We start from the raw sequence: 69,887 nt of genomic DNA, 5'->3' as shown, positions 1-69,887 counted from the left end.
TCATCAACCAAGTCATGAAGAACTCCCACTGCCGCGACCCAAAGATGGAGGCCTACTGCGATGAGGTTCGGCGCCTGGAAGACAAGTTCTTCGGGCTCGAGCTCAACCACATCGCTCGGCGCTACAACGAGACTGCAGACGAGCTGGCTAAAATAGCCTCGGGGCGAACGACGGTCCCCCCGGACGTCTTCTCCCGGGATCTGCATCAACCCTCCGTCAAGATCGACGACGCGCCCGAGCCCGAGGCACCCTCGGCTCAGCCCGAGGCACCCTCGGCTCGGCCTGAGGCACCCTCGGCTCGGCCCGAGGCACCCTCGGCTCGGCCCGAGGCACCCTCGGCTCAGCCCGAGGTACCCTCGGCCCCCGAGGCCGAGGCACTGAACGTCGAGGAGGAGCAGAGCGGGGCCACGCCTGATCGAAATTGGCGGGCCCCGTACCTTCGATATCTCCGCCAGAGAGAGCTACCCCTCGACCGAGCCGAGGCTCGACGGGTAGCGCGACGCGCCAAGTCATTCTTCTTGCTGGGCGATGAGGAGGAGCTCTACCACCGGAGCCCCTCGGGCATCCTCCAGCGATGCATCTCCATCGCCGAAGGTCAGGAACTCCTGCAAGAAATACACTCGGGGGCTTGCGGCCATCACGCAGCGCCTCGAGCCCTTGTCGGGAATGCCTTCCGGCAAGGTTTCTACTGGCCAACGGCGGTGGCTGACGCCACTAGAATTGTCCGCACCTGCGAAGGGTGCCAATTCTATGCGAAGCAGACCCACCTGCCCGCTCAGGCTCTACAGACGATACCCATCACCTGGCCCTTCGCTGTATGGGGTCTGGACCTCGTCGGTCCCTTGCAGAAGGCGCCCGGGGGCTACACGCACCTGCTGGTCACCATCGACAAATTCTCCAAGTGGATCGAGGTCCGACCCCTGAACAACATTAGGTCTGAGCAGGCGGTGGCGTTCTTCACCAACATCATCCATCACTTCGGGGTCCCAAACTCCATCATCACCGACAACGGTACCCAGTTCACCGGCAAAAAATTCTTGGATTTTTGCGAGGATCACCATATCCGGGTGGACTGGGCCGCCGTGGCTCATCCCATGTCGAATGGGCAAGTAGAGCGTGCCAACGGCATGATTCTACATGGGCTCAAGCCTCGGATCTACAACGGCCTCAACAGGTTCGGCAAGCGATGGATGAAGGAACTCCCCTCGGTGGTCTGGAGCCTAAGGACGACGCCGAGTCGTGCCACGGGTTTCACGCCGTTCTTCCTGGTCTACGGGGCCGAGGCTATCTTGCCCACTGACCTGGAATACGGCTCCCCGAGGACGAGGGCCTACACCGATCAAAGCAACCAAGCTAGCCGAGAAGAATCGCTGGACCAGCTGGAGGAGGCTCGGGATAGGGCCTTATTACACTCGGCGCGGTACCAGCAGTCCCTGCGACGCTACCACGCCCGAGGGGTCCGGCCCCGAGACTTCCAGGTGGGCGACCTGGTGCTTCGACTGCGGCAAGACGCCCGGGGAAGGCACAAACTCACGCCCCCCTGGGAGGGGCCATTTGTCATCGCCAAAGTTCTGAAGCCCGGAACATACAAGCTGGCCAACAATCAAGGCGAGATCTACGGCAACGCTTGGAACATCAAACAGCTACGTCGCTTCTACCCTTAAGATGTTTTCAAGTTGTTCATATACCTCGCACCCACGCAAAGTTTAGTCATCAAGGAAGGGTCGGCCTCGCCTCGGCAAAGCCCGACCCTCCCTTGGGGGCTAAAAGGGGGGAGACCCCCTCTGCGTCGAAATTTTCCTCGAAAAAGGATCTCTTTTTAGCAGAATTTCTTTCGTGCTTTTTGACTACTTCGAAAAGCGGATCCTGGAAACGACGGAGTACACGTAAGCAGCCAAGGCTGACTGAGCCGAGGGACTCCTACGCCTCCGGGATACGGATACCTGACTCATCACCTTCTGCGATAAGTAACTAGCGTTCGGATAAAGTGATTCCGCGGACCGAATGTCTTCACGCTCGGAAGCTCTTCTGCCGAGACAGTCCTTCAAGCCTTCTCGACTGAATCGGTGACAGAGCCTCATGGACGGGCGAAAGTACGCGTAAGCGGCAAGGCCGACCGAGCCGAGGGACTCCCACGCCTCTGGGATACGGATACCTCACTCATCACCTTCCGCGAGAAGCAACTCTCGCCCACACAAACATCCCTGTTACCGACGGAAAGTCCAGATGCTCGACATGAGAGGAAAGGAGACGCGGCTTTGCAACGCAGCGAGGGTGTGTTTTCTGGCCTCGGCGGCCGCAAAAGGCACACGCTACAAGACGATCTGATCCTGCAGGCTCGGGTCTTCACGCTGAAGGGGGCTGTAGCACCCTCGGCATTGACGACGCCTTCAGCGAGGTCCGACCCAGCCTCGGACGGCGACGCGGTCCAGGGACTTCTCCGGGAATCCGGCCCGAGCAGGCGGCTCGGCCGGTTACCCCTGGGGCCTCGGCCAAGCCTCTTCCAAGGGCGCCAGCCCGACCCGAGGCCTCGGCTGATCGACTCCGACGTCGACCCCCGCTGACGGGCAACCCGGCTAGGCTCCGGCCAACCAGGTTCCCATTTTCGAGCCAACTCCGCCTCTGTTCGTACTGATATCGCTACCCCTGGCCTCGGCTCATCGAAGAGCGGCCAAGGGGTCCCTTTAACTAAGCTAGAGGAGCCTCGGACAACAAGGCCGATCGAGCCGAGGGATTCCTACGCCTCCGGGATACGGATACCTCACTCGTCACCTTGACACGGGGCGACTCATGCTTGGTGAAGCGGTTCAGATAATCAACAGGCGAGACTTAGTGCTCGAAAATGAGGAAAAAACACGGCTCCGTGCCGAAGTTACATACATGTTCAGGCCTCGACAGCCACAATGAACAAAAACACTGGCATTCGAAGTGCCATTACAAACGGAACTCCGGTTCCCCCTCCGCAGGTACGAACAACCCAACTCCGAGGGGGAAGGCCTGCGGAGCAACGGAAGGCCGACGAACGGTGCGCCGTCACCTGCTCCAGCAGCGGCGACGACGCCGGCTTGGAGGCCCAGGCCCACGCGTCGCGCAACCAGCGCGCCAGTTGCTGCATGCAAGCAACCGCACCGCCACTTGTGCCACCGTCGCACCTCTTCGGTCGCGGAGCCTGTGCCGCGACTCGAGGCGACCCAGCAGCGCCAGCCTGGCGCGACAGTCAAAGCGGCCGAAAGTGGGCCGGCAGTAATGGCGGTGGCAGGCGGGCGGGCGCAGAAGTCACGTCGTCGGCCAGGCTCACGTCCCATCCTGGGACAGCAAGAGAGCCTCTTCCCACGGCGTGAAGACGGTGCACCCGTGATCCGTTCCTCGAACGACTCGCGCACGCGCAACGGCTGCCCCGCCAACCACTCGCCCCGTCGCATTAACTCCGCGGCGGGACAGGCGGCGCCTCTGACAGGAGAAGCGGACGACGCTTCGCCTTCGCCGTAATAACCGCGTCAAAAAAGGTACGCCCCGTCGTTCGATTTCGTATCCTTTTCCTTTTTCCTCTTTCTCTATCTCTTGCAACAGGGACCGGGAAAGGGGGATACCCCGAAAAGGATCCTTTTCTGTGAAGGAACCGGGCTCCGAGCCCCCCTACTGATCAGAGGTTCGAAGGCTGGCCCTCCGAGGGGTTCAACAGTCGCCTCAGATCACGTGGGCCCGACACCCACTACTGGTCAGGGGTTCGAAGGCCAGCCCCCCGAAGGGCTCCATGGCCGCCTCAGGCTACTCGGGCTCCGCGCCCATTACTGATCAGGGGTTCGAAGGCTGGCCCCCGAAGGGTTCACAGTCGCCTCAGACGCCGAGCGAGGGATGACCAGGGGTACGTTCGATACATAACCAAGGCTCGGGCTGCGCTCCCGAGGTACCCTAGGACATTTCCGAGACCAGCGGGAACGATCTTGTAACGGAATCCCATCGGAGGGAGGCATCGAGCCCTCGGACCCCGTCGCCAGGGGACCGGGTCCGGCAAATCACCCGCAGGTACTTTTGGGCGTGCCTCCGGGCCCCTAGCCGACCCCCAACGAACGGGGCACGGACGTCCACTCGGATTACCCGCTTGCAGCTCACCGGAGACACCATGTTCGGTGCCCATCGAGGGTAACATGGCGCTCTCCCCCCCTCCTTGCGGAAAGGCGACGTAGGGGCGTATGTAAAAAAAGCCGAGTCTGTCCCTGATCGTCCTCTCGCCCTGTGCGGAGGCTCGGGGGCTGCTCTCGCAAACCCGGCTCCGGCCAAACCGTTGACAGCGTCAACATACCAGCCCGAGAGCTTGGGCCCCGACCGTGCACCCGGGCTACGGCCAGTTCGCATGAGGGAACAACCAGACCAGCCAAAGCATTACGCAAGGCATTAAGACCTCGAAGGAGTGTAACCACTCCTCCGAGGCCTCGGGGGCTACACCCGGCGGGTGCGCTCGCGCGCACCCACCGGAACAAAATGCAACCGAGAAAGGCTGGTCCCCTTGCAAAAAAGTGCGACGAAAGCCTCCAAGCGAGTGCTAACACTCCCTTCGAGGCTCGGGGGCTACTGTCGGGGACCATAATTAGGGGTACCCTCAAGACGCCTAATTCTCAGCTGGTAACCCCCATCAGCATAAAGCTGCAAAGGCCTGATGGGTCCGATTAAGTCAGGGATCAGTCCACACGAGTGACTCAATCACGCTTCGCCCGAGCCTAGCCTCGGCCAAGGGCAGCCGACCTCGAGAGACTTCCGTCTCGCCCGAGGCCCCCCTTTTTACGGCGGACACACCTCCGGCTCGCCCGAGGCCTTGGCTTCGCTTAGAAGCAACCCTGACTAAATCGCCGCGCCGACTGACCAGGTTGCAGGAGCATTTAACGCAAAGGTGGTCTGACACCTTTATCCTGACACGCGCCCCCCGGCAGAGCCGAAGTGACCGCCGTCACTCCACCGCTCCACTGACCAGACTGACAGAAGGACAGCGCCACCTGCGCCACTCCGACTGCAGTGCCACTCGACAGAGTGAGTCTAACAGGCAGTCAGGCCTGGCCAAAGGCGCCATAGGAAACTCCGCTCCGCCCGACCCCAGGGCTCGGACTCGGGCTAAGACCCGGAAGACGGCGAACTCCGCTCCGCCCGACCCCAGGGCTCGGACTCGGGCTAAGACCCGGAAGACGGCGAACTCCGCTCCGCCCGACCCCAGGGCTCGGACTCGGGCTAAGACCCAGAAGACGGCGAACTCCGCTCCGCCCGACCCCAGGGCTCGGACTCGGGCTCAGCCCCAGAAGACGACAAAACTCCGCCTCGCCCGACCCCAGGGCTCGGACTCCGCCCTGGCCTCGGCCGAACGATCTCCGCCTCGCCCGACCCGGGGGCTCGGCCTCGGCCACGGAAGACAGACTCGACCCCGGCTTCGGAGGAGCCCCCACGTCGCCCGACCTAGGGCACAGGCCCGCCACGTGAACAGGAAGCGCCATCATCATCCTACCCCGAGCCGACTCGGGTCACGGAGAACAAGACCGGCGTCCCATCTGGCTAGCTCCGCCAGATGGACAATGATGGCGCTCCGCAAGCTCTGTGACGACGGCGGCTCTCAGCTCTCTTACGGAAGCAAGGCGACGTCAGCAAGGACTCGACCGCTCCTACAGCTGTCCCTCCGCCAGGCTCCGTTGCTCCTCCGACAGCCACGACATCACGCCAGCAAGGTGCCAAGACCTCTCCGGCTGCCACATTGGCATGTACCTAGGGCGCTAGCTCTCTCTCCGCTAGACACGTAGCACTCTGCTACACCCCCCGTTGTACACCTGGATCCTCTCCTTACGACTATAAAAGGAAGGACCAGGGCCTTCTTAGAGAGGGTTGGCCGCGCGGGGACGAGGACGAGACAGGCGCTCTCTTGGGGCCGCTCGCTTCCCTCACCCGCGTGGACGCTTGTAACCCCCCTACTGCAAGCGCACCCGACCTGGGCGCGGGACGAACACGAAGGCCGTGGGATCTCCACCTCTCTCACGCCCGTCTCCGGCCACCTCGCCTCTCCCCCCTTCGCAATCGCCCACGCGCTCGACCCATCTGGGCTGGGGCACGCAGCACACTCACTCGTCGGCTTGGGGACCCCCCGGTCTCGAAACGCCGACACAAGAAACTTCCCCCCAGGCGCGGTGGATCATGGCCCGGAGCGGGTAAGTATCTCGGAATGTCTTCGCCTTGGCTTTCCATTCATATGTCTCGGCCGTGATTTTCTTTTTTCCCTCAGCAAGCGAAGCCATGGCCAGACCGACCTGGCACCCCGGAAGGCCCTTAAGACGGCGCCGGCCTGTGCGGCCAGCGCCGCTTCGGGCCTTGTCGTTCAGCCGACCCTTTCGTAGGGCGTTTCACCGCAGGGGGCTCGGGCGGCACCTGTCGCTGGGGAGCAGGTTCCCGAGGCTGGCTCTTCTGCCGAGGCGGCCATCGTGATAGGGGAGGCGGCTGACGCTGACGTGGTTCCGAGCCCACCTGTCGTGCCGGCCATGCTGGCGCCTGCCGCTACCGAAGTCGCCGCCGTCCCAGTCGGAGAGCGACCGGTTGCTGCCGGCGTCGAGACGGCTGATGCGTCGGCGCCCAGTGCCTCAGAAGAGGTGGGCGTGGAGGCGCGATCTGTCTAGCCGGGCGGCAGCCTCATCGCTGTGCGGCGGAGCCCCGGGGCCCGACGCCAGTTGCTCCGGTTTCGGACCCGCGAGGCCTCGGACCCTGTCTTCATTCTTGACGATGAACAGCAGGACCAGTCCTGGGATGAGCTCCGCGAGTGTGCTGAAGCAACGGTGGGGTCGCTCCGTTCGTCGCTGGAGGTTTTCTGCAGGGACGTCCCCAAAATCCTCCAGGTAACGGTTTCAGGCATACCTTTTCTTTTCTGTGAGCGAGGCGTTCTTCGTGACGCCCTGTTTCCTTCCCCCAGGATCTGACGGATCGGAGCGCCGCCAAGTCATCGTTCATCCGCCGCAAGGTCGATGTCTGGGGCTCGCTGCGATCCCTGAGGACCTCGCTCGCCGGGGCTACTGCGTGCCTTTATCAGCAGGGTGCCAGGGTAGCGGACCTCCAGTTGCTCTGCACTGACCTGAGAGCCGAGGCGACAGCAGCGCGCGCGGAGGCGGCAGCGGCGCGCGCAGAGGCGCAACGGCAGCGGTCGGAGTTCATCCAGGTCGTCGAGGAGCGGGACCAATCTCGGGGTCGGGCTGCCGAGGCCGAAAGCCGGGCTGAAACCCTCGCGGCCGACTTAGCCGCGGCCCAGGTCGCGGCCTCGGAGCAGCGTGCCCGAGCCGGAGGTACGCCTTGGTCGTCCCTGGTTCTTGTTCTTGTCTGTTTCCTCTGCTCGTGTTTGAGGTCTTTCTTCTGGTTGTTCGCAGAGCTCGAGTCCGCCCTTGACGAGTCCGCCAAGGCGCTTGCCGAGGCGCTTGCCGGAGCTGCCGAGCAGAGGGAGGCTGACCTCGCGGCCATGTCCGAGGCCGTCTCGGACGTTTATCGGATCCTTGGCTCCGGTGACGTCCCTTCAGGAAGCTCCCCTCAAAGCCGCCTTCAAGCCTTGGGTGATCACGCGCGCGACAGAGTCCGCGAGGCGCTACACCACGGCGTCAGGCGGGCCTTCGCCGTGCTCGCTTCCCACTACGTTGTGGACCTGGAGCGGGTTAGTGAGGGGTATTGTCTTCCTGACGAAGACGAAGCTGCCCTGGCAGAAGTTCAGCGGCTCGACGCGGTCGCCGCGGGTCCGAGCGCTGTGCTGGCGACCACCTTTGAGGCGGAGATCCTCCCCCCTACGCCGTCGCCGGAAGTCGAGAAGGACCTTACCGAAGGCGGGGACGGAGCTGAAGGTGCGGCTCCTTCCCAAGGCGGCGCCTAACTCTTGTTGGAACAGTTTCTGCTGGATGTGCGTGTGTCTTACTGCGGCCGCTGAGGCCTGAACACTTTGTTTTTCTTGCATGAAGTCGCACTCTTCTTCCTTTCATTTTGCGTGTCCGGCTTAGCCTGTCAATAATAGGGTGGCTTCCCGAGTTGGGTCATTTTTCGTGGCGGGTGATGAGTGAGGCGTCCTTAACCCGGAGGCATAGGAGTTCCTCGGCTCAGTCGGCCTCGCCACTTACATGTACCCACGTTCGCTCCTCGGGGCCCTGCTTCTGACATAGCCGGGAGAACGCAAAAACCTTTTTTGATCGAAAATTTTGGATGCGGAGAGGTACACCCAATCTTGACGCAAAGGGGTTCCCCCTTTTTAGCCCCCGAGGGAGGGTCGGGCTCTGCCGAGGCGAGGCCGACCCTTCCTTGACGACGGAGACTTGTGTGGGAGCGAGGTATACGAACAGCTTGAAAACATCTTAAGGGTAGAAGCAACGTAGCTGTCGGACGTTCCAAGCGTTGCCGTAGACCTCGCCTTGACCGCCGGCCGGCTTGTACGTTCCGGGTTCCAGAACGTCGGCGGTGACAAGCGGCCTTTCCCGGGGGTGCGTGCAGCCCCCGGGTACCCCTAGCAAGGGCTCGGGGTGCTGTGCGATGGTCGGGGTCTTCTCCTGGTTGGCTTCGATGCCCCGTTTGGAGATAATGAACTCCAAGACCATGCCCTGGGGCGCCCCGAGGACCCACCTTTCAGGGTTGAGCTTGATGCTTTTCGCTTCTTTTAGCTTGTGGATCTCCTCGCCTATCACTCTGCGCTTCTCCTCGTCGAATCGGCGCAGAGTCTGCCTGACGGGTCGGGCTCCGGCCCGAATATCCAGCGAGTGCTCGGCGACATCCCTCGGTATGCCGGGCATGTTCGAGGGACTCCACGCAAAGACGTCGGCGTTTGCGCGGAGAAAGTCAACGAGCACTGCTTCCTATTTGGGGTCGAGCCCGGAACCGATCCGGATCTGCTTGGAGGTGTCGCCACTGGGGTCGAGAGGGACGGCCTTGACCATCTCCACTGGCTCGAAGTTGCCGGCATGGCGCTTCACGTCTGGCACCTCTTTGGAGAGGCTTTCCAGGTCGGCGATGAGGGCCTCGGACTCGGCGAGGGCCTCGGCGTACTCCACGCACTCCACGTCGCATTCGAACGCGTGTTTGTACGTGGGGCCGACGGTGATGACCCCGTTGGGGCCCGGCATCTTGAGCTTTAGATAGGTGTAGTTGGGGTCGGCCATGAACTTCGCGTAGCATGGCCTCCCCAGTACCGCGTGGTAGGTTCCTCGGAACCCGACCACCTCGAACGTCAAAGTCTCCCTTCGGAAGTTGGAGGGCGTTCCGAAGCAGACGGGAAGGTCGAGTCGTCCGAGGGGCTGGACGCGCTTCCCGGGAATGATCCCGTGGAAGGGCGCAACGCCTGCTCGGACGGAGGACAGATCGACGCGCAGGAGGCTGAGGGTCTTGGCGTAGATGATGTTGAGGCAGCTGCCCCCGTCCATAAGGACCTTGGTGAGCCTGACGTCGCCGACGATGGGGTCGACGACGAGCGGGTATTTCCCCGGGCTTGGCACGTGGTCGGGGTGGTCAGCTTGGTCGAAGGTGATGGGCTTGTCGGACCAGTCTAGGTAGACTGGCGCCGCCACCTTCACCGAGCAGACCTCCCGGCGCTCTTGCTTGCGATGCCGAGCCGAGGCATTCGCCGCATGCCCACTGTAGATCATGAAGCAGTCGCGGACCTCGGGGAACTCTCCTGCTTGGTGATCTTCCTTCTTGTCATCGTCACGGGCCCTGTCACCCTCCGCGGGTGGCCCGGCCCTGTGGAAGTGGCGCCGAAGCATGACGCACTCCTCAAGGGTGTGCTTGACGGGCCCCTGATGATAGGGGCACGGCTCCTTGAGCATCTTGTCGAAGAGGTTGGCACCTCCGGGGGGCTTCCGAGGGTTCTTGTACTCGGCGACGGCGACAAGGTCCGCGTCAGCGGCGTCGCGTTTCGCTTGCGACTTCTTCTTGCCTTTCTTCTTGGCGCCGCGCGGAGTAGACGCCTCGGGAGCATCTTCCGATGGGCGGCCCTGGGGCTGCTTGTCCTTTCGGAAGATGGCCTCGACCGCCTCCTGGCCAGAGGCGAACTTGGTGGCGATGTCCATCAGCTCGCTCGCCCTGGTGGGGGTCTTGCGACCCAACTTACTCACCAGGTCGCGACAGGTGGTGCCGGCAAGGAACGCGCCGATGACATCCGAGTCGGTGATATTGGGCAGCTCGGTGCGCTGCTTCGAGAATCGCCGGATGTAGTCCCGGAGAGACTCTCCCGGCTGCTGCCGGCAGCTTCGGAGGTCCCAGGAATTCCCGGGGCGCACGTACGTGCCCTGGAAATTGCCGGCGAAAGCTTGGACCAGGTCATCCCAGTTGGAGATCTGCCCCGGAGGCATGTGCTCCAACCAGGCGCGAGCGGTGTCGGAGAGGAACAAGGGGAGGTTGCGGATGATGAGGTTGTCGTCGTCCGTTCCACCCAGTTGGCAGGCCAGGCGGTAGTCCGCGAGCCACAGTTCCGGTCTCGTTTCCCCCGAGTACTTTGTGATAGTAGTCGGGGGTCGGAACCGGGTCGGGAACGGCGCCCGTCGGATGGCCCGGCTGAAGGCCTGCGGACCGGGTGGTTCGGGCGAGGGACTCCGATCCTCCCCGCTGTCGTAGCGTCCCCCACGCCTGGGGTGGTAACCTCGGCGCACCCTCTCGTCGAGGTGGGCCCGACGGTCGCGATGATGGTGCTCGTTGCCGAGGTGGCCCGGGGCCGCAGGCGCGGTGTTGCGCGTGCGCCCGGTGTAGACCGAGGCTTCCCGCATGAATCGGGAAGTCACGGCATGAGGTTCCGAGGGGTATCCCTGCCTTCGGGAGGCAGAGCTCTCGGCCCGTCGGACCGCAGCGCCTTCCAGGAGATTCTTGAGCTCTCCCTGGATTCGCCGACCCTCGGTGGTTGATGGCTCCGGCATCGCGCGGAGAAGCATCGCTGCTGCAGCCAGGTTCTGACCAACCCCACTGGATGCGGGTGGCGGCCTAACCCTAACGTCGTTGGCGACGCGGTGCTGGAGACCCTGGGGCCGGTGACGTATTCCTCCGTCCGGGGGTTGGCTCGCCCATGCCTGCCCGACGTCCCGGCGGATCGGCTCAAGCGCTCCTGCTCCCTCGTCGAGCCTGGCCTGCGCCCCGCGGACTTGCTCGAGCTGTGGGTCGTGACCCCCCGCCAGAACGGGGACCACAGCTAGCTCCCGCGGGATGTCAGCGCGAGGCACCGGCCTAGGGAGATCACCGTCCTCCGGCATGCCGAGATGATTGCCTTCGGGGGGATCCCCTAGCTCGACGTGGAAACATTCGTGGCTTGGGCCGCAGTCCTCGTCGTCGAGGCTGCGGCTACCGTCGGAACAGTCGGAGAGGCAGTAGTCACATGCGGTCATGAAGTCCCGCATGGCACTGGGGTTGCCAAATCCAGAGAAATCCCAACAGATGTTGGGGTCGTCATCTTCCTCGGACCCAGAGGGCCCGTAGGTCGAGACGTCCGTCAACCGGTCCCAAGGCGACCGCGTGCGAAACCTCAGAGGGTTTGATCTCGCCTCTACGAGAGCGCCCGCCAAAGCCAGGTCGCTAGGCGGGTTGAGGCTGAGTCGAAATGACGTAGGATGGGAATCGGTGGGTACCTTTCGGTCGGCGAGCAGCGACATAGTCACGTCGGGGACTGACTGCACCGCCGTCTCAGGTACGAGGGCGACGTCCCGCAAGCTCTCCGCGAGCGCACTGGCGTCGTCCACGTGCTTGGGATTGGCGTGTCGCGGGGAGACGGCGCTCGCCTTCGCCTCAAACGCGAGGTCGACGCCCGACGCGCCCCCCGTTGGAGCGCTAGGGACGTCGACTCGCTCGACAGCCGACGAGGCGCAGCCTCCTGCTTGGCCTTGGTTGCCCCGCCTCCTCCTCCGTTGGCGGGGGAGGGGACGGGGCGAGCTCGAATGTTATTCTTCCACTACGCGGGGAAGACGTCGTCGATCCCGCCACCGGCGGGCGGGCTGTCGGCCGCCATTGTCGTTGTCGCGCGGCGGTGGAAGGAGTATCATGTCGTAGCTGCCGTCGAAGGACATGAACTCAAGACTCCCGAAACGGAGCACCGTCCCGGGTCGGAGAGGTTGCTGGAGACTGCCCATCTGGAGCTTGACAGGAAGCTGTTCGTCAACACGCAGCAGGCCCCTACCTGGCGCGCCAACTGTCGGCGTTTCGAGACCGGGGGGTCCCTAAGCCGACGAGTGAATGTCGCTGCGTGCCCCAGCCCAGATGGGTCGAGCGCGTGGGTGAGTGCGAAGGGTGGAAGCGAGGTGGCCGGAGATGGGCGTGAGAGAGGTGGAAATCCCGCGGCCTTCGTGTTCGTCCCGCGCCCAGGTCGGGTGCGCTTGCAGTAGGGGGTTACAAGCGTCCACGCGGGTGAGGGAAGCGAGCGGCCCCAAGAGAGCGCCTGTCCCGTCCTCGTCCCCGCGCGGCCAACCCTCTCTAAGAGGGCCCTGGTCCTTCCTTTTATAGTCGTAAGGAGTGGATCCAGGTGTACAACGGGGGTGTAGCAGAGTGCTACGTGTCTAGCGGGGGAGAGCTAGCGCCCTAAGTACATGTCGATGTGGCAGCCGGAGAGATCTTGGCACCCAGCTGGTGTGATGTCGTGGCCGTCGGAGGAGCAATGGAGCCTGGCGGAGGGACAGCTGTCGGAGCGGTTGAGTCCTTGCTGACGTCCTCCTGCTTCCGTAAGAGAGCTGAGAGCCGCCGTCGTCACAGAGCTTGCGGGACGCCATCATTGCCTATCTGGTGGAGCTAGCCAGATGGGACACCGGTCTTGTTCTCTGCGGCCCGAGTCGGCTCGGGGTAGGGTGATGATGGCGCTTCCTGTTGACGTGGCTGGCCTGCGCCCTAGGTTGGGCGACGTGGAGGCTCCTCCAAAGCCGAGGTCGAGTCTGTCTTCCATGGCCGAGGCCGAGTCCGAGCCCCTGGGTCGGGCGAGGCGGAGGTCGTTCGGCAGAGGCCAGGGCGGATTCCGAGCCCTGGGGTCGGGCGAGGCGGAGTTCGTCGTCTTCTGGGGCTGAGCCCGAGTACGAGCTCTGGGTCGGGCGGAGCGGAGTTCGCCGTCTTCCGGGACTTAGCCCGAGTCCGAGCCCTGGGTCGGGCGGAGCGGAGTTCGCCGTCTTCCGGGACCTAGCCCGAGTCCGAGCCCTGGGTCGGGCGGAGCGGAGTTCGCCGTCTTCCGGGAATTAGCACGAGTCCGAGCCCTGGGTCGGGCGGAGCGGAGTTCGCCGTCTTCCGGGACCTACCCCGAGTCCGAGCCCTGGGTCGGGCGGAGCGGAGTTCGCCGTCTTCCGGGACCTAGCCCGAGTCCGAGCCCTGGGTCGGGCGGAGCGGAGTTTCCTGTGGTGCCTTCGGCAGGACCTGACTGCCTGTCAGTCTCGCTCCGTCAAGTGGCACTGCAGTCGGAGTGGCGCAGGCGGCGCTGTCCTTCTGTCAGGCCGGTCAGTGGAGCGGCGAAGTGACGGCGGTCACTTCGGCTCTGCCGGGGGGCGCGCGTCAGGATAAAGGTGTCAGGCCACCTTTGCGTTAAATGCTCCTGCGATTCGGTCGGTCGGTGCGGCGATTTAGTCAGGGTTGCTTCTTAGCGAAGGCAGGACCTCGGGCGAACCGGAGATGTGTCCGCCGTTGGAGGGGGGCCTCGGGCGAGACGGAGTTCCTCCGGGGTCGGCTGCCCTTGTCCGAGGCTAGGCTCGGGCGAGGCATGATCGAGTCGCTCGAACGGACTGATCCCTGACTTAATCACACCCATCAGGCCTTTGCAGCTTTATGCTGATGGGGGTTACCAGCTGAGAATTAGGCGTCTTGAGGGTACCCCTAATTATGGTCCCCGACAGCGCCTGCGGCCCCGGGTCGCCTCGGCAACAAGCACCATCACCGCGACCGTCGGGCCCACCTCGACGAGAGGGTGCGCCGAGGCTACCACACCAGGCGTGGGGGACACTCCGACAGCGGGGAGGATCGGAGTCCCTCGCCCGAACCACCCGGTCCGCAGGCCTTCAGCCGGGCCATACGACGGGCGCCGTTCCTGACCCGGTTCTGACCCCCGACTACTATCACAAAGTACTCGGGGGAGACGAGACCGGAACTGTGGCTCGCGGACTCCCGTCTGGCCTGCCAACTGGGTGGAACGGACGATGACAACCTCATCATCCGCGACCTCCCCCTGTTCCTCTCCTACACTGCTCGCGCCTGGTTGGAGCACATGCCTCCGGGGCAGATCTCCAACTGGGACGACCTGGTCCAAGCTTTCGCCGGCAATTTCCAGGGCATGTACGTGCGCCCTGGGAATTCCTGAGACCTCCGAAGCTGCCGACAGCAGCCGGGAGAGTCTCTCCGGGACTACATCCGGCGATTCTCGAAGCAGCGCACCGAGCTGCCCAACATCACCGACTCGGATGTCATCGGCGCGTTCCTCGCTGGCACCACCTGCCGCGACCTAGTGAGCAAGCTGGGTCGCAAGTCCCCCACCAGGGCGAGCGAGCTGATGGACATCGCCACCAAGTTCGCCTCCGGCCAGGAGGCGGTCGAGGCTATCTTCCGAAAGGACAAGCAGCCCCAGGGCCGCCCATCGGAGGATGCCCCCGAGGCGTCAACTCAGCGCGGCGCCAAGAAGAAGGGCAAGAAGAAGTCGCAAGCGAAACGTGACGCCGCCGACGCGGACCTTGTCGCCGCCGCCGAGTACAAAAACCCTCGGAAGCCCCCCGGAGGTGCCAACCTCTTCGACAAAATGCTCAAGGAGCCGTGCCCCTATCACCAGGGGCCCGTCAAGCACACCCTTGAGGAGTGCGTCATGCTTCGGCGCCACATCCACAGGGTCGGGCCACCCGCGGAGGGTGGCAGGGCCTGCGACGACGACAAGAAGGAAGATCACCAGGCAGGAGAGTTCCCCGAGGTCCGCGACTGCTTCATGATCTACGGTGGGCGAGCGGCGAATGCCTCGGCTCGGCACCGCAAGCAAGAGCGCCGGGAGGTCTGCTCGGTGAAGGTGGCGGCGCCGGTCTATCTAGACTGGTCCAACAAGCCCATCACCTTCGACCGAGCCGATCACCCCGACCATGTGCCGAGCCCGGGGAAATACCCGCTCGTCGTCGACCCCGTCATCGGCGACGTCAGGCTCACCAAGGTCCTCATGGACGGAGGCAGCAGCCTCAACATCATCTACGCCGAGACCCTCGGGCTCCTGCGTGTCGATCTGTCCTCCGTCCGGGCAGGCGCTGCGCCCTTCCATGGGATCATTCCCGGGAAGCGCGTCCAGCCCCTCGGACAACTCGACCTTCCCATCTGCTTCGGAACACCCTCCAACTTCCGAAGGGAGACCCTGACGTTCGAGGTGGTCGGGTTCCGAGGAACCTACCACGCGGTACTGGGAAGGCCATGCTACGTGAAGTTCATGGTCGTCCCCAACTACACCTACTTGAAGCTCAAGATGCCGGGCCCCAACGGGGTCATCACCGTCGGCCCCACGTACAAACACGCGTTCGAATGCGACGTGGAGTGCGTGGAGTACGCCGAGGCCCTCATCGCCGACCTGGAGAGCCTCTCTAAGGAGGTGCCAGACGTGAAATGTCACGCCGGCAACTTCGAGCCAGCGGAGACGGTTAAGGCCGTCCCCCTCGACCCCAGCGGCGACGCCTCCAAGCAGACCTGGGTCGGCTCCGGGCTCGATCCCAAATAGGAAACAGTGCTCGTCGACTTTCTCCGCGCGAACGCCGACGTCTTCGCGTGGAATCCCTCGGACATGCCCGACATACCGAGGGATGTCGCCGAGCACTCGCTGGACATCCGAGCCGGAGCCCGACCCGTCAAGCAGCCTCTGTGCCGATTCGACGAGGAGAAGCGCAGAGCCATAGGCGAGGAGATCCACAAGCTAATGGCGGCAGGGTTCATCAAAGAGGTATTCCATCCCGAATGGCTTGCCAACCCTGTGCTTGTGAGAAAGAAAGGGGGGAAATGGCGGATGTGTGTAGACTACACTGGTCTAAACAAAGCATGTCCGAAGGTTCCCTACCCTCTGCCTCGCATCGATCAAATCGTGGATTCCACTGCTGGGTGCGAAACCCTGTCTTTCCTCGATGCCTACTCAGGGTATCATCAAATCAGGATGAAAGAGTCCGACCAGCTCGTGACTTCTTTCATCACACCCTTCGACATGTACTGCTATGTCACCATGCCGTTCGGCTTGAGGAATGCGGACGCGACGTACCAGCGGTGCATGAACCATGTGTTCGGCGAACACATCGGCCGCACGGTCGAGGCCTACGTCGATGACATCGTAGTCAAGACGAGGAAAGCCTCCGACCTCCTTTCTGACCTTGAAGTGACATTCCGATGTCTCAAAGCGAAAGGCGTCAAACTCAATCCCGAGAAGTGTGTCTTCGGGGTGCCCCGAGGCATGCTCTTGGGGTTCATCGTCTCCGATCGGGGCATCAAAGCCAACCCGGAGAAGATCGCAGCCATCACCAGCATGGGGCCCATCAAGGACTTGAAAGGCGTACAGAGGGTCATGGGATGTCTCGCGACTCTGAGCCGCTTCATCTCACGCCTCGGCGAAAGAGGTCTACCTCTGTACCGCCTCTTGAGGAAGGCCGAGTGCTTCACTTGGACCCCTGAGGCCGAGGAAGCCCTCGGGAACCTGAAGGCGCTCCTCACGAAGGCGCCTATCTTTGTGCCCCCAGCTGCCGGAGAAGCCCTCTTGGTCTACGTCGCCGCGACCACTCAGGTGGTTAGCGCCGCGATTGTGGTCGAGAGGCAAGAAGAGGGGCATGCATTGCCCGTACAGAGGCCAGTCTACTTCGTCAACGAGGTACTGTCCGAAACCAAGATCCGCTATCCACAAGTTCAGAAGTTGTTGTACGCGGTGATCCTAACGCGGCGGAAGCTGTGACACTACTTCGAGTCTCATCCGGTAACTGTGGTGTCATCCTTCCCCCTGGGGGAGATCATCCAGTGCCGGGAGGCCTCGGGTAGGATTGCAAAGTGGGCGGTGGAAATCATGGGCGAGGCGATCTCGTTCGCCCCTCGGAAGGCCATCAAGTCCCAGGTTTTGGCGGACTTCGTGGCCGAATGGGTCGACACCCAGCTACCAACAGCTCCGATCTAGCCGGAGCTCTGGACCATGTTCTTCGACGGGTCGCTGATGAAGACAGGAGCCGGCGCAGGCCTACTCTTCATCTCGCCCCTCGGGAAGCACCTACGCTACGTGCTACGCCTCCATTTCCCGGCATCCAACAATGTGGCCGAGTATGAGGCTCTGGTCAACGGGTTGCGGATCGCCATCGAGCTAGGGGTCCGACACCTCGACGCTCGCGGTGACTCGCAGCTCGTCATCGACCAAGTCATGAAGAACTCCCACTGCCGCGACCCGAAGATGGAGGCCTACTGCGATGAGGTTCGGCGCCTGGAAGACAAGTTCTACGGGCTCGAGCTCAACCACATCGCTCGGCGCTACAACGAGACTGCGGACGAGCTGGCTAAAATAGCCTCGGGGCGAACAACGGTTCCCCCGGACGTCTTCTCCCGGGATCTGCATCAACCCTCTGTCAAGATCGACGACACGCCCGAGCCTAAGGTACCCTCGGCCCAGCCCGAGGCACCCTTGGCATAGCCCGAGGCGCCCTCGGTTCAGCCCGAGGTACCCTCGGCCCCCGAGGGCGAGACGCTGCACGTCGAGGGGGAGCAAAGCGGGGTCACGCCTGATCAAAACTGGCAGACCCCGTACCTGCAATATCTCCACCGATGAGAGCTACCCCTCGGCCGAGCCGAAGCTCGGCGGTTGGCGCGGCGCGCCAAGTCGTTCGTCTTGCTGGGAGATGGGAAGGAGCTCTACCACCGCAGCCCCTCAGGCATCCTCCAGCGATGCATCTCCATCACCGAAGGTCAGGAACTCCTTCGAGAGATACACTCGGGGGCTTGCAGCCATCACGCAGCACCTCGAGCCCTCGTCGGGAATGCTTTTCGACAAGGCTTCTACTGGCCGATGGCGGTGGCCGACGCCACTAGAATTGTCCGCACTTGCGAAGGGTGTCAGTTCTACGCAAGGCAGACCCACCTGCCCGCTCAGGCTCTGCAGACGATACCCATCACCTGGCCTTTCGCTGTGTGGGGTCTGGACCTCGTCGGCCCTGTGCAGAAGGCGCCCGGGGGCTACACGCACCTGTTGGTCGCCATCGACAAATTCTCCAAGTGGATCGAGGTCCGACCCCTAAACAGCATCAGGTCCGAACAGGCAGTGGCGTTCTTCACCAACATCATCCATCGCTTCGGGGTCCCGAACTCCATCATCACCGACAACGGCACCCAGTTCACCGGCAGAAAGTTCCTGGACTTCTGCGAGGATCACCACATCCGGGTGGACTGGGCCGCCGTAGCTCACCCCATGTCAAATGGGCAAGTAGAGCGTGCCAACGACATGATTCTACAAGGGCTCAAGCCTCGGATCTACAACGACCTCAACAAGTTCGGCAAGCGATGGATGAAGGAACTCCCCTCGGTGGTCTGGAGTCTGAGGACAACGCCGAGCCGAGCCACGGGCTTCACGCCGTTCTTCCTAGTCTACGGGGCCGAGGTCGTCTTGCCCACAGACCTGGAATACGGCTCCCCGAGGACGAGGGCCTACACCGACCAAAGCAACCAAGCTAGTCGAGAAGACTCGCTGGACCAGCTGGAAGAGGCTCGGGACAGGGCCTTACTGCACTCGGCGCGGTACCAGCAGTCCATGCGACGCTACCACGCCCGAGGGGTCCGGTCCCGAGACCTCCAGGTGGGCGACCTGGTGCTTCGGCTGCGATAAGACGCCCGAGGGCGGCACAAGCTCACGCCCCCCTGGGAGGGGTCGTTCGTCATCGCCAAAGTTCTGAAGCCCGGAACATACAAGCTGGCCAACAGTCAAGGCGAGGTCTACAGCAACGCTTGGAACATCCAACAGCTACGTCGCTTCTACCCTTAAGATGTTTTCAAGTTGTTCATATACCTTGCTCCCACGCAAAGTTTAGTCATCAAGGAAGGGTCGGCCTCGCCTCGGCAAAGCCCGAGCCTCCCTCAGGGGCTAAAAGGGGGGGAACCCCCTCTGCGTCGAAATTTTCCTCGAAAAAAGATCTTTTCTGCCAGAATGTCTTTCGTGCTTTTTGACTACTTCGAAAGTGGATCCTGAAAACGACGGAGTACACGTAAGCAGCCAAGGCTGACCGAGCCGAGGGACTCCTACGCCTCCGGGATACGGATACCTCACTCATCACCTTCTGCGATAAGTAACTCACGTTCGGATAAGTGATTCCGCGGACCGAACAAGTCTTCACGCTCGGAAGCTCTTCTGCCAGAGCGATTCTTCGAGCCTTCTCGACTGCGTCGGTGACAGAGCCCCATGGACGGGTAAGAGTGCGCGTAAGCGGCAATGCCGACCGAGCCGAGGGACTCCTACGCCTCCGGGATACAGATACCTCACTCATCACCTTCCGCGAGAAGCAACTCTCGCTCACACAAACATTTCTGTTACCGACAAGAAAGTCCAGATACTCGAAACAAGAGGAAAAGAGACGCAGCTTTACAACACGGCGAGGGTGTGTGTTGGCCTCGGCGGCCGCAGAAAACACACGCTACAAGATGATCCGATCCTGCAGGCTCGGGTCTTGACGCTGGAAGGGAGCAGCGGCACCCTCGGCGTCGACAACACCTTCGGCGAGGTCCGACCTAGCCTCGGACGGCGACGCGGTCCGAGGATCTCCACCCTGAAGGACGACGTCATCACCAAGCTCGGGCCGTCGCCGCCAGGGTCTTCTCCGAGAATCCGGCCCGAGCAAGCGGCTCGGCCGGTCACCCCGGGGCCTCGACCAGCTGTCCTCCAAGGACGTCAGCCCGACCCGAGGCCTCGGCTGGTCAATTCCGGCGTCGGTCCCGCTAACGGACGACCCGGCCAGGCTCCGGCCAACCAGGTTTTCTTTTCGAGCCAACTCTGCCTCTGTTCATGCTGACACCGCTACCCCTGGCCTCGGCTCATCGGAGAGCGGCCGAGGGGTTCCTTTAACTGAGCAAGAGAAGCCTCGGGCAACAAGGCCGACCGAGCCGAGGGACTCCTACGCCTCCGGGATACGGATACCTCACTCGTTACATTTGCACGGGGCGACTCACGCTTGGTGAAGCGGTTCAGACAACCAACAGGCGAGTCTTAATGCTCGAAAATGAGGAAAAAACACGGCTCCGTGCCGAAATTACATACATGTTCAGGCCTCGACAGCCACAATGAACAAAAACACTGGCATTAGAAGTGCCATTACAGATGGAACTCTGGTTCCGTCCCCGCGGGTATGAACAACCCCCACACAGGGGAGCCTGCGGGGCGACGAACACCGGGGGACCCGCCAGCGACCTCTGCAGCAGCAGCCATGGTCCCAGGACGGACGTGGCCGCCGGAGGGCTCTCGTTCGCGTTCCCGCTCAAGGGACGCGAACCAGCTATTAAAGCCAAAGAGCGGGCCGCTCCAAAGCGCACCGGCAGGTCCTCGCTGCCGTCCTCGCCGCGAAAGCGAGGAAGAGGGCGGAATGTTGCATCCTAGCTGGGCAGCAACAGTTCGCCTTCCCCGGCATGGCTGAAGGACGTCTCCTCCGTAGAGCTGGAGGATGTTTGCCACCACCAGAAGCTGGAAGAAGAGGTGGCCCGCCAGCCCGCGCGGGAGGTAGAGCCCCGGCTCGCCTCGCTCCCCGCCCCAGCGAGGATGACGAACACCCTCGAGGCTGAGGGTGGGACCAAGATCACAGCCCGGCTTGCCTCTCCCCATCCAAGGGCTGGAGGTCACCGTTTTGGGTGACCACCAGCGGAGGGGTGCAACCGGGTTGTGTGATGAAAATCCTTGAAGCTGAACGATGGCTGAAAGGTACCAACTCCCACGGAGTTGCGTTCCTCCAACGACGAGGCAGGAAGACGGCGGGTATCCCCCATCCGGGGGCTTGGAAGGTGGAAAGACACGATGCATAAGGGAGCACGAAGACATGGTCGCCTTCTAAGGGGGTCACCCTCCTTTTAAAGGCGACTCCCCTTGCTTGCGTCCCCAGCCGTCGCAGGCTGAGTCTTCTCCAACACGCTCCAAGGTCCTCCTCCTACGGCGCGGGGGCTGGGTCCCACACGTCATGCAAGCCAGCTCAGAGTAGAAGAAGCCAAACCGCCGTGCGCGGTGCGTACAACCGCCCAGCGGTTACAAGCGACCCTCCACTTTTGCCCAGACCAGCGGGCGAAAGGGCGGGCAGCCATGCAGGCGGCATGCAACCGCGCCAAGTGGGCGCACTTCTCCGACTCCCAACACGCCCGGCATGGGGGCCCAGGCCCACGCGTCATGCAACCGGCGCGCCGAATGCTTCGTGCATGCAACTGCACCGCCACTTGCGCCACCACCACGCCTCCTCGACTGCGGAACCAATGCCGCGACTCGAGGCGACCCAGCGTACGACCCAGCAGCGCCAGCCTGGCGCGATGGTTAATGCGGCCAAAAATGGACCGGCAGTAATGACGATGGCAGGCGGGCGGGAGCAGCGGTCACGTCGTCAGCCAAGCTCACGTCCCCTCCGGGGGCAGCGAGAGAACCCTCTCTCACGGCGTGAAGACAACGCGCCTGTGTTCCGTTCCTCGAACGGCTCGCGCACGCGCAACGACCGCCCCGCCAACCACTCGCCCCGTCGCATTAACTTCGCGGCGGGACAGGCGACGCCTCTGGTAGGAGAAGCGGGCGACGCTTCGCCTTCGCCATAATGACCGCGTCAAAAAAGGTACGCCGCATCGATTTGATTTCGTATCCTTTTCCTTTTTCCCTCTTTCTCTCTCTTGCAACAGGGGCCGGGAAAGGGGATACCCCGAAAAGGATCCTTCCCCGTGAAGGAACCAGGCTCCGAGCCTCCCTACTGATCAGAGGTTCGAAGGCTGGCCCCTCGGAAGGGTTCGATAGCCGCCTCAGATCGCGTGGGCCCTACACCCACTACTGGTCAGAGGTTCGAAGGCCGGCCCCTCGGAAGGGTTCAACGGCCGCCTCAGGCTACTCGGGCTCCGTGCCCACTACTGATCAGGGGTTCGAAGGCTGGCCCCCGAAGGGTTCACAGTCGCCTCAGACACAGAGCGAGGGATGACCATGGGTACGTTCGATACATAACCAAGGCTCGGGCTGCGCTCCCGAGGTACCCTAGGACATTTCCGAGACCAGCGGGAACGATCTTGTAACGGAATCCCATCAGAGGGAGGCATCGAGCCCTCGGACCCCGTCGCCAGGGGACCGGGTCCAGCAGATCACCCGCAGGTACTTTTGGGCGTGCCTCTGGGCCCCTAGCCGACCCCTAACGAATGGGGCACGGACGTCCACTCGGATTACCCGCCTGCAGCTCACCGGAAACACCATGTTCGGCGCCCATCGAGGGCAACATGGCGCTTTCCCCCCCTCCTCTTGCGGAAAGGCGACGCAGGGGCGTATGTAAAAAAGCCGAGTCTGTCCCTGATCGCCCTCTCGCCCTGTGCAGAGGCTCGGGGGCTGCTCTCGCAAACCCGGCTCCGGCCGAACCGTTGACAGCGTCAACATACCAGCCCGAGAACTTGGGGCCCGACTGTACACCCGGGCTACGGCCAGCTCGCATGAGGGAACGACCAGACCAGCCGAAGCATTACGCGAAGCATTAAGACCTCGAGGCTCCTAATTCTCAGCTGGTAACCCCCATCAGCATAAAGCTGCAAAGGCCTGATGGGTGCGATTAAGTCAGGGATCAGTCCATTCGAGGGACTCGATCACGCCTCGCCCGAGCCTAGCCTCGGACGAGGGCAGCCGACCCCGGAGGATTTCCGTCTCGCCTGAGGCCCCCCTCCAGCGGCGAACATATTTCCGGCTCGCCCGAGGCCCTGTCTTCCCCAAGAAGCAACCCTGACCAAATCGCCGCACCGGCCGGCCAAATCGCAGGAGCATTTAATGCAAAGGTAGCCTGACACCTTTATCCTGACGCGCGCCCCCCAGCCGGCAGAGCCGAAGTGACCGCCGTCACTTCGCCGCTCCACTGACCGGCCTGACAGAAGGACAGCGCCGCCTGCGCCACTCCGACTGCGGTGCCACTTGACAGAGTGAGACTGACAGGCAGTCAGGCCCGGCCGAAGGCACCATAGGAAGCTCCGCTTCGCCCGACCCAGGGCTCGGACTCGGGCTAAGTCCCGGAAGACGGCGAACTCCGCTCCGCCCGACCCAGGGCTCGGACTCGGGCTAAGTCCCGGAAGACGGCGAACTCCGCTCCGCCCGACCCAGGGCTCGGACTCAGGCTAAGTCCCGGAATACGGCGAACTCCGCTCCGCCCGACCCAGGGCTCGGACTTGGGCTCAGCCCCAGAAGACAACGAACTCCGCTCCGCCCGACCCCAGGGCTCGGACTCCGCCCTGGCCTCAGCCGACAGCCTCCGCCTCGCCCGACCTAGGGGCTCGGACTCGACCTCGGCCACGGAAGACAGACTCGACCTCGGCTTCGGAGGAGCTTCCACATCGCCCAACCTAGGGCGCAGACCAGCCACGTCAACAGGAGGCGCCATCATCACCCTACCCCGAGCTGACTCGGGCCGCAGGGAACAAGACCGGCGTCCCATCTGGCTCGCTCCGCCAGATGGGCAATGATGGCGCCCCGCATACTCTGTGACGACGGTGGCTCTCAGCCCCCTTACGGAAGCAAGAGGACGTCAGCAAGGACTCGACAGCCCCGACAGCTGTCCCTCCGCCAGGCTCCAGCACTCCTCCGACGGCCACGACATCACACCAGCTGGGTGCCAAAATCTCTCCGGCTGCCACGACGGCATGTACTTAGGGCGCTAGCTCTCCTCCGCTAGACACGTAGCACTCTGCTACACCCCCCATTGTACACCTGGACCCTCTCCTTACGCCTTTAAAAGGAAGGACCAGGGCTCTCTTAGAGAGGGTTGGCCGCGTGGGGACGAGGATGAGACAGGCGCTCGCTTGAAGCCACTCGCTCCCTCTCCCGCGTGGACGCTTGTAACCCCCTACTGCAAGCGCACCCGACCTGGGCGCGGGACGAACACGAAGGCCGCGGGATTCCCACCTCTCTCACGCCGGTCTCCGGCCGCCTCGCTTTCCCCCCTTCGCGCTCGCCCTCGCGCTCGACCCATCTGGGCTGGGGCACGCGGCGACATTCACTCATCGGCTCAGGGACCCCCCGGTCTCGGAACGCCGACAACAGGGGACAACACTAGATAGTCCTGTCCCAACCCTTGACACAGAACCAAACAACCTAATTTGAGGGATCGTCTCATCCCATCCCGTCCTGTCATTGCAACCAAACACACCCTAAATGTTTGGAGTAAGATTCAGTATCAGAGGTGGAGCCAAGGCCTGGGCAGCCGGGTCCGTGTGGCCCAAGAAGCCTTGTAGGTTATTCACCCCAACTCTCATGGTCCACAGGCATGAGTGCCAGGGCCCAGCCCAAGCCGTACACACCTAAAAATCTCAGTACGTAGCCATCGTCAACCTTAGTCCCTAGTCCTGTGCTTTCAGGCTCCGCCCATCTGGACCTCGTCGCAGGCCAGAGGAGATTTATAGGGTGTTTGGCTTACGTAAGAGGTACTCGTTTTGTGATTTTGTTTGTGGAATGTAAAAAGTTGATCCATCACCATTTTATTTCTCATAAACTAATAATTAGTAATAGTATGAGAAATGAATTTATTATACCAAATTTGTAAAATAAACCTAATGCACCATTCCATTTAGAATGAATTGGCTTTTCAAACCAAACATCCCCATTCATTCCGTATCGCCCGCTTTGGCCCTCTGCTCCACCTCCGAGATGACAATCTCCGTCTACAGATGCGAGTTACTGAGGTGGGACGCCGGCCCAACGGCCCAAGCGGTCAAGCCAAGTCCCATTGTCCAATCTCCCTCTCCCAAATTCATCACGGACAATCCTATTGTCAGGCAAAGATTTGATTTGATGCATCGTTTCAATTCACAGGAACATAGAAAAATATTTACAGAATTTGACGAACCTATCGTCTTGGGACGGTTCCAAAGTTTGGAGACTAAACGAATTCCATCGTGCTTCCTTTCACAGTTTTAGTATTTTGAGTGAATTGTAGTGGTCAATAACAGTTTTAAGTAAATTTTAGAGCATCTCCAAGTACTGAACTATAATTGATGTTCGGTATTAGTCTCAATTGTATACTCATTTTTGTGTGCCTGCGCCAAGACTTCACCTTTGAGCCGGCTCCGCCACCGCGTCTAGAAATTGGCACTGTCCTGTGCCGTCCCGGTATGTTACCAAAAAAAACACGAAATCAGTCTCACAATCATATATCCATCCGTACGGATATATCCCCTCCTTGCAATTACAATTTGGTTAATTGGTTCCCTATGCTACACTCGTGCCGGGAAAGCGAGCCCCATAAATCAACTCATTCAAAACACGTTTTGTCACGACACACTGATGATGAATAAACAAATGGTCGGATCAACTCACCCGGCACGTTTGCTTCGCAACAACCGGCTCGCCTTTGCCTTGTCGTACTCTCCTATCCACCAACGCCTGCGACGCAGTCGGTCGGCCGTTTTTCTCGCTCTAGCTCGTCATCATCGGATTCCCAGTTCCCGCACGTTTTCCTCGTGAGACTCGTGGCGCTTGACTCGCGTCACGCCATTTTCTCGTGGATCCGGCTCCAGTGCTTCACCTCTCAGCTCTCACATGCATGTGCACCGTGCACGGCAACGCCGAGCCGAGCGCCTGACCCCCAAACGCGCGCGACGCGGCCTGGGCAAGCAGAGCACGCACGCTGGCTGGACACGTCCGCCGATCGGCGCCGTCGCGTCCCTCTCGTCCCATCACCGCCAACGTGTGAGTGTGATGCTAAGCTGCGGCACACATGGACGAACGCGAGTGCCGACGCCGGGAAACGCTCGCGCGCGGCCCGATCGGTCAGACTCAGACGCGACGCGGATCCGGTAAACTTAACGGCCGGGAGCGATCGAGGGGAGGAGGACACGTTCGCGCCCGCTCCCGCTCTCTCCTGGCCCTCGGCCGGACTTGGAGGAAGGAACCGACGACCCCTTCTCCTAGCCCCTATTTATACGTCCCCGATCGCGATCGAGCTCTCCGCCCTATCCCATGCGCCGCGCCGCGCCGCGCCGCGTTGCGTTCGTCCAGAATCCAAACAGTACGGTACATCACCTCCTCCCTTGACCTCTCGTCTCCGAAGAAGAGATTCTGCCGAGACAAGATGATGGAGAAGCAGAGCAGGGAGCACCAGGAAGGCTGGCGGCGGCAGAAGCAGCAGCAGGAGGAGGAGGTGGTGATGGTGATGCACAGCCAGGTGATGCGGATCAAGCAGGAGGAGGACGAGCGGGCCAAGGTGCACGAGACGTACCAGCACCACGTCTCCGAGATGCGCCGAGGCCTGCGGGACCTCGACAGGCAGCGCTCCCGCTCCCCGCTCGGCCGCGCCGCCCGCACCGCCATCTCCATCGGCGGCGACTCCTAGGGAATTTACTGGAGCTGGAGCTGGAGCCGATCGATCCCCTCGGGGATGGGCTGTGGGGAAGGCGTCCTCGGTCGGCGATCGCCGTCGTCTCGCCCTCGCCCTCGCCATTCCCTCGCTAGGGTCGATTGATCGATCGTTGGTAGGATCCGTTTCGTATCGTCGTCTTCTTGGCACGGTCGGAGTGCTTTTTGAGAAGCACGCATTTTCATTCTATATTGGTTTTAGGGTGATATAATGGATCAATCATGTAAATATTTTTCTTCATCATTCGATCGATCTACAGGATGATGCAAAAATCTGTTTGGTTTGAGAAATAAGTTTATCTTCTCAATCTTTATTTTTTTGATTTGCGAAATAGAATGAGTTGATCACTCACCACCTCATTTCTTATAGTTAGTTAGTACTAATATGAGAAATGATGTTATCCCACTAAATTTATAGTTAGTTAGTAATAATATTAGAAATGGAATCATCCTATAAAATTTGAGCAATGGACCCATGATATATTACCTTATTTTGGATGGAGTGATTATTTACGGCAACGACTAATATGCAAACAGTCATTAGGTGCAAGTGTTCAAGTAGTTCTCTTGGTCCGTTAGATATAGATTCAACCGTATGTGTAATCGTGATTTGTTAGAAGTTTTTTTTATAAAGCTACACGAGGTGGTGGTGGAAGGATTTAAATACTAAATATAACATACGGTTAGATCTAGATCTAATGGATCAAAAGACCTGCTGGCACGCTTGCACATAATGACTGTTTACATATTAGTCGTTGTCATTACTCAAACCAAACACATCTTTAAGGAAGTCTCCTGATGCACCACCTTATATTAGATGGAGTGAATCCTCACACCATTGTTTCTGTTTTTATAGAAACATTTTTTAGTGGCAGGGTAATTACATTTCCCTTAGTCAGACCGTGTTCTTTCTATATGAAGCACCCCCATTAATCGGGAAAAAAAATTTCAGAATCAATTACATCATGGTTCGGCTTCACTCCCCCCCTACACTCTTTTAAGGCTTTTATATTATTACTACTCTTCAGAAGAGATCAGTCGAAACTTGCGCAAGAGATTTAAACGTAGAGATAGAGAAACGCCCTTTGAGCCAAGGCGACGCAAGCAATCCATGATCAGCACACAGGAAGTAGGAAGACAACGAAATGGTACAAGACTCAAAATCGGGACTTATTATTATACGCAATAATCAGTACAGGGAAGTAATTAACTGTTCGACGCAGATGTAACTTTTCAATGACAGGCACTGGAAGTATCATAACAAGAACATGGTACAGAATCACAACTGGGATTTGTGCTATCTGCAGTAGCCAGTACAGAATGGTAACTGACTGTCTGACGACAGATTAAAGAACTACCCAGTGGATTTCTGCGGCGATAACATCTTGATTCTCCTGCTGATATTCTGCATCACGTCAACGATCGTGAACTTCTTCTGCAATCTAAACTGGACGGCCAGTTGCGTGATAAGAGGCGGCCCACCGCCTAGAATGGCCTGGTCGTCCATTATTTTTGTGTGAAAGTGTTGGAGAGCAATCGCGCAAAGCGCAAGAACTGTCCGGAGTGCTGATGCTTCAACAGTGGGACCTAAAGGAACTTGCACGTCAAGAGACATCAATGTATTCAGGTCATGCTTGTGCACAGCCTCTGGATCATCGGCAAGAAGCACCCTTAGAGCAGCTAACAGGCGTCCATCAACAACGTCAGGGCCTCCTAAGCTCACCTGAAGGGAAGCACATGTATTGCCCATAACATGCGTGACTGCGTGAGACTTAACATACATGAATACTGCATTCAATATTAAGTAGACGTGGACTCAGCATGTACAACAAATATACAAACAAGTTAAGAATGTGGGGGAAGGGAAGGGGGGGGGGGGGGGGGGGGGGGACCTTTAAAACGGCACCCTCTCCATGTAGGTTTAGCTGTGACAATATATCTTGTTGCCACTTGGCTGGCGCTGAAAAATTGGGAGAAGAGACTCCAGCTGCCATGCTTGCAGCATCAAGAAGGGCTCCATCGTAACTTAGTTCCACTTGATCGTAAGGATTCTGTGTTATCACAAATCCATAATCAAGAAGAAAGAAATCATTTGGGTAGCAGCCATAGTTCAGTGTTATTGCTTCATTTTGCTTAATCTTCTTCTCAGCAAGAACCTATATACAGCAATAGAAATGTGAAGATGAAGTCAATAGACTTATCGTGCATATTGCACAAACAAGGAAATTATGGACTAAAAGCAATATGCTCCCAGTAAATCAGTTGACTAAATGCACTTTAGCGTGCCATAACTTTGCATTGTTTTGGTACTAATCAAGAAAATTAGTCACCCATAGGTTCAAAAGTGATGAAGTCTTTATTGCAGTATGCATTGCTCACTAGACGAAAAGACGCTAGCAACAGCACAGAGAGCATAAAAGTGGGGAGATAAGTTAATTCAAGTGTTGCATAGCTAACAAGTGCAGTCCAACATTGAAATTGTATATGGAAAAGAGTAGTGACGAACACAACTGATACATGGAGGTTGCAAATTGTGCAAAGATGTAAGGAATGAGTGTATCAAATGACAAGCAGAAGTCAAACTAGAAAGTTCGTGAAAGACAGATATTTTCATAGTAACAATACTTGATGCTGGGAAAAGAGCTGTAGGCAGCTGCAGTGGCTTAAAGTTACAGTGAGATAATATCATCCCCATTTGAGAAGTGGATATGAGAAAGAGGAAAAAGATAGTTTGATTCTGGAACAAAAATTTCAGGAGTGTAAAGATGGAAAATTTTAGAGTGCAAGAACATGACAGGATGCTTACCTTTACTGACATGTCTAAGCTGTTTACACTTCTTTCCTGGACAATCCTAGCATTTGGGTTGAAACTATGATTGCACATATCAATAAGAGGCAACAACATTGGGACTTCACCATGCAAACGGAATGCACGAGAAGAGGCAGCTGACATAGCCCATCCAAGGGAAGATGAATTTACATCTTGTCCATAAAAAGGATGATCTACCAAGGGCACAGTATGAAGCTTCTGCTGTACCTCTTTCTCAAACTCGAGGAGAAAACGACATCTTTTATTGACCTGAAATAGAATAGTTAGAAAAGTAAGGAAAAATGGTAGGCCTCCTCTAGATACGACCATATGTATTTAAACAACCTGGTGGAGGATAGGGGCATACTGCAAATTTTTTATGTCTTCCCCAGGAAAGAAGATTGGAACAGTAAATGTCTCTGGCAAATTGGCAATATATGGCCACCAAAATGAATCAGATTTGGCCCTTTCTTGAAGCAACCTCAAGCCCAGCTTCATAGCCCATAGTTCATCTGTGAAAATGATTGAACTTATTCCTTGTTTGAATTTACAAATAGAAAGAAATCCCCTTATATATCCAAAAGAGGGGTTGTGGTAAAAATGGCACATTTCAGCATCCGTAAACTCAACAACATTGTAGCATCAGTTACACACAGATTATCGAGGAATACAATAATAAGAAAACCTTAACACAATCTTGTTCAAATCAATATACTATCTGTTGGGGGCATACTCTGCCAAAGGTCCTCATAAAGCTTTTACTTCGGTGTGAACAAATGTGTTTCAGGTATACAGATAACGGCGAACGAAGCTAGCCTTCAGCTGAAGCTGCCCAGAATAGCCGAAGAAATGCGGAGAGAAGCTTCGTCTAGCACATATGGACGGCAAGGAAGAAAGTCGAAGCTGCAAGCTTCTGCACGAACAAGCTTTCGGGTGAGAAGTGACGAAGCAAATGAGGTCTGAGACTTACGCAATAAGGAAGAAAAAGAAAGGACAACAATACCCTTATATCATTGTAAATCATGTGTGTAAACTTTGAGGGCATGCTTGTAATTTTATACAAACTTGTACTTCTCCCCTATAAATAGGTAAACAGTGCCCTGCATAAATTCACCTTTTGAAGGGCCCAAGCTTAATCTTGCTTAGCCTTCGAAGTACTTTCGAGCTATCTTGTGTCAAGAAGCCGAAGGTATGTTTGTAAATTCTTGTAATATGATAGAGGATAAAATGGATTATGCTAAGACGTATGAGATGAGTTCCACATTTCATTACTCATTATTATCTCAATTGATGTTATTTCATTCACATATTTTTAAGGACATTCGTCCTCGAATTAACACTTCGAAGAAGGATTACTTGAGGACGAAGGTCCAGGCTTCTTAACTTGTGTTGCCTTGTTTTTTATGTCATGTACCAATCGAAAACAAGTATTCAACACTATCTCTGAAAAATATATGGGTAAAGAAGCATCAAACTAAGAAATGCCTGTAATTCCATTCTGATCAATGAAAATACTCCCTCCATCACAAAATATTAGCTGTTTTAGCATTTTAATAGATTCATACAATACTTAATGTATGTGTCTTATATATATGTCTAGATTCATTGACATCCATTTGAATATAGACATAAAATTCAAGGTCTACAACGATTAATATTTTGGGACGGAGGGAGTATGACGTTTATCCTCAACCACTTTCGAAGTACAAAAACTGAGTTGATTCAATGGAAAAGAGTACACACTGCAGATTTAAACTACACCTACTCATATACTTACTAGGGAGCTAATTCTAACAATTTTGGGTTCATTCCAACAATTTAAACATATCCACAAGCCCCGCAACATTGTTATAAGCATGAGGATTCAGTTAGTGATTTCACATTTTGTTCGGGGACTACTCCTCCGAAGGTCCTCAAAACACTTACCCAGTAACAGTTTTTTATTTTGTTTCAAAAGCAGAACTAATGCCGAAGGTGGCCTTCAATCGGAGTTATCAATATACACATTCCAGAAAGAGGAAGCTTCGAACAAATAACCTTGTGCTCATGAACGACGAAGCAAGAAAGTACCATAGGGCACCTTCGGAGTTTAGTCTACAAGTCGAAAGAGGGAAAGGACAGCTTCGCCCTTGGCATGTAAAATAGGCTAAATGTATAGGCCTAAGGTCACAATTGTAATTTCACCAAAGTTGTACCCCACGACTATAAAATATAAATAGAGGAACAATGCTATGTATAAGGGACCTTTTTCGAGCCTTGAGCACTAGATCGCTCAACCTTCGAAGATACCTTCAGGCTCTAGCTTGTGTAAAGCCGAGGAACACTTGTAATCGGAATGAAATAAATGCAAATGTATACATCTAGATGAGTGATATATTTTGCTCTTCATGATTTACACAATGTTTTCATTACCTATATTGCAATATCTTATTACCTTCTCCCTTTAATAGTCGTAGAAGAGTTAGTTAAAAGGAGATGCTTCTAATTTAATAACTTGTGTTGTCTTATTTTTTATATCTTTTAGAGATCAAAAACGAGTAACCAACACAGTTGATGGCTTCCAACACCAAACAAGCCCATAAAAACAATTCAGGGCAAACCCTGGATGACATAATCTGATATTCAAAATTGACACTCTTATATTACAACAACATTATCATATACTATAACAGAAAAACTGTTCACTGCTCCCAAGTGAGAAATTCAATCGTGACCAAGTGTATAAATTAGCATGAAAGCTCAATTTCAGTCACTTCAAAATCATTATAGAGGCTCAAAGCATTAGCAACCACTAATCAGAAAGGACATTACCCGGGACTTGTTGGGCGAGCTGCACAAGCACGTCGTCCGCGGCACTGGTGGGCCGGCGTAGTCGTAATGGAAGCTGGCTCGGGAGCGCGATGAGGACGTCCCCAATTGGGATGTCGCCGTAGGCCGCGGCGGAAGAGGCTGAGATCCCGAGCCCGTGTTCCGGATGATTCGCTACGCGGAGGGCACGGTGGACGAATCCGCCCTCGCGCTGCACCCACCGGACCAGGTCCGGCGGCTGCGGCGCGAGGCGCGTGGCGGCGGTGAACGCGGCAGAGCAGGAGAGGTTGCGGCTGCGGATGCTGCTGGCCCTACGTGAGAGTGACGATGAGAGGAGAGTGACTGTAGTAGTGAAGAGGGCCTTCCTTGCAGTCGCCGGCGTAAACCCCGCGGCGGCGGCCGCCATGGGGACGGACGCGCTAGCTGGTTGGATGCGGAGAGGGCAACTAGGTCCGCACCAGTATACGATAAGACCAGATGGGACCGAAACTAACCGCGTAGGAGTTTCATCTATCTGGCGGGTCCTACTCCTATATAAAAACAGGGTCAAAACCCTGTCAAGGCCGTCAATCAAATTCAAAGCTGTCGCACCCGGCCGGCAATGGGTCTCGTCGTCTCCGCCACCGCGTCCTGCAGCGATATCTTCTTCAGCCGACGCCGCTCCTCAAGTCCGCCTCCCCCAGCCGCGGCTAGCACTCCCCCGCCCACGTACACAATACCGGAGCCGGCCCTCGTCCGCGTGTTCCGCCACTTCGACGCGGACGGCGACGGCCGCATCTCGGCGGACGAGATGCGCGAGTTGTGCGGGTGCACAGCCGTGGAGGCAGACGAGATGGTAGCTGTCGCGGACCGCGATGGAGATGGGTTCATCAGCCTCGAGGAGCTCGAGGCGCTGTTTGAGGACGGCGACCGGTCAGACACGTTGCGCGCTGCGTTCGCCGAGTACGACGAGAACGGCGACGGCGTGATCACCGCGGAGGAGCTGCGCCGCGCTCTGTGGAGGCTGGGGATCGTCGGGGAGGAGATGACGGCCGAGCGGTGCGCAGAGATGATCGCGGTGGTGGACATAGACGGCGACGGGGTGGTCTGCTTCGACGAGTTCAAGGCCATGATGGACACGGCGGCGGCGTCATGAACCATACGCGCCCGGCGCTCTGCACCACACGTGTACGTGTACGTCTGATATTGTTCGTCGACATGATAACACCCTAATTAGCAGTAAACCCATTAGTTTTAGGGTTTCACGTTCTAGTCTAGTTCGAGATTGGTTTGTGATCGGATTAAAGTTTTGCGTTGTGGCGCCGTGTGCAATTGATTTCGATCATTTCCTTTAATTTCGCACATGTTGGGACGTTAGAAAGTTGAAATGAATGACGTATAGAATTTCAATTTGATTCCGCCGCCGGCGGAAGCTGCTCGCTATCTGGTGGAATCTGCTCGTACGTGTATGCTCGTTGGCTCGTTGCTCGCAGTCTCGCCTCAATTATTAATTTATTATCATTTGTTTCTCGTTCCCAAACACGTCGCCTCAAGCCCTCAACATTACTTTATCCAAACGTTGTCCTCGCACCGAGGCCTCCTATCATGGACGACAACGAAACAATGGATACTATTTTGAAACTCTGACTTGCAATTAAAAGGCAAATATAGGAGAGGCTTAAAACGTCTCCTACCATTTTGAAGTTTTGTACTGGAGACTTAGAGCATGTTTGATTTTAGTTACTAATTTTTAGTTTTTTCTATTTTAGTTATTTTTAGTCTCTAAATTGCTAAACACATGGACATGGTTATAATTCATGTGTTTAGCATTTAAATACTAACTAGCCAATCACCCGTGCTTTGCTACGGTATTTTTTATAAACTGGCTGGAGTAAATTTATTTGGTCTATGTTGTAACTTAGCAACATATATAGCACATGGTCATTTGTCGCCAGGCATATGGCTTAGACTTGCACGACGACCTGGGCCTTCGCTACCGGTACCGTCATAGCCTTGCTCCCTTTTGCAGTTGTTTTGCCTCCCGATGCCATTTTTTGAGTTGAAATAGACTTGGTAAACCACAATGGTTCACTCACAAAGCCACCATACATTTCATCTCACTCGCAAAGCCACCATACAATTTCATCTCATTATAAAGAACAAGAGCGAGGCAGCGTGGGTAGACTTCACAAGCAAAAAATCTAGAAACCTACACTCTGTGACTATGGAAAGGAACAACTGTACACATGAATAACAGTGAAGAATAGCACATGACTAAAGGAAGTGGTTTATATCACGGATGACACCAAGGACATATCATCGGATCCCTGCCTTGCTAATGGTGTCGTTGGTGTCAGAAGTCTGTGCTTCGCAAGTGCATCTCTGAACTGCTCATTCTGCATACAACAGTCACCAATTGTATAAGTTAAATCAACTGGTAGCCATTAACAATAAATATTGGACCTTATCTATGCTGAAGCACTAAGGAACTGTTATTGCAATGGAAGTCAGATGGCACATCAAAGACAAGTACCAGACCAAGGAACTGTTATTGCATTCAGCCGCAAGGGCCTCCTTGATTTCTTTGCCTAGTAGATCTGAAGGCGTTGCAAAAGGCACGTACTTGGGACCACCTACTAATGCCATTTTTTCATTTGCAAATAATAACAAGACCCTCAAAACTTTTCATTTCACTGAATTAGTTAATATAATTGCTCATTGGCCACAGAAACATCTTCCAAAATAATTGTACTCAACCTTACTTAAACAACAATTAGAATAGGGACACAGAACTATTGACAGTAGAACATAGGATCTCACAGTTGCCTTGATACAACTGAAGTTGCAGAGTCGACCCTAAGCTCCCCTGTAGAACGTGAAGAAAGGGATGACATGGACATTAAGGTTGTAGCGCATAGACTTGTGCTCCTCATAGTTCACCTGCATGCAGGAACCTCACATCCGGGTTCCTCTCCATGAACTGGCAAATCTGCGCTATTTGGGTCATCGTTGGTGTTGGTCAATAAATCAGCGATGATGTCTTGGGCGGTCTAATCTTACTTTTGAACTACCTGACTCTAATCTCATCTAATCCTGGATATTGTGGTCACCATGTTTTGGTTGTGAGGTTGCTAGTACCTAGTAAATCCAAGACCCATTACTTGCAGACCTAAAATCCCATTGATTGCTTCAAATGGTGCGATTCTTCAAATCACATGCTCATGTGCAGGATGCAGCAGACAAGTCATAGTTTCTACCAGTGTGGCAAATCATATTGGTATGCTCTTAGACTGCATCATTTATCAATAGTTATAGCTGATAGTACTACTATTTCATTCTATATATATGCCATCAAATTAAATTGTGCTACTCCTTTCTCTACCACCTATGTACGTATCATTAGAAATACATCTAATGATATTTGTGTGGTCCAAAGTTTTAACAATAAACAAGTGACCATACATAAGAATAGTTCTTGCACAATGAGAACCCCACACCTGATGAAACAATATAATGATGGCATGTTTAATAATTCTCTACACAACAGTTGACCTACCCCTTTAAGTAGTGTAAAATGCAATGTAGCATACTTTTATCATTCGCTACGCCGTCAGTCTTAGTACCAGCCATGAGAAGACCAGTCCGTCAGCATTAAAGATTCAGAACTGGTGTTTGTCATACAAGAGTAAATACTCTTGTGCTATGTTCTTATCACATAATAAAGGTAACCAAAATGGCACAAAAATAATTTCCAAAACCTATGGTGAAAGGAAAAATAGCAGACCATAAAGTTATATATAGTTATAATGCAGTTTGATGATCCAATTAGGTTTGTTCAAACAGATTAGGGTACCAATATAAAAACAAAAGCCTATCTAAGCACAAGAGTAGCAGGATTCATTACATATTTCATGCCTTACATTTAAAAATACATAGTATATATTTAAAGTGAGCCAACATATCCTCCAAACCCTCACAAACCAAGCATGGCACTTTAAATGATAGCTTAGCATGCATTGATAAGAAATATCGATGATTTCTTTCTGCATCAAATATTAAAGAAGTACAAGAATACCTTTCTAAAGAATTTCTTAAAGCCTGAGACAGTGCAGCTGCTACCTCTTTCGAGTTGCCTGGGGCTACCTATAAACCATTTGAAGCAACTATAAAGCAAAATAAGAAGCAGTAGAAAGATGCAATACATAAGCACCGGAACCTTGTGTATTTTAAGATATCACAATAAAAATAAATTTCAACCAGAACCATCGCAATGGAAGCTGGTTGGCAGGGTGTTTGCAGTGCACCTAGCGTCGTGTGGCTGTGTCTGCATCGGTGTGAGCATGGGAATGCATATCTGCGGTGGCCAGACGTTGGGGGCGGCGCGGGGGAGCAGGTGTTGTGGAAAGGGTAGCAAGGGCACCGGCTCGAAGGGGTGGTCAGGGGGCAGGGTGAAGTAGGTGCGTACGGTGCCTCGACGAGGAGTATGGTGCGACAGTCGAGGTTGTGGAAGTTGTATGGCTGGGGGGGAGGAATCTCCACCGCTGGCTGTGGATGAGCCTACGACCGGAGCGCGGTCGCCGGCGACGCGGGGTTGCTGGCATGTGGATGAGTGGATCTGGCGCGAGAGGTACCCCGGGTGGCGCCTGGAGTCTGCTGTGTAGGCATACGTTCCCAACATCTCGTTCTAGGATACCAAGTTCCACTCAGGCATCACATCGAAGAACTACCTCACCCGACCTAGGTTGCCGGAGATAGAGTGGCAGATCTGAGACGTTCCACATACGCACCGTCCTCCTTCTCCCGTAGCTCGTCCTCCATGGCGGCGTCCACGTCGATGGGCGCGTCGGACGCGAAGATCCCGTTCGGTCTATGGGGGGAGGCGGTTAGGTCGGAGGCGGTTAGGGAGGTGGAGCGGAGGCAGAGGGGAGATGGTGAGGGCGCCGAGCATGGAGATGGAGGAAGGGAGTGGGTGTGGGAGGGGAGAGGGGCAGGACGGCGGTGCGGGGGTGGAAGGGGCGCTGGGGGTGGGGGCACTCCTGGATGAGGATGGCGGGCGTCATAGGGCCTGCGTGGCATGCGGCTGGATCGCTGGAGCTTGCTCGCGGATGGTGCGGATGGGTGATTTGGGCAAAAGGCTGGGTTACGGGAACGAGGGCAGGCGGACGCGCCCATGCGTAGAGGAGACGGGGGCATGCCCACGGTCTACACTATTGACTTAATAGTTAGTATAGAAAAGGACTAAAATAGACGTACTAGTCTCTAAATACCAAACAACCTCTTGGGCTAAGTTTAAATACACTAGAGATAATAGTTAACTGTTAAAATAGTCCAAGACATTCAAACATTATAGCTAATACCTAATAGTTATCTAGCTAATTTCACTAGTAATTTTTTGCCACTAATCATCAACTTTAATGCATTCAAACACTCCTTATCTTAAGACATGTAAAGCTCGTTTCGCCTCTCAGTATGGAAACCGCTGCTGAAGGAACTAGCATACTAGTCCCCTTCTTAGATTGCCTCCAGCAATACACCCTAAATGGTTCTGTACTCTAAATTTAGAGTGCGAAACGTTCTCTACACCGTCCAACAAGAAACTCTAAAAGGAACTCTAAAATATAGAGGACGTACGGCGAACTCTAAACATAGAGGAGTCCTTGCATGCGATATCCGCCTACTCAGCACTGGGGCCCGCTCTTCAATGTAGTCATTCGTCTACAGCTACCTCCGCTGGCCGATTGATTCTATTTTTTTTTTGCGTGTAAACCTAATAGTAGCAGCATTTTTGCTAATTGGGATTATTAGATTAGTATTATCAGTTTATGTCCAATATATATAGATATATACGTAGACGACGTTATAAAAAAACGATTAGTAATGTCGGTTGCAAAATGTAATTATTATAATTAGTTCCTAATTCATTTTTATAAAATTTCTAGAAATAAATAACTTTATTTTTTCCATTACGCACATAAGTTCAAATTGTATTAATATTAAAAAATGAGTATTAAAGATGAGTATATGAATTCTGTTATCACTGTAGATATAGAGTACCGAATTTAGAGGACGTTGCTGGAGTTGGCGAAGATATAGAAGACGAAATTTTTTAGAAGGTTCTGTACAGGACAGAGAATATTTCTTTAGAGGATAGAATTTATGGGACGTTGCTGGAGAATACTCGTTTATATGCTCCAGGCAAAGACAAACTAGAAAAGACGGTAAGCATTCGCTTGCAGTACTACTACATGTACATTAAGTACATGGCCCTAGCTAGATCCTTGATAGACTCTTTGGTTCCTAGGACATATCAGTATTTAACTATTAAGATGAGGGAAGAGGAATTGGATGGCTCCAAGATTGTATTAGTTGTTAAGACCAGCGAAGAGGAACGGGTAGGCTCCAAAGATTGTATTAGTATTAACTAAAAGGTTTATGTACACAACTCCTAGTAAAGGTTAAGTTTGCTACGCCGCCTGCGTGCCACCTTGTGCAGGATGTTTTTGCCAAGCGCGTGACGCTCTGTCTGATGAGTATATTATGCGACTGTGTAGCTGTACTCTGACAAAAACAAGCTAGGAACGAAAAGAGCCGTAGGTCACATGTGCAAATGCAGCTGCACTGCACTGCACTGCCTCATGTTCACGGATGGCTGTAGCGTCTGCGAATCTCCGGGGGCACGGGCACCAGCACCAGCACGGCCGGACGCTCGAATCGAAACGCGTAAAGCTAAGGCTATCCGCAACCGTTACCTCTAAACTTTTCCCCCTATATCACTTTTCCCCCTATTTTTTCATCTCCCGCAGCGGTTCCCCCTAAATACTCCCCCTATACCCCACTACCACTATAAAATATCATTTTCTATACCAACTATCAATTTTTTATCTACTAACAATTACTTGTGGACCCACAGCACAGTGTTTAGGGTGATGAACAGTGACACGCTAGATCTGGGGAGAGAGAGAAGGGAACCGACACGTAGGGGGTGCTGTAGGGGGCACCGCTGCGGCCATAGGGTGCCCCCTACAGCCGACATGCAAGGGGAGGGGGCGCGGTAGCGTTCACCGTTGCGCTCAGTCTAATAGCCTGAAAAGAAGGAGCAACTGAACAAACACCCGCCTACTGAGGCTGTGCGCAGCGGTACACCCTAGTGACCCCCCTCCCCTTGCATGTGGCGCGTAGGGGGCACCCTATGGTCGCAGCGATGCCCCTACAGCGCCCCCTACGTGTCGATCCCCTTCTCTCTCCCCAGATATAGCGTGTCACTGTTCATCACTCTAAACACTATGTTGTGGATCCACGAGTAATTGTTAGAAGATAAAAAATTGATAGTTGGTATAGAAAATGATATTTTATAGTGATAGTGGGGTATAGGAGGAGTATTTAGGGGAACCGCTGCGGGAGATAAAAAAATAGGGGAGGAAATAGGGGGAAAAAGTGATATAGGGGGAAAAATTTAGGTGTAACGGTTGCGGATAGCTTGACAGAGGCGATCGGCTTCCAACAAGTGAGGCTCTTGCCATCACCCAGGATTAAAATAATAAAGCATAGAAAGGCGAGAAGCAACTGCGTAATGGATTGCATGATTGTATTCCACGATTATCACACTAGAATCGAGAGTGTTCAACGTTGACCGACTCGGATTAGAAACGGAAGGTGACAAATGACAGAAAAAGAAGGTGACAAATGACAGATAACTGCCATGAACATGACGAATTGACGAGCAACTGAAATTGAATAATAAATAAGTGAAGTAGTCACAAAACCGCGGATTTCATCTCCGAACCGCTCGACTCAGGTCAAGTGGCTCCACCGCTGCAGATCGCCGTGAGCAGCACCGGCAGCCTCGCCAAGGACGACGAGGTCCCATGCGCCGGCCTCCGCAGCTTCCACCTCCCCGTTTCAGCCGCGGCAGCGTCCCGCTCCCCCGCGCGGCCGTCGTCGCCGCACAGCAGCCCGGCGCCGGAGAGCTGCCTCTCCATGCCCAGGAAGTGGCCGAGCGACGTGGGCACGCGGACGTCGTCCCTGCACAGCCTCCACCAGCCGGCCGCGGCGCCGCGCCAGTGCCGGCGCCTCCACCTGCGGCGCCACCTCCGCCCCTCCCCTTCCTCCTCCTCATGCACCGGAGCACACGGCGTCCCCGACCCGGTCCCCTCCTCCACTGCGTCCTGCCCTGAGTAGTGGTGGTGATCCTCCCGCTCCTCGTCGGCGAGGGACACGCCCATCAGCGTGCCCAGCGTCGTGCTCCGGTCCCGGAAGAACGACCCCGTGGTGGACTGGCAACAGAAAAACAAAATCAGGATTGCAAAGTTTCTGCTGCCCATGCGCGCATAAGCACATTGTTTGTGAAAGAGATGTTACCTCAGTGGCGATATCGGAGTCGGACGAGGACGGCGATGTCTCGGCGGAGGGCGAGGATGGGATCATGCCGGCGTCACCGTCCATCGTCTTCTTCTCTGCCGGCGAGGGTAGAGTCACTTGTTACTGTGGGAGCGGCAGTGGGAGAAAGGGATTGTGTTCCTCTCGATCGAGGGATTCCGCTAGAGAATCTCTCAGACTCCACTACTCCAGTCAGGACAGGGACAGGACAAGCGAGCAGACTGCGACGCGGCCGCCGAGCCCGGGTGGAATAGGCAGAACCGTATGTACAAGCCAAGAGCGGTCAAGGCCTGTGTGTTTGCACTGTGCCGCTGTGCGCTTCTGCCCGGTATGTCGTTGAACGTTGAAGATGCTTGTGACCAGTGTTGTGCCGTCAAATTTTTAAAAATTAATTGGTTTTATAGAATATATTAACAATATATGTATCTTTAAATAAGTTTATAACTAAAATATATTAAAAACTATCTGACAATACTAATTATATAATATAAATATTAATAATTTTTATATATATTTGATTAAATATAAAAATGGCTGGCTTCTCAGAAATCAAGAATAGCAACTACGGAGCGAGTATGTGGAATAACAGAGACTCAGGCTCAGGCCTTGTGTAGTAGTATACTAGTATTCCATCGATTCATTTATTTATATTCACTAAATTAGTGTTTGATTTCGAAGTCAATTAGGACAAAGCGGCTCTATACCATAGAACGGTTCCGTTCAGGATATTTTAGAGAGCTAGATGATTCAACATTTAAGCATAATTTTTAGAATCACTCTAACTTACATGGAATCAATCCAAACAACAATAAATTAGGAATGGAGCGGACCCATCTCACCATACTCTGTAATCAAACACCACCTAATACGACGTGGTGTTGTGCATCCACGATCATTCAAACCTTTGCAATCCCACCTCACGATCACCTTTATCAACTACAATGGAGTGCCAGGGCGATGCCGTCGATCAAGGTCTTGTACGAGACGCGAGCTAGGCGGCAGATTTCGGTGACAAAATTGATGGTTACTAAGGGTCTGTTGGTTCAACTTTTTTCTGACCATTTTTTATAAGAATTTATCTATGGGGAGAATCTGAGTATCGTGAGGATTACATGCGGAAAAAGATGAAGGTATCTATATGGTTCAGGATCTAAAAAGTGACAGATTCCTATTATTACAACGACTCGACTGATTTTGTGTTCATATTGATTTTGTATGTTTTTTACCAAATCGATTTTTATAGAACCAGGCTGAAAAGGTGAGCGTTTGGTAGTCCACAACAGTTTTTGGTGGCTAGAAGCTGGAAAAAACTAAAACAAACAGGGTCTAAGGCTTCTCTTGCTCCATCGCCACTGTCATCATCCTGTACACACCTATGCCTTATGGCAAATGGTGATCAGAAGGTACAAAGTGATGATAATAGTAACAGTAGTGATAGTGGTGAAGAATTGACTACGCCACCTATGGTGAGCATGTACCTTTGCTAAATGAGTACACACGAGTCATAATAAAGATAAGTGCTGACAATTAAAAGCTAAAACTTGGGAATAAATATCTAATTGGTAAGACGCCACCCTTCATGAATACAGTTATAGTCAACTTCCGCATGTTTGGTGCGACAATGAAATATAGATTCATCATGATGTAGGTGCCCCAATGTTGTCACCCTAGAGTCACTAGTTGTGGACTTGTGGTATGCCAAGTTTCTGAAGCACTACTTGAACCTAAATAAGTTTTGTATTAGCATTAGGGACCTCCTTATATTCAACCTTCATATTGGAACATGATCTAGTTAGGTGTTTCTCGGAACTCCAAGAAATGCGATTACACTGAATAAGACAATGTAATCTCTAGTGCTACAACGATCGTCTGGTTGCAAGTCCAATCTGCATCAGAATTACATAGAATCAGACTTCACGATGGAGAGCCCTAGATAAGAGGTGAAATGAAGACCCGCAAGATGTGCTTCACCGTCATCCAATGAAAGGTAGTTGGTGACGACATATACTGACAAACTTGATTAACCGAGAAGGATATGTAAGGACGTGTGAATGATAAGTACATGAGAGCACCAACCACGCTGCGATAGCATATAACATCCTCCTATGAAAGAGGTGTACCATCATGTAGAAAGAATTTGTTGGTATGTGAAAGGGAATTAGGCTTACACCTATTTTCCTAATTGATTTTGGTGGTTGAATTGCCCAACACAAATAATTGGACTAACTAGTTTGCTCTAGTCTATAAGTCATACATGTGCCAAAGGTTCACACTTAGCCAATAAAAAGACCAAGAAATGGGTTCAACAAAAAGAGCAAGGGATAACCGAAGGCAGCCCAGGTCTGGCGCATCGGACTGTCCGGTGTGCCACCGGACATTGTCCGGTGCACCACCGGACAGTGTCCGGTGCACTAGGGGACTTTAAGCCAAACTTCGCACCTTCGGGAATTTTCAGAGGCGCTTCGCTATAATTCACCGGACATGTCCGGTGCACACCGGACAGTGTCCGGTGCTCCAGAGGAGAGCGTCTCTGAACTCGCCAGCTTCGGATTTCCGCTGCGCTATAATTCACCGGACATGTCCGGTGCACACCGGACTGTCCGGTGAGCCAGCGGAGCAACGGCTACTTCGCGCCAACGGTCAACTGCAACGCATTAAATGCGCGCCAGCGCGCGCAGAGGAGCAGAGCACGCGCGGGTGGCACACCGGACAGTCTACAGGACTTGTCCGGTGCGCCACCGAACAGCCAGGCGGGCCCACTCGTCAGAACTCCAACGGTCGGAACCCAACGACCTAGTGACGTGGCTGGCGCACCGGACAGTGTCCGGTGGCACACCGGACTGTCCGGTGCGCCATGCGACAGCAGCCTCCACCAAACGGCTAGTTTGGTGGTTGGGGCTATAAATACCCCAACCACCCCACATTCAAGTCATCCAAGTTTTCCAACTTCCAACCACTTACAAGAGCTAGGCATTCAATACAAGACACACCCAAGTGATCAAATCCTCTCCCAATTCCACAAAAGCTTTAGTGTTAAGTGAGAGTGATTTGTTGTGTTCTTTTGAGCTCTTGCGCTTGGATTGCTTTCTTCTTTCTCGTTCTTTCTTGAGATCAATACTCACTTGTAACCGAGGCAAAAGACACCAATTGTGTGGTGGTCCTTGCGGGGAAGTTTTGTTCCCGGTTGATTTGAGAAGAGAAAGCTCACTCGGTCCGAGGGACCGTTTGAGAGAGGGAAAGGGTTGAAAGAGACCCGGTCTTTGTGACCACCTCAACGGGGAGTAGGTTTGCAAGAACCGAACCTCGGTAAAACAAATCCGCGTGTCACACTCTTCATTCGCTTGTGATTTGTTTTGCGTCCTCTCTTTCGGACTCGTTTCTATTTCTAACGCTAACCCAGCTTGTAGTTGTGATTAACTTTGTAAATTTCAGTTTCGCCCTATTCACCCCCCCTCTAGGCGACTTTCAATTGGTATAAAAGCCCGGTGCTTCATTAGAGCCTAACCGATCGAAGTGATGTCGGGAGAACACACCAAGAAGGAGATGGAGACCGGCGACAAGCCCACTACAAGCCATGGGAAGGCTTCATCGGGAGAGTCCCGCAATAAAGGGAAAGGGAAGGAGAAGAAGCCCTCTTCCCACAAGTCGCATCGGAGTGGGGACAAGAAAAAGAAGATGAGGAAGGTGGTCTACTACGAGACCGACACCTCATCGCCATCTACCTCTGGCTCCGACGCGCCCTCCGTAACTTCTAAGCGCCATGAGCGCAAGAAGTTTAGTAAGATCCCCTTACGCTATCCTCGCATTACTAAACATACGCCTTTACTTTCCGTCCCATTAGGCAAACCACCAACTTTTGATGGTGAAGATTATGCAAGGTGGAGTGATTTAATGCGATTTCATCTAACCTCACTCCACAAAAGTATATGGGATGTCGTTGAGTTTGGTGTACAGGTACCATCCGTAGGGGATGAGGATTATGATGAGGACGAGGTGGCCCAAGTCGAGCTCTTCAACTCCCAAGCCACAACCATACTCATCGCCTCTCTAAGTCGAGAGGAGTATAACAAGGTGCAAGGATTAAAGAGCGCCAAGGAAGTTTGGGACGTGCTCAATGATAATCGCCTAGAGGGGGGGTGAATAGGGCGAAACTGATTTACAAATATAAACACAACTACAAGCCGGGTTAGCGTTAGAAATGTAAACGAGTCCGCGAGAGAGGGCGCAAAACAAATCGCAAGCAAATGAAGAGTGTGACACACGGATTTGTTTTACCGAGGTTCGGTTCTCGCAAACCTACTCCCCGTTGAGGAGGCCACAAAGGCCGGGTCTCTTTCAACCCTTCCCTCTCTCAAACGGTCCCTTGGACCGAGTGAGCTTCTCTTCTCAAATCACTTGGGAATCAAACTTCCCGCAAGGGCCACCACACGATTGGTGCCTCTTGCCTCAATTACAAGTGAGTGTTTGATCACAAGAAAGAATGCGGAAGAAAAGAAGCGATCCAAGCGCAAGAGCTCAAATGAACACTACAAATCACTCTCTCTAATCACTAATGCTTTGTGTGGTGTTGGGAGAGGATTTGATCTCTTTTGGTGTGCTTTGTAATGAATGCTAGCTCTTGTATAGTGGTTGGAAGTTGGAAAACTTGGATGCAATGAATGGTGGGGTGGTTGGGGTATTTATAGCCCCAACCACCAAAAGTGGCCGTTGGGAGGCTGTCTGTTCGATGGCGCACCGGACAGTCCGGTGCACACCGGACATGTCCGGTGCCCCCGCCACGTCATCACTGTCGTTGGATTCTCCTGACTTGTGGGCCCGCCTGGATGTCCGGTGCACACCGGACATCTCCTGTTCATTGTCCGGTGCGCCAGTATGGGCGCGCCTGCCTTCTGCGCGCGCAGAGCGCGCAATAAATGCGTCGCAGGTAGCCATTGGCGCCGAATAGCCGTTGCTCCGGAGTTGCACCGGACAGTCCGGTGCACACCGGACATGTCCGGTGAATTATAGCGGACTAGCCGTTGGAGATTCCCGAAGCCGGCGAGTTCCTGAGGCCGCTCTTCCTTGGCGCACCGGACACTGTCCGGTGTACACCGGACAGTCCGGTGAATTATAGCGCGCTGGCCTGAGAAATTCCTGAAGGTAGCGAGTTCGAGTTGGAGTTCTCTGGTGCACCGGACACTGTCCGGTGGTGCACCGGACACTGTCCGGTGTACACCGGACAGTCCGGTGCCTCCAGACCAGAGGTGCCTTCGGTTGACTCTTTGTTCCTTTGTTGAATCCAAAACTTGATCTTTTTATTGGCTGAGTGTGAACCTTTAACACCTGTATAACTTATACACTGGAGCAAACTAGTTAGTCCAATTATTTGTGTTGGGCAATTCAACCACCAAAATTAATTAGGGACTAGGTGTAAGCCTAATTCCCTTTCAATCTCCCCCTTTTTGGTGATTGATGCCAACACAAACCAAAGCAAATATGGAAGTGTATATTTGAACTGGTTTGCATAATGTAAGTGTAAAGGTTGCTTGGAGTTGAGCCAATAAAACTACTTACAAGATATGCATGGATCGTTTCTTTCTTATTTAACATTTTGGACCACGCTTGCACCATATGTTTTGTTTTTGCAAATTCTTTTGTAAATCTTTTTCAAGGTTCTTTTGCAAATAGTCAAAGGTAAATGAGTAAGATTTTGCAAAGCATTTTCAAGATTTGAAATTTTCTCCCCCTGTTTCAAATGCTTCTCCTTTGACTAAACAAAACTCCCCCTAAATGAGATCCTCCTCTTAGTGTTCAAGAGGGTTTTGATATATCATTTTTGAAATACTACTTTCTCCCCCTTTTGAACACAATAGGAAAACCAATTGATAATATTCTTTGGAAAACACGAATTTTTGAAATTGGTGGTGGTGCGGTCCTTTTGCTTTGGGCTTATTTTCTCCCCCTTTGGCATGAATCGCCAAAAACGGAATCATTAGAGCCCTCGAAGTGCTATCATCCCCTTTGGTTATAAATAAATGAGTTAAGATTATACCAAAGATGACGTCCTTTTGCTCTCTCCCCCAAAGATGGAGAGTCTCTTGGAGCAACGGCGAAGGATGAGTTACAGAGTGGAAGCCTTTGTCTTCGCCGAAGACTCCAATTCCCTTTCAATACACCTATGACTTGGTTTGAAATAGACTTGAAAAACATATTAGTCATAGCATATGAAAGAGACATGATCAAAGGTATATAGAAGAGCAATGTGTGCAATTTAACAAAAGAAGTTCCTAGAATCAAGAATATTGAGCTCATGCCTAAGTTTGTTAAAAGATTGTTCATCAAGAGGCTTGGTAAAGATATCGGCTAATTGATCTTTAGTATTAATGTATGAAATCTCGATATCTCCCTTTTGTTGGTGATCCCTAAGAAAATGATACCGAATGGCTATGTGTTTAGTGCGACTATGCTCGACGGGATTATCCGCCATCTTGATTGCACTCTCATTATCACATAGCAAAGGGACTTTGGTTAATTTGTAACCGTAGTCCCGCAGGGTTTGCCTCATCCAAAGCAATTGCGCGCAACAATGACCTGCGGCAATGTACTCGGCTTCGGCGGTGGAAAGAGCGACCGAATTTTGCTTCTTTGAAGCCCAAGACACCAAGGATCTTCCCAAGAACTGGCAAGTCCCCGATGTGCTCTTTCTATTGATTTTACACCCCGCCCAATCGGCATCCGAATATCCAATTAAATCAAATGTGGATCCCCTAGGATACCAAAGCCCAAACTTAGGAGTATAAGCTAAATATCTCAAGATTCGTTTTACGGCCGTAAGGTGAGCTTCCTTAGGGTCGGCTTGGAATCTTGCACACATGCATACGGAAAGCATAATGTCCGGTCGAGATGCACATAAATATAGCAAAGAACCTATCATCGACCGGTATACCTTTTGATCCACGGACTTACCTCCCGTGTCGAGGTCGAGATGCCCATTGGTTCCCATGGGTGTCTTGATGGGCTTGGCATCCTTCATCCCAAACTTGTTTAGTATGTCTTGAGTATACTTTGTTTGGCTAATGAAGGTGCCCTCTTGGAGTTGCTTCACTTGGAATCCTAAGAAATACTTCAACTCCCCCATCATAGACATCTCGAATTTCTGTGTCATAATCCTACTAAACTCTTCACATGTAGACTCGTTAGTAGACCCAAATATAATATCATCAACATAAATTTGGCATACAAACAAGTCATTTTCAAGAGTTTTAGTAAAGAGTGTAGGATCGGCCTTTCCGACTTTGAAGCCATTAGCAATAAGAAAATCTCTAAGGCATTCATACCATGCTCTTGGGGCTTGCTTGAGCCCATAAAGCGCCTTAGAGAGCCTATAGACATGGTTAGGATACTCACTGTCTTCAAAGCCGGGAGGTTGCTCAACATAGACCTCTTCCTTGATTGGTCCATTGAGGAAGGCACTTTTCACGTCCATTTGATAAAGCTTAAAGCCATGGTAAGTAGCATAGGCTAATAATATGCGAATTGACTCAAGCCTAGCTACGGGTGCATAGGTTTCACCGAAATCCAAACCTTCGACTTGGGAGTATCCTTTGGCCACAAGTCGAGCTTTGTTCCTTGTCACCACACCATGCTCATCTTGCTTGTTGCGGAAGACCCATTTGGTTCCTACAACATTTTGATTAGGACGTGGAACTAAATGCCATACCTCATTCCTAGTGAAGTTGTTGAGCTCCTCTTGCATCGCCACCACCCAATCCGAATCTTGAAGTGCTTCCTCTACCCTGTGTGGCTCAATAGAGGAAACAAAAGAGTAATGTTCACAAAAATGTGCAACACGAGATCTAGTGGTTACCCCCTTATGAATGTCGCCGAGGATGGTGTCGACGGGGTGATCTCGTTGGATTGCTTGGTGGACTCTTGGGTGTGGCGGCCTTGATTCTTGCTCATCCTCCTTTTCTTGATCATTTGCATCTCCCCCTTGATCATTGCCATCATCTTGAGGTGGCTCATCTTCTTGATCTTGCCCTTCATCAACTTGAGCCTCGTCCTCATTTTGGGTTGGTGGAGATGCTTGCGTGGAGGAGGATGGTTGATCTTGTGCATGTGGAGGCTCTTCGGATTCCTTACGACACACATCCCCAATGGACATGTTCCTTAGTGCTATGCATGGAGCCTGTTCTTCACCTATCTCATCAAGATCAACTTGCTCTACTTGAGAGCCGTTAGTCTCATCAAACACAACGTCACAAGAAACTTCAACAAGTCCTGAGGACTTGTTAAAGACTCTATATGCCCTTGTGTTTGAGTCATATCCTAGTAAAAAGCCTTCTACAGTTTTAGGAGCAAATTTAGATTTTCTACTTCTTTTAACAAGAATAAAGCATTTGCTACCAAAAACTCTAAAATATGAAATATTGGGCTTTTTACCGGTTAGAAGTTCATATGATGTCTTCTTGAGGATTCGGTGTAGATACAACCGGTTGATGGCGTAGCAAGCGGTGTTGACTGCCTCGGCCCAAAACCGATCCGAAGTCTTGTACTCATCAAGCATGGTTCTTGCCATGTCCAATAGAGTTCGATTCTTCCTCTCCACTACACCATTTTGTTGTGGGGTGTAGGGAGAAGAGAACTCATGCTTGATGCCCTCCTCCTCAAGGAAGCCTTCAATTTGAGAGTTCTTGAACTCCGTCCCGTTGTCGCTTCTAATTTTCTTGATCCTTAAGCCGAACTCATTTTGAGCCCGTCTCAAGAATCCCTTTAAGGTCTCTTGGGTATGAGATTTTTCCTTAAAAAAGAACACCCAAGTGAAGCGAGAATAATCATCCACTATTACAAGACAATACTTACTCCCGCCGATGCTTATGTAAGCAATCGGGCCGAATAGATCCATGTGGAGTAGCTCAAGCGGCCTGTCGGTTGTCATGATGTTCTTGTGTGGATGTTGGGTTCCAACTTGCTTTCCGGCTTGGCATGCGCTACAAATCCTGTCTTTCTCAAAATGAACATTTGTTAATCCTAAAATGTGTTCTCCCTTTAGAAGCTTATGAAGATTCTTCATCCCAACATGGGCTAGTCGGCGGTGCCAGAGCCAACCCATGTTAGTCTTAGCAATTAAGCAAGTGTCGAGTTCAGCTCTATCAAAGTCTACCAAGTATAGCTGACCCTCTAACATTCCCTTAAATGCTATTGAATCATCACTTCTTCTAAAGACAGTGACACCTACATCAGTGAATAGACAGTTGTAGCCCATTTGACATAATTGAGAAACGGAAAGCAAATTGTAATCTAATGAATCAACAAGAAAAACATTGGAAATGGAATGGTCAGGTGAAATAGCAATTTTACCCAAACCTTTGACCAAACCTTGATTTCCATCCCCGAATGTGATCGCTCTTTGGGGATCTTGGTTTTTCTCATATGAGGAGAACATCTTCTTCTCCCCTGTCATGTGGTTTGTGCACCCGTTGTCGAGTATCCAACTTGAGCCCCCAGATGCATAAACCTACAAAACAATTTTAGTTCTTGACTTTAGGTACCCAAACGGTTTTGGGTCCTTTGGCATTAGACACAAGAACTTTGGGTACCCAAACACAAGTCTTGGAGCCCTTGTGTTTGCCCCCAACAAACTTGGCAACTACCTTGCCGGATTTGTTAGTAAGCACATATGATGCATCAAAAGTTTTGAATGAAATAGCATGATCATTTGATGCATTAGGAGTTTTCTTTCTAGGCAACTTGGCACGGGTTGGTTGCCTAGAGCTAGATGTCTCACCCTTATACATAAAAGCATGGTTAGGGCCAGAGTGAGACTTCCTAAAATGAGTTCTCCTAATTTTGCTCTCGGGATAACCGGCAGGGTATAAAATGTAACCCTCGTTATCCTGAGGCATGGGAGCCTTGCCCTTAACAAAGTTGGACAATCTTTTAGGAGGGGCACTAAGTTTGACATTGTCTCCCCTTTGGAAGCCAATGCCATCCTTGATGCCCGGGCGTCTCCCATTATAGAGCATACTTCTAGCAAATTTAAACTTTTCATTTTCTAAGTTATGCTCGGCAATTTTAGCATCTAATTTTGCTATATGATCATTTTGTTGTTTAATTAAAGCCACGTGATCATGAATAGCATTAATATCAACATCTCTACATCTAGTACAGATAGAAGTGTGCTCAACGGTAGATGTAGAGGGTTTGCATGAATTAAGTTCAACAATCTTAGCACGCAAGATATCATTATTATCTCTAAGATCGGAAATTGTAACATTGCAAACATCTAGTTCTTTAGCCTTAGCAATTAAATTTTCATTTTCTACTCTAAGGCTAGCAAGAGAAATGTTCAATTCTTCAATCCTAGCAAGCAAATCATCATTATTATCTCTAGGATCGGAAATTGAAACATTACAAACATGTGAATCAACCTTAGCATTTAAACTAGCATTCACATTCCTAAGGTTGTCAATCATCTCACGGCAAGTGCTTAGCTCACTAGATAGTTTTTGACATTTTTCTACTTCTAGAGCATAAGCATTTTTGACCTTAACATGTTTCTTGTTTTCTTTAATTAGAAAATCCTCTTGGGAATCCAAAAGGTCATCTTTTTCATGAATAGCACTAATCAATTCATTTAATTTTTCTTTTTGTTCCATGTCAAGATTGGCAAAAAGAGAACGCAAGTTATCTTCCTCATCACTAACATTATCATCACTAGAGGATTCATATCTAGTGGAGGATTTTGATTTAACCTTTTTCTTTTTGCCGTCCTTTGCCATGAGGCACTTGTGGCCGACGTTGGGGAAGAGAAGTCCCTTGGTGATGGCGATGTTGGCGGCGTCCTCGTCGTCGGAGGAGTCGCTTGAGCTTTCGTCGGAGTCCCATTCCCGACAAACATGGGCATCGCCGCCCTTCTTTTTGTAGTACCTTTTCTTCTCCTTTCTTCTCCCCTTCTTGTCGTCGCCCCTGTCACTATCACTTGATAATGGACATTTAGCTATAAAGTGACCGGGCTTACCACACTTGTAGCAAACCTTCTTGGAGCGGGACTTGTAGTCTTTCCCTCTCCTTTGCTTGAGGATTTGGCGGAAGCTCTTGATGACGAGCGCCATTTCCTCATTGTCGAGCTTGGAGGCGTCGATTGGTTGTCTACTTGGTGTAGACTCCTCCTTCTTTTCCTCCGTCGCCTTGAATGCGACGGGTTGTGCTTCGGATGTGGTGGGATCATCAAGCTCGTTGATCTTCCTCGAGCCTTCGATCATGCACTCAAAACTTACAAAATTCCCGATAACTTCCTCGGGGGTCATTTTAGTATATCTAGGATTACCACGAATTAATTGAACTTGAGTGGGGTTAAGGAAAATAAGAGATCTTAGAATAACCTTAACCACCTCGTGATCATCCCACTTTACGCTCCCGAGGTTGCGCACTTGATTCACCAAGGTCTTGAGTCGGTTGTACATGTGTTGTGGCTCCTCCCCTTTGCGAAGCCGGAACCGACCGAGCTCCCCCTCGATCGTTTCCCTCTTGGTGATTTTGGTGAGCTCGTCTCCCTCATGCGCGGTTTTGAGCACATCCCAAACCTCCTTGGCGCTCTTCAACCCTTGTACTTTGTTATACTCCTCTCTACTTAGAGAGGCGAGGAGTATTGTTGTTGCTTGAGAGTTGAAGTGCTCGATTTGGGCCACCTCGTCCTCATCATAATCCTTATCCCCTACGGATGGTACCTGTGCTCCAAACTCAACAACATTCCATATACTTTTGTGGAGTGAGGTTAGATGAAATTTCATTAAATCACTCCACCTAGCATAGTCTTCACCGTCAAAGGTTGGCGGTTTGCCTAGTGGAACGGAAAGTAATGGAGTATGTCTAGATGTACGAGGATAGTGTAAGGGGATCTTACTAAACTTCTTACGCTCTTGGCGTTTAGAAGTTACGGAGGGCGCATCGGAGTCGGAGGTCGATGTTGACGAAGTGTCGGTCTTGTAGTAGACCACTTTCCTCATCCTCTTGTGCTTGTCCCCACTCCGATGTGGCTTGTGAGAGGAAGATCTCTCCTTCTTCTCTTTGTGGTGAGAAGAAGATTTCTTCTCCTTCCCTTTGTTGGAGGAGTTCTTCTTCTTCCTCTTGGTGCGGGACTCTTCCGATGAAGTGCTCCCGTGGCTTGTAGTGGGCTTTTCGCCGGTCTCCATCTCCTTCTTGGCGTGATCTCCCGACATCACTTCGAGCGGTTAGGCTCTAATGAAGCACTGGGCTTTGATACCAATTGATAGTCGCCTAGAGGGGGGGTGAATAGGGCGAAACTGATTTACAAATATAAACACAACTACAAGCCGGGTTAGCGTTAGAAATGTAAACGAGTCCGCGAGAGAGGGCGCAAAACAAATCGCAAGCAAATGAAGAGTGTGACACGCGGATTTGTTTTACCGAGGTTCGGTTCTCGCAAACCTACTCCCCGTTGAGGAGGCCACAAAGGCCGGGTCTCTTTCAACCCTTCCCTCTCTCAAACGGTCCCTTGGACCGAGTGAGCTTCTCTTCTCAAATCATTTGGGAATCAAACTTCCCGCAAGGGCCACCACACGATTGGTGCCTCTTGCCTCAATTACAAGTGAGTGTTTGATCACAAGAAAGAATGCGGAAGAAAAGAAGCGATCCAAGCGCAAGAGCTCAAATGAACACTACAAATCACTCTCTCTAATCACTAATGCTTTGTGTGGTGTTGGGAGAGGATTTGATCTCTTTTGGTGTGCTTTGTAATGAATGCTAGCTCTTGTATAGTGGTTGGAAGTTGGAAAACTTGGATGCAATGAATGGTGGGGTGGTTGGGGTATTTATAGCCCCAACCACCAAAAGTGGCCGTTGGGAGGCTGTCTGTTCGATGGCGCACCGGACAGTCCGGTGCACACCGGACATGTCCGGTGCCCCCGCCACGTCATCACTGCCGTTGGATTCTGACCGTTGGAACTCCTGACTTGTGGGCCCGCCTGGATGTCCGGTGCACACCGGACATCTCCTGTTCATTGTCCGGTGCGCCAGTATGGGCGCGCCTGCCTTCTGCGCGCGCAGAGCGCGCAATAAATGCGTCGCAGGTAGCCGTTGGCGCCGAATAGCCGTTGCTCCGGAGTTGCACCGGACAGTCCGGTGCACACCGGACATGTCCGGTGAATTATAGCGGACTAGCCGTTGGAGATTCCCGAAGCCGGCGAGTTCCTGAGGCCGCTCTTCCTTGGCGCACCGGACACTGTCCGGTGTACACCGGACAGTCCGGTGAATTATAGCGCGCTGGCCTGAGAAATTCCCGAAGGTAGCGAGTTCGAGTTGGAGTTCTCTGGTGCACCGGACACTGTCCGGTGGTGCACCGGACACTGTCCGGTGTACACCGGACAGTCCGGTGCATCCAGACCAGAGGTGCCTTCGGTTGACTCTTTGTTCCTTTGTTGAATCCAAAACTTGATCTTTTTATTGGCTGAGTGTGAACCTTTAACACCTGTATAACTTATACACTGGAGCAAACTAGTTAGTCCAATTATTTGTGTTGGGCAATTCAACCACCAAAATTAATTAGGGACTAGGTGTAAGCCTAATTCCCTTTCACTCAAGACCGCGCACGAGGGAGATGAGCTAACCAAGATCACCAAGCGGGAGACGACCAAGGGGGAGCTTGGTCGCTTCCGGCTTCGCAAAGGGGAAGAGCCACAAGATATATACAACCGGCTCAAAACCTTGGTGAACCAAGTGCGCAACCTCGGGAGCAAAAAATGGGATGACCACGAGATGGTTAAGGTTATTCTTAGATCGCTTATTTTCCTTAACCTTACTCAAGTTCAATTAATTCGTGGTAATCCTAGATATACACTAATGACTCCTGAAGAAGTAATCGAGAATTGTGAGCTTTGAGTATATGATCAAGGGCTCAAAGAAAATCAATGAGCTAGATGATCCCTCCACATCCGAAGCACAACCGGTTGCATTCAAGGCAACGGAGGAGAAGAAGGAAGAGTCTACATCAAGTAGACAACCAATCGATGCCTCAAAGCTCGACAATGAGGAAATGGCGCTCGTCATCAAGAGCTTCCGCCAAATCCTCAAGCAAAGGAGAGGGAAAGATTACAAGCCCCGCTCCAAGAAGATTTGCTACAAGTGTGGTAAGCCCGGTCACTTTATAGTAAAATGTCTTATTTCTAGTGACAGTGACAGGGGCGACGACAAGAAGGGGAGAAGAAAGGAGAAGAAGAAATACTACAAGAAGAAGGGTGGCGACGACCACGTATGCCGCGAGTGGGACTCGGACGAGAGCTCCTCCGACTCCTCCTCCGACGAGGACGTTGCCAACATCGCCATCAACAAAGGCCTTCTCTTCCCCAACGTCGGCCACAAATGCCTCATGGCAAAGGACGGCAAAAAGAAGAAGGTTAAATCCAAATCCTCCACTAGATATGAGTCCTCTAGCGATGATAATGCTAGTGATGAGGAAGATAATTTGCGTACTCTTTTTGCCAACTTAAACATGCAACAAAAAGAAAAATTAAATGAATTGATTAGTCCTATCCATGAGAAGGATGATCTCTTGGACTCCCAAGAGGACTTCCTTATTAAAGAAAACAAGAAGCATGTTAAAGTTAAAAATGCTTACGCTCTAGAAGTAGAAAAATGTGAAAAACTATCTAGTGAGCTAAGCACTTGCCATGAGACTATAGATAACCTTAGAAATGAAAATGCTAATTTGTTAGCTAAGGTTGATTTAAATGTTTGTGATGTTTCAATTCCCAATCTTAGAAATGATAATGATAATTTGCTTGCTAAGATTGAAGAATTAAACATCACTCTTGCTAGCCTTAGGAATGAAAATAAAAAATTGCTTGCTAAGGCTAAAGAACTTGATATTTGCAATACTTTCATTTCCGACCTTAGAAGTAAAAATGATATATTGCATGCTAAGGTTGTAGAATTAAAATCTTGCAAACCCTCTACATCTACCGTTGAACATACTTCCATTTGTACTAGATGTAGAGACATTAATGTTGATGCTATCCATGATCACCTAGCTTTAATTAAGAAACAAAATGATCACATAGCTCAACTAAATGCTAAGATTAGTGAGCATGACTTAGAAAATGAGAAATTTAAATTTGCTAGAAGCATGCTCTATAATGGGAGACGCCCTGGCATCAAGGATGGCATTGGCTTCCAAAAGGGGGACAATGTCAAACTTAATGCCCCTCCTAAAAGATTGTCTAATTTTGTAAAGGGCAAGGCTCCCATGCCTCAGGATAACGAGGGTTACATTTTGTACCCTGCCGGTTATCCCGAGAGCAAAATTAGGAGAATTCATTCTAGGAAGTCTCACTCTGGCCCTAACCATGCATTTATGTATAAGGGTGAGACATCTAGTTCTAAGCAACCAACCCGTGCTAAGTTGCCTAAGAAGAAAACTCCTAGTGCATCAAATGATCATAACATTTCATTTAAAACTTTTGATGCATCATATGTCTTAACTAACAAATTCGGCAAGGTAGTTGCCAAGTATGTTGGGGGCAAGCACAAGAGGTCAAAGACTTGTGTTTGGGTACCCAAAGTTCTTGTGTCTAATGCCAAAGGACCCAAAACCATTTGGGTACCTAAAGTCAAGAACTAAACTTGTTTTGTAGGTTTATGCATTCGGGGGCTCAAGTTGGATCATCGACAGCGGGTGCACAAACCACATGACAGGGGAGAAGAAAATGTTCTCCTCCTATGAGAAAAACCAAGATCCCCAACGAGCTATCACATTCGGGGATGGAAACCAAGGTTTGGTCAAAGGATTGGGTAAAATTGCTATATCACCTGACCATTCCATTTCCAATGTTTTTCTTGTAGATTCTTTAGATTACAATCTGCTTTCTGTTTCTCAAATATGTCAAATGGGCTACAACTGTCTTTTTACTGATGTAGGTGTCACTGTCTTTAGAAGAAGTGATGATTCAATAGCATTTAAGGGAGTATTAGAGGGTCAGCTATACTTGGTAGACTTTGATAGAGCTGAACTCGACACTTGCTTAATTGCTAAGACTAACATGGGTTGGCTCTGGCACTGCCGACTAGCCCATGTTGGGATGAAGAATCTTCATAAGCTTCTAAAGGGAGAGCACATTTGTTGGAACTTGCTCTCAGTTGCAAGGGGATCCAACGGGGGTGAACAGTGACGTTAATAGGGTTCTCGCGCTAGATGGCAATAGCTCTGTTAATCTAGCCCCTCAAGGGCACTGTGCGGGGGTATTTATAGGTATTCGAGTGCCCAGCGTCTTGTGTTAAGGACGCATGTGCCCTCAGACACCTAGGTTATCCCCAGAATATTCCCATAAAGCAGGGTTACAGACTTTAATTACAGAGGCGCCTTTATAAGTTAGGCCCGTAACACGCAGTGGCCACGCAGGGCCTGTTACAATGGGTCGGATCACAAGTGGGCCTCCATGCTGGATGAAGCCGCATGGTGGGATGACCTTGTTGTAGGTCTTCGCCCAATGTCGAATGGAGCGAAGGGTGTCCTCACCCGTTGTCTTGTCTCCGTTGGACCGGCGACCACGGCAAAGGCCTCGAGCGAAGGGTGGCGTCTTCGCCTTCGCCCCAACAACATTTTAGGATTAACAAATGTTCATTTTGAGAAAGACAGGATTTGTAGCGCATGCCAAGCAGGGAAGCAAGTTGGTACTCATCATCCACACAAGAACATCATGACGACTGACAGGCCACTGGAACTCCTACACATGGATCTATTCGGCCCGATAGCTTACATAAGCATCGGTGGGAGTAAGTATTGTCTAGTTATTGTGGATGATTATTCTCGCTTCACTTGGGTATTCTTTTTGCAGGAAAAATCCCATACCCAAGAGACATTAAAAGGATTCTTGAGAAGGGCTCAAAATGAGTTCGGCTTAAGGATCAAGAAAATTAGAAGCGACAACGGGACGAAGTTCAAGAACTCACAAATCGAAGGCTTCCTTGAGGAGGAGGGCATCAAGCATGAGTTCTCTTCTCCCTACACGCCACAACAAAATGGTGTAGTGGAGAGGAAGAATCGAACTCTATTGGACATGGCAAGAACCATGCTTGATGAGTACAAGACTTCGGATCGGTTTTGGGCCGAGGCGGTCAACACCGCCTGCTACGCCATCAACCGGTTGTATCTACACCGAATCCTCAAGAAGACATCATACAAACTCCTAACCGGTAAAAAGCCCAATATTTCATATTTTAGAGTCTTTGGTAGCAAATGCTTTATTCTTGATAAAAGAGGTAGAAAAATCCAAATTTGCTCCTAAAACTGTAGAAGGCTTTTTACTAGGATATGATTCAAACACAAGGGCATATAGAGTCTTTAACAAGTCCTCTGGACAAGTTGAAGTTTCTTGTGACGTTGTGTTTGATGAGACTAACGGCTCTCAAGTAGAGCAAGTTGATCTTGATGAGATAGGTGATGAAGAGGCTTCGTGCATCGCGCTAAGGAACATGTCCATTGGGGATGTGTGTCCTAAAGAATCCGAAGAGCCTCCAAATGCACAAGATCAACCATCCTCCTCCACGCAAGCATCTCCACCAACTCAAAATGAGGATGAGGCTCAAGTTGATGAAGGAGAAGATCAAGCAAATGAGCCACCTCAAGATGACGGCAATAATCAAGGGGGAGATGCAAATGATCAAGATAAGGAGGAAGATGAACCAAGGCTGCCACACCCAAGAGTCCACCAAGCAATCCAACGAGATCACCCCGTCGACACCATCCTCGGCGACATTCATAAGGGGGTAACCACTAGATCTCGTGTTGCACATTTTTGTGAGCATTACTCTTTTGTTTCCTCTATTGAACCACACAGGGTAGAGGAAGCACTTCAAGATTCGGATTGGGTAGTGGCGATGCAAGAGGAGCTCAACAACTTCACTAGGAACGAGGTATGTCATTTGGTTCCACGTCCTAATCAAAATGTTGTAGGAACCAAATGGGTGTTCTGCAACAAGCAAGACGAGCATGGTGTGGCGACAAGGAACAAAGCCCGACTTGTGGCCAAGGGATACTCCCAAGTCGAAGGTTTGGATTTCGGTGAAACCTATGCACCCGTAGCTAGGCTTGAGTCAATTCTTATATTATTGGCCTATGCTACTTACCATGGCTTCAAGCTTTATCAAATAGACGTGAAAAGTGCCTTCCTCGATGGACCAATCAAGGAAGAAGTCTACGTTGAGCAACCTCCCGGCTTTGAAGATAGTGAGTACCCTAACCATGTTTACAAACTCTCTAAGGCGCTTTATGGGCTCAAGCAAGCCCCAAGAGCATGGTATGAATGCCTTAGAGATTTCCTTATCACTAATGGCTTCAAAGTCGGAAAGGTTGATCCTACACTCTTTACCAAAACACTTGAAAATGATTTGTTTGTATGCCAAATTTATGTTGATGATATTATATTTGGGTCTACTAATGAATCTACATGTGAAGAGTTTAGTAGGATCATGACACAAAAATTTGAGATGTCTATGATGGGGGAGTTGAAGTATTTCTTAGGATTTCAAGTGAAGCAACTCCAAGAGGGCACCTTTCTAAGCCAAACGAAGTATACTCAAGATATTCTAAGCAAGTTTGGGACGAAGCATGCCAAACCCATCAAGACACCCATGGGAACCAATGGGCATCTCGACCTCGACACGGAAGGTAAGTCCGTGGATCAAAAGGTATATCAGTCGATGATAGGCTCCTTACTCTATTTATGTGCATCCCGACCGGCTATTATGCTTTCCGTATGCATGTGTGCAAGATTCCAAGCCGACCCTAAGGAAGCTCACCTTACGGTCGTAAAACGAATCTTGAGATATTTAGTTTATACTCCTAAGTTTGGGATTTGGTATCCTAGGGGATCCACATTTGATTTGATTGGTTATTCGGATGCCGATTGGGCGGGATGTAAAATTAATAGAAAGAGCACATCAGGGACTTGCCAGTTCTTGGGAAGATCCTTGGTGTCTTGGGCTTCAAAGAAGCAAAATTTCGTAGCTCTTTCTACCGCCGAAGCCGAGTACATTGCCGCAGGCCATTGTTGCGCGCAACTACTTTGGATGAGGCAAACCCTTATGGACTACGGTTACAAATTAACCAAAGTTCCTCTTCTATGTGATAATGAGAGTGCAATCCGCATGGCGGACAATCCCGTTGAGCATAGCCGCACTAAACACATAGCCATTCGGTATCACTTCTTAAGGGATCACCAACAAAAGGGAGATATCGAGATTGCATATATTAATACTAAAGATCAATTAGTCGATATCTTTACCAAGCCACTTGATGAACAAACTTTTAACAAACTTAGGCATGAGCTAAATATTCTTGATTCTAGGAACTTCTTTTGTGATTTGCACACATGGCTCATTCATATACCTTTGATCATGTCTCTTTCATTTGCTACGACTAATGTGTTTTCAAGTCTATTTCAAACCAAGTCATAGGTGTATTGAAAGGGAATTGGAGTCTTCGGCGAAGACAAAGGCTTCCACTCCGTAACTCATCCTTCGCCGTTGCTCCGAGCACTCATCATCCACACAAGAACATAATGACGACCGACAGGCCACTGGAGCTCCTACACATGGATCTATTCGGCCCAATTGCTTATATAAGCATCGGCGGGAGTAAGTAGTGTCTAGTTATTGTGGATGATTATTCTCGCTTCACTTGGGTATTCTTTTTGCAGGAAAAATCTCAAACCCAAGAGACCTTAAAGGGATTCTTGAGACAGGCTCAAAATGAGTTCGGCTTAAGGATCAAGAAAATTAGAAGCGACAACGGAACGGAGTTCAAGAACTCTCAAATTGAAGGCTTCTTTGAGAAGGAGGGCATCAAGCATGAGTTCTCTTCTCCCTACACCCCACAACAAAATGGTGTAGTGGAGAGGAAGAATAGAACTCTATTGGACATGGCAAGAACCATGTTTGATGAGTACAAGACTTCGGATCGGTTTTGGGCCGAGGCGGTCAACACCGCTTGCTACGCCATCAACCGGTTGTATCTACACCGAATCCTCAAGAAGACATCTTATGAACTCCTAACCGGTAAAAAGCCCAATATTTCATATTTTAGAGTCTTTGGTAGCAAATGCTTTATTCTTGTTAAAAGAGGTAGAAAATTTAAATTTGCTCCTAAGACAGTAGAAGGCTTTTTAGTAGGATATGATTCAAACACAAGGGCATATAGAGTCTTTAACAAGTTCTCCGGACAAGTTGAAGTTTCTTGTGACATTGTGTTTGATGAAACTAACGGCTCTCAAGTAGAGCAAGTTGATCTTGATGAGATAGGTATTGAAGAGGCTCCGTGCATCGCGCTAAGGAACATGTCCATTGGGGATGTGTGTCCTAAGGATTCCGAAGAGCCTCCAAAAGTTCAAGATCAACCATCCTCCTCCATGCAAGCATCTCCACCGACTCAAAATGAGGATGAAGCTCAAGTTGATGAAGTAGAAGATCAAGCAAATGAGCCACCTCAAGATGATTGCATTGATCAAGGGGGAGATGCAAATGATCAAGACAAGAAGGATGAAGAACAAAGGCCGCCACACCCAAGAGTCCACCAAGCAATCCAACGAGATCACCCCGTCGACACCATCCTCGGCGACATTCATAAGGGGGTAACTACTAGATCTCGTGTTGCACATTTTTGTGAGCATTACTCTTTTGTTTCCTCTATTGAGCCACACAGGGTAGAGGAAGCACTACAAGATTCGGATTGGGTGGTGGCGATGCAAGAGGAGCTCAACAACTTCACTAGGAATGAGGTATGGCATTTAGTTCCACGTCCTAACCAAAATGTTGTAAGAACCAAATGGGTTTTCCGCAACAAGCAAGATGAGCATGGTGTGGTGACAAGGAACAAAGCTCGACTTGTGGCCAAGGGATACTCCCAAGTCGAAGGTTTGGATTTCGGTGAAATCTATGCACCCGTAGCTAGGCTTGAGTCAATTCACATATTATTGGCCTATGCTACTTACCATGGCTTTAAGCTTTATCAAATGGACGTGAAAAGTGCCTTCCTCAATGGACCAATCAAGGAAGAGGTCTATGTTGAGCAACCTCCCGGCTTTGAAGATAGTGAGTACCCTAACCATGTTTATAAACTCTCTAAGGCGCTTTATGGGCTCAAGCAAGCCCCAAGAGCATGGTATGAATGCCTTAGGGATTTCCTTATCACTAATGGATTCAAAGTCAGAAAGGTCGATCCTACTTTATTCACTAAAACTCTTGAAAATGACTTGTTTGTATGCCAAATTTATGTTGATGATATTATATTTGGGTCTACTAACGAGTCTACATGTGAAGAATTTAGTAGGATCATGACACAAAAATTCGAGATGTCTATGATGGGGGAATTGAAATACTTCTTAGGATTTCAAGTGAAGCAACTCCAAGAAGGCACCTTCCTAAGCCAAACGAAGTATAATCAAGATATTCTAAGCAAGTTTGGAATGAAGGATGCCAAACCCATCAAGACACCCATGGGAACCAATGGGCATCTCGACCTCGACGAAGGAGGTAAATCCGTCGATCAAAAGGTATACCGGTCGATGATAGGTTCTTTACTCTATTTATGTGCATCTCGACCGGATATTATGCTCTTCATATGCATGTGTGCAAAATTCCAAGCCGACCCTAAGGAAGCTCACCTTAAGGCCGTAAAACGAATCTTGAGATATTTAGTTTATACTCCTAAGTTTGGGCTTTGGTATCCTAGGGGATCCACATTTGATTTGATTGGTTATTCGGATGCCGATTGGGCGGGGTGTAAAATCAATAGAAAGAGCACATCGGGGACTTGCCAGTTCTTGGGAAGATCCTTGATGTCTTGGGCTTCAAAGAAGCAAAATTCCGTAGCTCTTTCTACTGCCGAAGCCGAGTACATTGCCGCAGGTCATTGTTGCGCGCAACTACTTTGGATGAGGCAAACCCTTAGGGACTATGTTTACAAATTAACCAAAGTTCCTCTTCTATGTGATAATGAGAGTGCAATCAAAATGGCGGATAATCCCGTCGAACATAGCCGCACTAAACACATAGCCATTCGGTATCACTTTTTAAGGGATCACCAATAAAAGGGAGATATCGATATTTCATACATTAATACTAAGGATCAATTAGCCGATATCTTTACCAAGCCACTTGATGAACAAACTTTTAACAAACTTAGGCATGAACTAAATATTCTTGATTCTAGGTACTTCTTTTGTTGATTTGCACACATAGCTCATTTATATACTTTTGATCATGTCTCTTTCACATGCTATGATTAATGTGTTTTCAAGTCTATTTCAAACCAAGTCATAGGTGTATTGAAAGGGAATTGGAGTCTTCGGCGAAGGCAAAGGCTTCCACTCCGTAACTCATCCTTCGCCATCACTCCGAGCAACTCTCCATCTTTGGGGAGGAAAGGACTCCATCTTTGGTATAATCTTCACTCATTTATTTATGACCAAACAGGGAGAGAATAATTCAAGGGCTTATGTCTCACTCAAAGTATCCGTTTTTGGCGATTCATGCCAAAGGGGGAGAAAGTATGAGCCCAAAGCAAAAGGACCGCACCACCACCTAATTTTAAAAGAGTTTTTTTTTTCAATTGGTATGATTCTCAATTGATAAATTTAAAATTGGTATCTTATTGTGTTCAAAAGGGGGAGAAAGTAGCTTTTCTAAATTGATATATCAAAACCCTCTTGAACACTAAGAGGAGAATTTTAATTTAGGGAGAGTTTTGTTTAGTCAAAGGAAAAGCATTTGAAACAGGGGGAGAAAATTTCAAATCTTGAAAATGCTTCGCAAAATCTTATTCATTAACATTTGACTATTTTGTAAAAGAACTTTGAAAAGGATTTACAAAAAAGGAATTTGCAAAAAAACATGTGGTGCAAGCGTGGTCCAAAATGTCAAAAATTGAAAGAACAATCCATGCGTATCTTATAAGTATTCATATTGGCTCAATTCCAAGCAATCTTTGCACTTACATTATGCAAGCTAGTTCAATTATGCACTTCTATATTTGCTTTGGTTTGTGTTGGCATCAATCACCAAAAAGGGGGAGATTGAAAGGGAATTAGGCTTACACCTAGTTCCTAAATGATTTTGGTGGCTGAATTGCCCAACATAAATAATTGGACTAACTAGTTTGCTCTAGTGTATAAGTTATACAGGTGCCAAAGGTTCACACTTAGCCAATAAAAAGACCAAGAATTGGGTTCAACAAAAGAGCAAAGGGATACCGAAGTGTGCCCTAGTCTGGCGCACCGGACATGTCCGGTGCACCACCGGACAGTGTCCGGTGCACCAGGGGACTTCACGCTGAACTCCTCACCTTCGGGAAAATCCAGAGGCGCTTCACTATAATTCACCGGACTGTCCAGTGTACACCAGACAGTGTCCGGTGCTCCAAGGAACGGAGCCTCAGGAACTCGCCAGCTTCGGGAATTCGCAACGGCTAGTCCGCTATAATTCACCGGACATGTCCGGTGTACACCGGACTGTCCGGTGTGACAACGGAGCAACGGATATTTCGGCGCCAACGGCTACCTGCAGCGCATTAAATGCGCGCCAGTGTGCGCAGAAGTCAGGCACGCCCATACTGGTGCACCGGACACTCTACAGTACATGTCCGGTGCGCCACCGGACATCCAGGCGGGCCCAGAAGACAGAGCTCCAACGGTCGGAACCCAACGGCTGTGGTGACGTGGCTGGCGCACCGGACATGTCCGGTGTGCACCGGACTGTCCGGTGCACCATACGACCGTCAGCCCCACCAAACGGCTAGTTTGGTGGTTGGGGCTATAAATACCCCCAACCACCCACCATTCATTGCATCCAAGTTTTCACACTTCCAACCACTTACAAGAGCTCTAGCATTCAATTCTAGACACACTCAAGAGATCAAATCCTCTCCAATTCCACACAACGCCCTAGTGAGTAGAGAGAGAGATTTGCTTGTGTTCTTTCGAGCTCTTGCGCTTGGATTGCTTTCTTCTTTCTTGATTCTTTCTTGCGATCAAACTCACTTGTAATTGAGGCAAGAGACACCAATCTTGTGGTGGTCCTTGTAGGAACTTTGTGTTCCAAGTGATTGAGAAGAGAAAGCTCACTAGGTCCGAGGGACCGTTTGAGAGAGGGAAAGGGTTGAAAGAGACCCGGTCTTTGTGACCACCTCAACGGGGAGTAGGTTTGCGAGAACCGAACCTCGGTAAAACAAATCCGTGTGTCACACTCTTTATTCGCTTGCGATTTATTTTTGCACCCTCTCTCGCGGACTTGATTATATCTCTAACGCTAACCCGGCTTGTAGTTGTGATTATTTTTGAGAATTTCAGTTTCGCCCTATTCACCCCCCCTCTAGGCGACTTTCAGTCATCATTCATGATTTGATCCAGTCCAGGTCATCCACGGGTTGGCTAGTTTGGACCAACTCATGAATATGCCCTATTGAATGTATCCGTTCACATGTATCCAGAATGTTCTTGACTATAGATAGAATATGCTATAAATCTTCTGTAATCAGGAAAGTCAAGAACCTTCCCTGTACATGATTTGTCTCCTTTATTGTAAGCCACGCCAGGGGCTTTTCCTGGTTATAAATAACACGCAGACGGCACGAGGTCAAGTGCATGTTTCCAGCCCTCTGATTGTTTTCCACATGGTACCAGAGCCATCAAAATAGATTAAATCTATCTTCCACCATGTCAACCTCCTATGTCGCCGCCATTAATCCCTTGGTCGGTCAAGTAGTTTCCGAGAAGCTAACCAAACACAACCACGCACTATGGAAGATGCAAGTGCTGGCCATTGTGAGGGGCGCACGTCTGGAGGGATTTCTCACAGGCATCACAAAGACCCCTGCGTCTACCGTGAAGAGGACATCAGATGGCAAACAGGAGGAGGTGCAGAACCCGCTCTACATTGAGTGGGTTGCTACAGATCAACAGGTCCTGGGATTCCTGCTCTCTTCTATCACTCCAAATATTTTATCTCAGTTAACTACATGCAAGACTGCTGTTGAAGTATGGAGTGCTGTCGAGGCCATGTTCACCTCGATGTCATGAGCGTGCACCGTCAACATCAGGATCGCGCTCGCCACAACAAAGAAGGGAGATCTCTCCATGGCGGAATACATCGCCAAGATGCGGTCTCTCGCCGATGAGATCGCGTCTGCTGGCAAGGCCATCGATGACGACGAGCTGGTCTCGTACGTTCTTGCTGGCCTCGATTTCGACTACAATCCCATCGTCTCAGCCCTAGTTGCCAGGACTGAGCCGATCAGCGTGGGAGAGATGTACTCCCAGCTGCTCTCCTTTGAGCAGCGTATGGATCTTCTCCAGCCTGATATCCGCTCCTCGGTTAATTCCGCCAACCGGGGGTGCGGTGCATTGCGAGGCACGCGAGGCAGAGGGCGCTTGCGTGGGGGCGCTCCTTCTCGTGGGCGTGGCCGAAGCAATGGGCAACACTATCAGAAACAAGGCACACAAAAATAATCAGCACCATGGGCTTGACAATAGACCCAGGTGTCAGGTTTGCAAGATAAAAGGACATACTGCTGATATATGTTGGTACAAATTTGATGAAGACTTCGTAGCAGAAGAAAAATATGCAGGTGCAACCTACGGAGTAGACACCAACTGGTACATGGATTCAGGCGCTACAAATAACATCACCAGCAACTTGGAGAAACTGTCGATCCATGACAGATACAAGGGCCATGATCAGATCCACACGGCGAGTGGGGCAGGTATGGAAATCAGTCACATTGGTCATTCTACTGTTACAACCCCTAGTCGTGATCTTCATCTTAATAATGTCCTATATGTCCCTGAGGCCAACAAAAACCTTGTTTCAGTTCATCGTCTCACATCTGATAATTCTATTTTTATAGAATTTCACCCTGATTTTTCTTAATTAAGGACCAGGCAACGAAGAAAACTCTGCTTAGGGGAAGCTGTGATCGTGGGCTCTATTCTCTCCCTGCTAGGCGCACAACAAAGCAAGCCTATGGAGCTAAAAAAATTTCTTTTGATAGATGGCATTCTCGTTTAGGCCATCCGGCTTCTTCAATTGTCGACAAAGTCATCAGTCAATTTAATCTTCCTGTCTTAGCAAATTCAAATAAACATTTGGTGTGTGATGCTTGTCAAAAGGCCAAGAGCCATCAGTTACCTTTTCCTCATTCCAACATTGTTTCCCAACATCCTTTACAAATTATTTATTCTGATGTGTGGGGTCCTGCACCCAAATCAGTTGGTGGACACAAGTACTATGTCAGTTTCATTGATGATTATAGTAAGTTCACCTGGATTTACCTCCTTAAATTCAAATTTGAGGTATTTACCAAATTTCGAGAATTTCAATCTCTTGTTGAGCGCTTATTTAATCGTAAGATTATAACTATGCAGACTGACTGGGGGGAGAATATCAAAAATTGCATCCCTTTTTCGCCCAAGTTGGCATCACCCACCATACCTCTTGCTCGCATACACATCAGCAGAATGGGGCAGCCGAACGCAAGCATCGCCATATCGTTGAGGTTGGTCTAGCTCTCCTTGCTCATGCCAACATGCCGCTAAAATTTTGGCCTGATGCTTTTCTTTCCGCCACACATTTGATAAATAGAACGCCCAGTCGGTTACTATCATATGACACACCCCTCTTTCGTCTGTTCAACCAGCAACCAGATTATTCCTCTCTTCGTGTTTTCGGATGTGCTTGTTGGCCCAATCTACGACCCTACAACACCCATAAACTCCAATTTCGCTCCAAGCAATGCACCTTCTTAGGATACAGTCCATTTCATAAAGGGTTTAAGTGTCTGGATCCTGATTCTGGAAGAGTCTATATTTCTAGAGATGTAACTTTTGATGAATCTCTATTTCCCTTTCAATTTCTTCGTTCTAATGTTGGTCGTAGGTTTCAAGATGAAATTAATCTTTTACCTACCTATTTGTTAAATCCTACTAGTGGGGTTCGTAGCATAAGTGATCATGTGACTGATTCATCCATTAATCCTGCTAACCATGCTTTCCCAGCGCATGAAATCGTGCAGGAATTGGCGTCATCACATGCTGACCCCCAAGGTGATTCACTTGTGTCTCCAAGGACTTCGGCAAGTGTATCTGCCCAGGAGTCTGAGCCTGGACTATCGTCCCATGACACATTGCCTGGACCAACGACAACCTCTCTAACACATGTGGGTGATCCTACGTCCAGCGCACCTAACAGGGCGCTAGATTCGGAGCTCCCGACAGCCGTATCCACTCCAGATCCCATGCTGGAATCGTCTATAGCACCTTCGGCTAGGGGCGAACTTTATCAAAGGCCAAAGACTCGTTTACAAAGTGGTATTCGCAAGGAGAAGCACTACACCGATGATACAGTTAAATATTCTTTCTTAACGTCTATTGGCGAGCCACAAAACTTATCAGAAGCATTAGAGGATAATAATTGGAAACAGGCAATGGATGCTGAATATGATGCATTAATGAAAAATAAAATATGGCATTTAGTTCCTCCTCAGAAAGGGTGTAATATTATTGATTGCAAGTGGGTATATAAAATCAAACAGAAACAGGATGACAGCTTAGACAGATACAAGGCTCGGTTGGTTGCAAAAGGTTTTAAGCAACGATATGGTATTGACTATGAAGATACTTTCAGCCTTGTTGTTAAAGCTGCCACTATTCGAGTTGTTCTCTCTATTGATGTGTCCAGGGATTGGACCATTAGACAATTGGATGTTCACAATGCTTTCTTGCATGGGATTCTTGAAGAGGATGTCTATATGAAGCAGCCTCCTGGGTATGAGGACAATTCCAAAATAAACTATGCCTGCAAGTTAGATAAGGCTCTATATGGATTGAAGCAGGCGCCTAGAGCATGGTTCTCAAGGTTAAGTAAGAAACTTTATGGCCTTGGTTTTAAAGGATCCAAAGTCGATACCTCTTTATTCTATTACAGTAAGTGTGTCATCATTATGTTCATGTTAATTTATGTTGATGACATAATTTTGGTTAGCTCTAAACAAGAGGCAGTGACTGCATTACTTCAAAATCTTCATAATGATTTTCCATTAAAAGATTTAGGTGACTTACACTATTTTCTCGGTATCAAGGTCACCAAGACTAAGCATGGAATTATTCTCACACAAGAAAAATATGTAAATGATCTGTTGAAAAGAGCAAATATGGCGAATTGCAAGCCGGTAAGCACACCTCTATCCACTAGTGAGAAACTCTCAGTTTATGAAGGAGATCCGCTCGGTCCTATAGATGCATCAAGATATAGGAGTATTGTAGGAGCCTTGCAGTATCTTACATTGACAATACCTGACATTGCTTTCCCAGTAAATAAGGTTTGTCAATTTCTTCATGCACCTACAACACTACATTGGGTGGCTGTTAAAAGAATATTGAGATATCTCAAGTCATGTGCAAGGCTTGGTCTAAAGATAAACAAGTCATTTTCTTCCTTGGTAAGTGCATATTCAGATGTTGATTGGGCAGTCTGTCCTGATGACAGAAGATCAACAGGAGGCTTTGCGGTATTTTTGGGAAATAATCTTGTATCATGGCATGCAAAGAAACAAGCTACAGTATCAAGGTCAAGTACGGAATCTGAGTATAAGGCATTGGCTAATGCGACTGCTGAGATTATTTGGATTCAGACTTTGTTGAAAGAATTAAAGGTATCCAGTCCGCCTGTTGCACGGTTATGGTGTGATAATATGGGGGCCAAATATCTTGCATCAAATCCTGTGTTTCATGCTAGAACTAAACATATTGAAGTTGATTTTCACTTTGTTAGGGAACGAGTAAACAATAAATTACTTCAGATTGATTTTAAATAACACGCAGACGACACGAGGTCAAGTGCACGTTTCCAGCCCTCTGATTGTTTTACACAGGCCCAACACACGAGTATATAAAAAGCGACATTTTAAAGTGGTGCTTTTAGAGTAACTCTAAAAGTATAAATAAAATCGTAGCTAAATTTAGATTTTTATGAGAACTCTAAAAAATAGAAAGCCTCTTAAACAATGGAATAAATCAACAAACTTTTCCAAATCTTTTCTTCTTTCCTCCAACCCGTATGTCCGCCCAACCAAACCTTAGAAAAAATGATCATTAGAGCTCGCAGGGGCATCCGGCCAGCCGCAAAACCTCGCGCAACCGAATGTATTTATACGGCACCCCGTCCTGATCCGCACAACACAACGCTCGCTTAGTGGTAATCTCGCTTCACTTCCAATAGTTTATCGCCTCACGGCTTGACTCTTGGGCTGAGGGGGCAAAAAGAAACAGAGGGACAAAATTTCAATTCGAAACAGCGAAGAGCTAGCAAAGAAACAAAGTAAAAAAAAAGAATATTTTACGTAAGAAAAATTGTCAGATCCGCCATTCATCTTCTTCACCGGGG

The 69,887-nt window shown here is 51.2% G+C and overlaps 5 protein-coding genes and 1 non-coding gene across 7 annotated transcripts; 3 read left to right on the top strand and 3 right to left on the bottom strand.

Annotated features, from left to right (window-relative positions):
* Positions 1–25,874: 25,874 nt before the first annotated feature.
* Positions 25,875–26,843, top strand: LOC100276124 (rho guanine nucleotide exchange factor 18). The gene has a single exon (XM_008680874.3). The coding sequence runs from the start codon at positions 26,208–26,210 to the stop codon at positions 26,466–26,468; it is 261 nt and encodes an 86-aa protein (XP_008679096.2). The 5' UTR covers positions 25,875–26,207; the 3' UTR covers positions 26,469–26,843.
* Positions 26,844–27,513: 670 nt separating this feature from the next.
* Positions 27,514–32,607, bottom strand: LOC100285063 (uncharacterized). Of its 2 annotated transcripts, NM_001157958.2 has the most exons (5): positions 32,112–32,607; positions 29,646–29,812; positions 29,298–29,570; positions 28,384–28,647; positions 27,514–28,214 (listed from the first exon to the last, which is right to left on the bottom strand). In NM_001157958.2, exons 1-5 carry the CDS (start codon positions 32,512–32,514, stop codon positions 27,846–27,848), a joined length of 1,476 nt encoding a protein of 491 aa, NP_001151430.1. In that variant the 5' UTR covers positions 32,515–32,607; the 3' UTR covers positions 27,514–27,845. The 2 variants fall into 2 exon arrangements, 1 of the variants encoding a protein (NP_001151430.1); NR_182130.1 differs by lacking the exon at positions 32,112–32,607 and having other exon boundaries at positions 29,668–31,489.
* A 79-nt stretch (positions 32,608–32,686) lies between these two features.
* Positions 32,687–33,419, top strand: LOC100285370 (polcalcin Jun o 2). Its single transcript, NM_001158263.2, has one exon. The coding sequence runs from the start codon at positions 32,710–32,712 to the stop codon at positions 33,241–33,243; it is 534 nt and encodes a 177-aa protein (NP_001151735.1). The 5' UTR covers positions 32,687–32,709; the 3' UTR covers positions 33,244–33,419.
* Positions 33,420–34,177: 758 nt separating this feature from the next.
* LOC100382285 (uncharacterized) lies at positions 34,178–37,168 on the bottom strand. The gene is made up of 3 exons (NM_001175035.1): positions 36,875–37,168; positions 36,163–36,230; positions 34,178–34,483 (listed from the first exon to the last, which is right to left on the bottom strand). The coding sequence occupies exons 1-3, from the start codon at positions 37,161–37,163 to the stop codon at positions 34,376–34,378; spliced, it is 465 nt and encodes a 154-aa protein (NP_001168506.1). The 5' UTR covers positions 37,164–37,168; the 3' UTR covers positions 34,178–34,375.
* Positions 37,169–39,643: 2,475 nt separating this feature from the next.
* On the bottom strand, positions 39,644–40,678 carry LOC100277475 (uncharacterized). Its single transcript, NM_001373999.1, has 2 exons — positions 40,446–40,678; positions 39,644–40,360 (listed from the first exon to the last, which is right to left on the bottom strand). The coding sequence occupies exons 1-2, from the start codon at positions 40,527–40,529 to the stop codon at positions 39,884–39,886; spliced, it is 561 nt and encodes a 186-aa protein (NP_001360928.1). The 5' UTR covers positions 40,530–40,678; the 3' UTR covers positions 39,644–39,883.
* Positions 40,679–65,644: 24,966 nt separating this feature from the next.
* Positions 65,645–65,783, top strand: LOC111591419 (small nucleolar RNA Z247). Its single transcript, XR_004858054.1, has one exon. It is a non-coding gene; the product is annotated as a small nucleolar RNA Z247 (small nucleolar RNA).
* The last annotated feature ends 4,104 nt before the right edge of the window (positions 65,784–69,887 follow it).

Source organism: Zea mays, chromosome 4, assembly GCF_902167145.1.
Source record: "Zea mays cultivar B73 chromosome 4, Zm-B73-REFERENCE-NAM-5.0, whole genome shotgun sequence".
NCBI lineage: Eukaryota > Viridiplantae > Streptophyta > Magnoliopsida > Poales > Poaceae > Zea > Zea mays.
This window is presented reverse-complemented; position numbering and strand designations above follow the sequence as displayed.

Bases quoted from the DNA above. Each gene is read 5' to 3' on its own strand.
- LOC100276124 (XM_008680874.3), top strand. From the start codon at position 26,208: ATGATGGAGAAGCAGAGCAGGGAGCACCAGGAAGGCTGGCGGCGGCAG.
- LOC100285063 (NM_001157958.2), bottom strand. From the start codon at position 32,514: ATGGCGGCCGCCGCCGCGGGGTTTACGCCGGCGACTGCAAGGAAGGCC. The intron at 28,648-29,297 runs GTAAGCATCCTG...TGCTGTATATAG, and splicing joins GCTTAGACATGTCAGTAAAG to GTTCTTGCTGAGAAGAAGAT. The intron at 28,215-28,383 runs GTCCCCCCCCCC...GCTTCCCTTCAG, and splicing joins GAGAGGGTGCCGTTTTAAAG to GTGAGCTTAGGAGGCCCTGA.
- LOC100285370 (NM_001158263.2), top strand. From the start codon at position 32,710: ATGGGTCTCGTCGTCTCCGCCACCGCGTCCTGCAGCGATATCTTCTTC.
- LOC100382285 (NM_001175035.1), bottom strand. From the start codon at position 37,163: ATGCCACGCAGGCCCTATGACGCCCGCCATCCTCATCCAGGAGTGCCC. The intron at 36,231-36,874 runs GTGCGTATGTGG...AATGGTTTATAG, and splicing joins GCTACGGGAGAAGGAGGACG to GTAGCCCCAGGCAACTCGAA. The intron at 34,484-36,162 runs GTATTCTTGTAC...TGTTGTATGCAG, and splicing joins TTAAGAAATTCTTTAGAAAG to AATGAGCAGTTCAGAGATGC.
- LOC100277475 (NM_001373999.1), bottom strand. From the start codon at position 40,529: ATGGACGGTGACGCCGGCATGATCCCATCCTCGCCCTCCGCCGAGACA. The intron at 40,361-40,445 runs GTAACATCTCTT...TTCTGTTGCCAG, and splicing joins ACTCCGATATCGCCACTGAG to TCCACCACGGGGTCGTTCTT.